This window comes from Mercurialis annua, linkage group LG7, assembly GCF_937616625.2.
Source record: "Mercurialis annua linkage group LG7, ddMerAnnu1.2, whole genome shotgun sequence".
NCBI lineage: Eukaryota > Viridiplantae > Streptophyta > Magnoliopsida > Malpighiales > Euphorbiaceae > Mercurialis > Mercurialis annua.
In genome coordinates this window covers 6,297,172-6,369,260 of record NC_065576.1, presented here as the reverse complement: position 1 = coordinate 6,369,260, position 72,089 = coordinate 6,297,172, and the positions used below count along the sequence as shown (strand labels likewise).

Sequence of the window (72,089 nt, the reverse complement as noted above, 5' to 3'; positions counted from 1 at the left end):
CGTGCTGAGCCCGATTCGCTATTTCCTAAGCACCAATTACCATTAATTTAGTTTCCAATTAGTATATCTTTATTTATAAAGCTTCCATTTAATGAGTCGCTCCACCTTTTATGAAGAATTCAAACCTAGATTTGTAGTATGCATCAAGAAACCACCAATATTTATTTCATCATTGGAAATTACATTTATCCTTGAAAATGGTATTGAAATTCAATTAATCTTTATAAACAATGCCATGCTTATCATTTATGTTTATAAGATTTTCTAGTTTTCTTTTTGGGTATATTTTTTCTCTATATTGTTTTTTCATAAAATAAGATATCATTAATGTAAAGAACTGAGGGAAATCATTAAGCCGTTTAAAGGAAAATGCTATCTAACCAAACATTTTGTACCTTCTTCATTGTCCCTCCTTACGTGTCAGCATTTAATTTGTCCAATTCCCTTCCAAAAGTGTATATCTCAAAAAACAACTTTTAATGTATCCACTAGTTTGTTGCCATGTCAGGTGGGTTAAAAAAGGTGGGTTAAAAAGGATGGTTATATAGCATTACTCCCGTTCAAAATGATAAGATATAGAAATGTGAGATTTTGAGCAATATTGTTTCAAATCGTCTTACAAATTTAAACAATAAATATTGTTTCGACATAGAGTTGCAATCACAGATGATAAAGTCTATTCCTTTAATATATGACTATTTTAGATCGTCTGTAATCTCTATTGTATCTGATTTGATAATTTCATTTATCATGTCCTGCAACCAGTTTATGGCCTCCCTATTAGCAATAACTTTTTGTGCTCGAGGCGAATACTGCCCTATAAAGATTCGATACGAGCTCGAATAAGTGTACCATTATCATTTCGTAAAACACAAGAAGTTCATTCAACCCTTTCAAACTCAAACCTCAAATATTTCTAGGCATACATAGTACCCATGAAGTATAGTGTATTCCTTTTCCGTTTGAATTGTTCTTTCCCCGCTAATGAGAGTTCGTCATGCGTTCAACTCTGCACACAAGTCAAGCAAAATTTGAAATACATGCATAACATAATTCAGAACAATGTGCAACTATGTTTAAGTGATTTTCTTTCCTTTCTTAAACGGTACTCCTTCCCTCCTATTTTAAAAGTTCTATATTCTATTTTGAGATGTCCCATTTTAAATTAAAAATCTCATTTCTATTTTTATACTTCCTCCTTCCCAATAGAGTTGTCCACTTTACCTTTATCACACAGTTTAAAAAAAGCAATTATTGTTTATGGATTTTGAATTTTCATTACTTCTTTTGTCATACCCTATTTAATATAGGGTGCACTTGCAATTGACTCTCAGTTTACTCATTAGTGGATTTTAAATAGAGATAATATAGAAAAATTAAATGTAAAAATTAGTTACTTTTTAAAAGTGGATAAGAATTTTGGAACAAAAAAATTTCTCAAAGTGGACAACTTTATTAGAACGGAGGGAGTAATATTTTATATTAAATTTCTCCTTTTATTCTTTATTTAGTCATTTCAAATAAATTTTATGAAAATTTCACTATCGTTAAATAGAGACAAAATATAAAAAAACATGAAAAAACATAATAAACGTTTTTTTAATCTGTATGTAAAAACAAGTTGAACTTCTAAAATAAAACGGAAGGGATAGTAATTTATTGTGCTACCCTTCCCCCAGTCTCAAATTAATAGGCAGTTTAGAACTAACACAAGTATTAAAAAATTTAATAAATATATGCAAAATAAGTAATTCTATAAAAACATACCACACTTTCCCTTATTTAATGCCGTGTTGACTTTATTTCTTAGTGAGTTTTGCTCTCTTTTTAATGTAATATATAGTAATTAATGAGAATATATATATAATTCAAGCATCTAAGCAATAAATTACTGCATATAATTTAGAATAAAGAAATTCAAAATAGTGCCTATCAATTTGGGACGGAGGGAGTAATTAACTAATGCCACGTATTGTTTTCAACAAATTGAAAATTCCTTCTTGTTTGCATCGATAAGAGATGTTATCCCGTGATAATGTAAATCAAAAAAGGGAATCTTTAATTAGACTTATAAATTCTAACGTTTAAATTTTATAGCGATTTAATCCTATTGTTCAAAACGTTACAAAACAAATTCTAACGTTTTCTGTTTTTGTATTTTGTAACCCCAATCCGTTTGCCGCCAATTTTGTCCCCCTTTTAGACTACAAAGTGTAAACACAAATTTTTTTAAATGTTGGATTTTAATATTCCAATATATATTTTTAATATGGCTGTCATGTACGCACAAAATTGCCGAAAAACAGTTTGAGCTACAAATGCAAAAAATAGAAGTGTTAGAATTTGTTTTGTAACATTTTGAACAATAGAATTAAATCATTATAAAGTTAAAACGTTAAGATTTGTCATTAGAATATTTAGTTTTTAAATTTTTATTTATATTTTCATCTCACTATATAGAAAAAGATGACGATTTGGTATAAAATACTCCCTCCGTCCCAATAGAGTTGTCCACTTTGAGAAATATTTTTGTCCCAAAACTCTTGTCCACTTTCAAAAAGTAACTACCTTTTACACTCAATTTTCCTTTATTAACCCTCTTCAAAATTTACTAGTGAGTAACTTGCTAGTGGACCCTATATTAAATAGGGGTATGACAAGAAAAATAAGGAAAATTTTATAAAACCCATAAGTAATAATTACTTTTCTTAAACTATGTGATAAAGGCAAAGTGGACAACTCTATTGGGACGGAAGGAGTAAATACTTTTTATTTATATTTTCAATTTTTTATTTAAAATGCAATCCGACATATAGAATGGTAAAATAGATGCATAAAATTTGTGCTTCACATATCTAAAAATTGAGAATACTCATGTGGGTGGCATCTTTTTTTTAATTTTGATTGTTATTCCTTGAGACCTTCTATTCCTTGAAACTGATCAAATTTCAAATTAATTCACTTGGAATAGATTCTTATATTGACTTACTTATACCATACTTCTACAATACTTATCAACTAATCACCATCACTTGGCTTTCACTTTAAGTAATGTTTGATACTTTTCAAAGATATAACAACCCACCACTCCCCCACTACTTCTTTTACTAGGACAGTTGAAGGAAAATTGGAATATGAGATTTTTAAATTTGAGTTTTTTTCATCATTATGTATAGTCTCTAAAAAGTTTATGTACATATAAAAAAATATTGATTAATTAAATTTGATTTAACTATAATTTGGAACATTTGTAAATACAATTATATTAACTTTTATATTATAATTATATTACTAATATTTTAAAAGATTAATCTCATCATAATTTTAAATGTCAAATAAATTAATGTATCGACTTAACTTGCATATAGTTAGACACGTGAACATACACACATAAATCAGTGCACACCATTTTATTAAAAATGAATCACAAAAATAACACCATTAAAAGTAAGGATTAAAAAATGGCCAACTACTAAAAAATATCAAACTTTTCATGAAATTTTCATAAAAGTCTAAACATTTCAATTTTATCCAATTTATTATGAAACACATGAATTCGTTTCAATTATGTCCAACTATGTGATTTTACTTATATGGCACGCCACGTAGACGCTACATAAGCAAACTTGCGTAATTGGATATTATTAAAACGAAAATCTGCATTTCAGAACGATATATATAAAATTAAAAGGTTTGCACTTTTTTAAAATTTTCTTTAAAAATTTGGCCCTTTTTAATTATTTACTCTAAACAAATCTTAATTGTTTCTATGCATCATTTTATATATTGTAGAAAATTATAAATATATTTATTTGTATTTAAGAAGTTCAACAAGATAGAAAAGTTAGATAAAATGTTTTACATGGCTAATTCAGAACTACAACACAGTAAATATTTATCCTTCACTTCTTGATCAAGTATGTGGACCTCTCCATTTTCGATTCTAATGAAGTGGTGGAAGTTGCAGTTTTGAAAGAACAAAGAAAAATGCTACACATTGATTCATAGGTAAGCCACATGGTTTATTTTTACCGTTGGCGGTAGCCATTTCTTTTTTATTGCCTTAGAATTAAATAAATGACCGACTCCTTTTCATCTTTTTTATTTTGGTTGGTAAATCTATCGACGAGACGCATCAATTTCAATAAATATACAAATAAAAAAATCAGAGATGTATCAAACCCTTTTAAGATTGAAGATGAAATCGTTATAGGTTATATTAGTTTTTTTTTTTTGATAACTATTTTACAGTAATTGTCTTTCTTTTTTGAAAGTTTTGCTGTTCTTTCTATATGAAAGATTTGTTGTTTTTTATGAAGAGTTTGTGAGTCTTCTGTTAGACAGAAAAAGATTGGATCTTATTGTGTTACAGCGGTTATGTAATTTTGATTTTGTTTTGTAAGGCGATCTGCGAATCAAGGTTTATATCTTTTTTCATATAAGGTCATTAGAAACGATTGTACCCTTTCTGAATTCTTACACCTGTAACTGCTCTTTATTATTAATGAAAAATTATTCGATTGTCAAAAAAAAAGGTAAGCCACATGGTTCAAGTTCAATAGATGGTCATTTTGCAAAACAAATTATACTATTTTTATGTATTAATTTGTCTAAATTACATAATTATATTCATTTTTAATATTATATTGACCACCTTGATTTTTATTTTATTTTAAACTATAATATTTAACCTCCTTAAAAATAATTTCCGACTTCACCCCTGACTCCATTTAACTACCGACTTGCATTACCCGGGTTAATTGCTTGGGATATCAAAATAGCGTCGCCTTCAAAACTAACCTACTTGCAGTTCATAGTAAGCTCCATAACATTGGCCAAAAAATTGTATTCTTATCATCATTTTTGAATCCTTATTTATTAAAAGCCAAATGAACTTGAAAACTGAGGGAAAATACCCAACAATTAATCATTCTTTATTAAAAGCCAATCCATTTTTTTTATAATTGAGAAGGGAGAGCGCTTGTGGGAGGAATCGAACCCACGACCTATTAGTTTGCTGCCAGCGCTTATACCATTTGAATTATAGCTCGTCGGTAAAGCCAATCCATTTGATTGTTGGATTCGGTATTACCTTGATCAAGTTAATTGCAGATTCTTCTAATTATAAGGGCAGATTTCTCTTACCAGTAAATTTATAATACTATCTATTGTACTCATAATTTTAGAAGTTCTTAAATTTATTTTAAAAAAAATCCGCCCACCAAATACACTGCACACTAATAATAAACTTTTGTCACCTTTTAAAAAGCCAAAAGGATCACGTTTCACTTGCAGTTTCACTACAACCATTCACAATTATAACCTCCTAATCACCATCGTTTTTGTTAGCTAATCAGTGTGCTCTTCTTCCACTGTAATCCACCAAAACACTTAATTCCAATCGCCATTTTCCATGTGAATCCCTTCAGATTTCTTTTCCTCGTAACTCTCACCATTTCCATCTATGGAATATCTTTAAAAAGCACTTCAAACCCAACAAAAATTTCAATTTCACTCCAAAAATGGTGCCCTTGAACTCTCTTCTACTACTCTATCTTCTCTCGTTCTCGTTTTCTTTGGCTGTTTCCCTCGCCGGAGACTCTGAGATACTCATCCGAGTCAAGAATGCTCAACTAGACGACCCGGATGGTAAACTCAGTGACTGGGTAGTTTCAAGAACTGACCCAAGTAGTCCTTGTAAGTGGACTGGTGTTACTTGTGACTCAGTGAATCATACTGTTGTTGGTATTGATCTGTCGGGGTTTAATATCTCCGGTGGTTTTCCGTCTGGGTTTTGTCGGATACTGTCACTGAAGCATCTGACTCTTGCTGACAATAATTTCAATGGAAGCTTGGATTCTCGTACTTTGTCTTTATGTTCACACTTACATGTCTTGAATCTCTCTGCCAACTTATTCGTCGGAGAATTGCCTGAGTTCCCACCGGAGTTTGTTGATTTACGTGTTCTTGATCTCTCCAGCAATAATCTCTCCGGTGATATTCCGGTCAGTTTGGGTACTCTCAAGTCTCTGGAAGTGCTGAGTCTGACTCAGAATATTCTCAACGGCACATTCCCAGGATTTGTGGGCAATCTGACCGAGTTAACTCGTTTAGAACTCGCTTATAATCCGTTCAAGCCGAGCCCTTTACCTAAAGAAATTGGAAAATTAACAAAGCTGCAGAATTTATTTCTTGTTTCAACCAATCTAAACGGTGAAATTCCTGAGTCAATCGGGGGACTCGTTTCGTTGACTAATCTTGACCTGTCGGGAAATTTCCTCACCGGTAAGATTCCTGACACTATTTCAGGATTGAAAAACATAATCCAAATTGAGCTTTTTAACAACCAATTATCTGGCGAGTTACCCGAAAGTTTATCAAATTTAAGTACTCTACTTAAATTCGACGCTTCACAGAACAATCTGACAGGAAATTTGCATGAAAAGATCGCAGCTTTGCAGTTAGAATCATTGTTTCTGAACGATAATTACTTCACCGGAGAAATCCCAGAAAGCTTGGCTTTGAATCGGAATCTGTTAGAATTACATCTCTTCAACAACAGTTTCACCGGAAAATTACCATCAAATCTCGGAAGGTACTCAGATTTATATGATATTGATGTTTCTACTAATGAATTTACCGGAGAATTTCCAAAGTATTTTTGTCACAGGAAAAAACTTGAACGAGTTATAGCTTTTAATAATCATTTCTCTGGTAATTTGGCCGAGTCATTGGGTGATTGTAGCAGTTTAAACTATGTCAGGATTGCTAATAATCAGATTTCAGGTCCGGTCCCGGAAAATTTCTGGGGTTTTAAGAATCTTGGTTTTCTTGAATTATCCAATAATAAATTTGATGGTCCAATAGCTAGATCGATCTCTAATGCTAAAGACTTGACTCGGCTTCTACTCACTAATAACAAATTTTCCGGAAAATTACCGGCGGAAGTTTGCGAACTGCGTGAGCTTTTGGAGATCAGTTTGAGCCGGAATCGGTTTCTTGATGAGTTGCCGTTATGCATAACTGAGTTGAAGAAATTGCAGAAGCTGGACTTGCAAGGAAATATGTTTTCAGGGGAGATTCCGAGTTCAGTGAGTTCTTGGAGTTATTTGACGGAGTTAAACTTGTCGAGGAATCAATTCTCCGGCAAGATTCCATCAGAACTTGGTAACTTACCGGTTTTGAATTATCTTGATCTCGCTGAGAATTCGCTTACGGGTGAAGTTCCTGTGGAGTTGACCAAGTTGAAGCTTGTTCAGTTCAATGTCTCTGATAATAAATTGTCTGGAAAAGTACCTGTAGCTTTCAGTAGCGGGTTTTATCTCTCTGGTTTAACGGGTAACCCGAGTCTCTGTAGTCCGGTTTTGAAACCATTTCCGTCATGCTCCAAATCGAAACCTGTCACTCTGTACATAGTAGTCGTTTTAGCCATATGTGTGATAATTCTTGTTGGGTCATTGCTATGGTTCTTCAGAGCCAAGTCAGTATTCCGGAGGAACCCGAAAAAATTATATAAAGTAACTACATTCCAGCGGGTCGGGTTCAACGAAGAAGACATATTTCCTTACTTGACAAAAGAAAATCTAATCGGGTCGGGTGGTTCAGGACAAGTCTACAAAGTGAATCTCAAAACAGGACAGACAGTGGCAGTCAAGAGACTATGGGGATCATTAAATGCACAGAAACCTGAATCCGAAGCGGTTTTCCGGTCAGAAGTCGAGACATTAGGCCGAGTTCGTCATGGAAATATCGTAAAATTGCTGATGTGTTGCAGTGGAGAGGAGTTCAGAATTTTGGTTTATGAGTATATGGAGAATGGCAGCTTAGGAGACTTATTACATGGGGAGAAATGTGGCGGATTGCTAGACTGGAAAGAGCGGTATACGGTGGCGGTCGGAGCGGCCCAAGGATTAGCTTACTTGCATCATGATTGTGTTCCGCCAATTTTGCATAGAGATGTGAAGAGTAATAATATTCTGTTGGATGGTGAGATGAGAGCTCATGTTGCTGATTTTGGGTTGGCTAAGGCATTGCATAAAGAGGGTGTTGAAGGTGGTGGTATAATGTCTCGTATTGCCGGATCTTATGGTTACATTGCTCCAGGTACAATATTATTCTATTTCTGTTATTATTATAAATTAGTACAATTACTAATTTTTAAAAAATTTAGTTTATTTTAATAAATTTTATTTATTTTGTAAATTAGTTTGCTATTGGGATTTCGGTTTGATTCGAATCGACCACGTGCTCATATATATTTAAAACATATAGAGAACTGAAACCCTTATAAGTAGAGTTTGATCAAAAGTAAAGGTGTGATGGCATTTATTTCCAAAAAAATTTGCAATGTAAAGTTTATATATCTGTCTTTTTTTGAATCGATTTGCAGAATATGGCTACACGCTTAAAGTGACGGAGAAGAGCGATGTGTACAGTTTTGGTGTAGTGTTACTAGAATTGATCACAGGCAAAAGGCCTAATGACTCGTGCTTCGGTGAGAATAAGGATGTAGTGAAATGGGTGACCGAGGTTACTTTATCAGCATCATCATCGCCCGAAGACGGAAGTGAAAATGGCGGCAACACTTGCTACAAAGATTTAGGAGCGATAATCGATTCAAAGATGAACACATCTACATTTGATTATGAAGAAATTGAGAAGGTTTTGAATGTAGCTCTTCTTTGCACTTCTGCATTTCCCATTACGAGACCTTCGATGAGAAGAGTCGTTGAATTACTCAAGGATCAAAAACTAGGCCGTTCTAAATAACTTCGAAGGTTTTTAGAGATTAGAAGGTGATCGAACGGTTGAAAAATATTAAATGAAAATGAAGTTTATGAAAGAAGGATCGTCAATTGTCGGATTTCATTAATAGTTTTAACAACAGGAATTGGACTAAATTGGCACTAAAATTTTGGATTTTCTTTTTAATTTTTGCCAAGATTATGTGTCTTTGTAGTTGTATAATGTAATGTTAGCCGATAATTAGTTGAAATGATATGGGAATAGAATGAAGGTAAATTAATTAAATTTTGTGCCATGTCAATGGCATCCAAGAATTTTGGTTTGGAAATTACAAGTTGTATTCGCATTCCAAAACTTAAAATTTCTCTTGTACACAAATGAGTTTCTTTCATATTATTTCAAAATTTTATTAAAAATCCATCAAAATGAATAAGATCCATTTAAATTTTAAGTAATATTAGTAGTGTTCAGTGGTAGCAGGATCCGGCAGTCGAAGGCAATCCAGTAGTATTATTTGGTGATGGCAGTCACACAGTGGTTAATGGTGGCAAATACAAGTAAAATAAATTTAACATTTTTGAATTTAGTTTTTAGTTTTTAGATTTATTTTCAAATAAAATTGTTATTGGGGCATTTGCAAAGTTACCAAAAAAACAAAAATATTTTCAAAATTTAACCCCCAAACTAAAAGCTTTCAGTCGTAGCTCAAAATTTTCAAATCTTTACTTTAACACTCCGCGGTTTTAAATAGTTTCTAAAAAATACAATTTGAAATTGTTATAAAAAACATTTCTTAAACAATTTCCATTGGAGTTTCATATAGTTTCTAAAAATATATTTTGAAACTGTTTTAAAAAATAGTTTCTAGTACAGTTTTAAAAGAATTCTAAAATATTTCAAACATTTTCTAAATGCATATTTTTGAAACCGTTTCTAAAACAACTTCAAACTGTGTTTTTATAAATTTTCAGAGTTAAAAAATAATTTTCTTTTAAGTTAAAAAAATAAAATTTCAAATTCAGAGTATTTTTAGTAAATATTTTGAAATATATATTGTTATGTCAGGATAAAAGAAAAAATGGTCATTTATATCTCTAAAGTTTGCCTCCAAGATCAAATAAGCATTCAACGTTCGAAAAGGTTCAAATATTCCCCCAACGTCTTAAAAGGTGTATTATCATGCCCTCATTTTGATGCATAAATGAGACGTTGGAGTCTTGATTGTCAAAATCGGAGAATTTGATTGTTCATTTTTTAAGATTTTGAAGATATATTTAAATTTTTTCGAACGTTAAGGACTTACTTAATACTAGAGTCAAACCATACGGGCATCATGATCCTTTTTTTTAAATTTATAAGACTTTGGCTGAATACATAGTTTGACCCCTGAACTTGTACCCTTTTACCCATCTAACCTCCAAACTTAACGTCTCACCTATCGAACCCCTGAACTTGTTAAATAACCCGATTTAACCCCCGAACTTGATAAATACGTAAACATTTAACCCCTCCGTACACAATTTCTTCTAGAACGTTTCAAGTGACAGGTGTACACGAAGGGTTCAATACTTACATATTTATCAAGTTCAGGGGTTAAATCGGATTATTTAACAACTTCAGAGGTTCGATAGGTGAGACGTTAAATTTAGGGGTTAGATAGGTAAAAGGGTACAAGTTCAGAGGTCAAACTATGTATTAAGCCGTAAAACTTTCACAGTTTCACTCATATTTCAACATCTTAATCCCAAACATGGCTCTGTTGAAACATAAATATAGACCCCAAACAAACATGTTCCGTTCACACAATCTAGACGTATTTTTTTTTTCAAAATTTTTATAACTGAAAAATTGAAGCACACATAACGAAAGTCATATAATAATAACAACTATATGATCTTTCACAATTTAAACTACTAAACAATAAGCAACAACTCAATACAAGTAATAAAAAATTAACAAAAAATAAGAAACATCTAGACATAAATCCTGCAAAATTAACTCAACAATGAACGTTGGACGGGGTATTTAGATTTTTTTTTGCCGGTTTGACATACGATCTGCTCAATCCGTTGAAGCCTAGTATTTATTGATCTTCACTTCATCTTTAACAAGATTCTAAAAAGTTACATCTACAACCTCCCAATTTCTTAGATCAACAAGAAATTTAATTTAAAGTCTGAACAAACACCAACGATTCTTGAAGGATCTAAAAAATCGGATCAAAAGAGATATAAAAGATTATAATTTTATTCAACAAGATGAAAATTCAAACCCAAATTTTTTTTTTAAAAAAGATTTTATTGAAACAAATTGTAGATCTACAAAAAAGAGAACCATGGACGGAGAGAAAATGATTATTCGACTATAGCCGAGAAAATCATCTTCTCCCACCCTTATAAAATTAAAGAAAGAAAGAGTTTTTTCTAGAGAAAAGAGGGGCAGATTTTTTAGCGAGGGAAAGGGATGCTATTATATGGTTTTATTTTATTCTTTCACTCATAGGTTAGATGTATGAGTGTTTATCCTACATACGGATTTGCCACGTCATTTTTACAACAGGCCAATAAATATTTATGATAGAAATTTTTTATTTATTATTTATTTTTTTATTTTTAAATATTTACACGTGACTAACGTCTTATTGGTTTGTTGCACAAATGATGTGAAGCTACCAGTGATTGTATGATTATTCTTAGACGTATTGTTGTAATGTGGATGACTTTTACATGTAATTAAGTTGTCTGGGCCCTTAATTTTGGTCAAGTTTTGACTTGGAAAAATATAAATTTGGAACTGTGTGCTTCTATTGTTTCATATTAGATCCTTATATATTTATTTGTAAAAATTGAGTATGATATTTTTATTTTTTTTAAATTGAGTTCTTCAATTATTTTAATTGAGGGTGTATGTTTGAGATAATTTTTTATTCATTTTATACTTTTATTCTATTAATATTTGGTCTATACAACATAATTTTTGTAGATATTAGATACTTATGATGTTATTTTGTCAATATTAAATTCCTCAAATAAAATTCTAAAAGTTATAGTATATGCATTAATTTTTTAAAAAAATTAGAAATAATTTTTAAATAAATAGAGAATCAACAATGCATTATTTTTTATGACACTCAAATTTATGAATTTATAATTTGAAATTAATTAATAAAATATTAGTACTGATGGATACTGAATCATACCATAACTACACTGGAGTCGAGTCGCACGAGATGCACCCTCCAAGATAACATCAGATCTCGTCCAAAGGGCAAGAACCAGATAACATCTGCAACCGAATTCATGAGATTTGCCTTAACCGAAGGGATCATCGGAATCCTAAAGATATATATGTTTTTTAACCAATGTCAAATGACTTATTTTACTATTTTTTATTTTAAAAAAATATGGATAAGTTAGATTAAAAGTATTTCAATTTTTAGTTTTAAAACTATTAAAAAAATTGCTTTAGTTAAAAAAAGTTATCCATATCCTTAGAGTTTTAATTTAATAATAAAAATGGATGATTTAAATCTTAATAATTTATGATATTTATATCCATTAATTTAGTGAATAAATATGATAGCTATTAAATTTGGAATACCGTGCATAATTTTCATTTGTCCAAATAAAAAAAGAAACATGTACTTATATACCTTCTCTATACGGATAAAAAAATTGATAAATATTTATGTTTAGACATTAGTTTTATTAATTATTAGACAGATAATTATATATAGATTAGCTAAATAACTAAATGTTGATAAAATTTTAAGGTAAAAGGTAAAAAAAGCCCTCCAAGTTTATTCAAAAGTACAAGACAGCCCCTTAATTTACTTTTGGCACAAATAAACTCTCACAGTTTTAAAATTGAACAAAAACACCCCTCCAAGTTTGACTTTGACAAACGAACGTTAAATAGGTGACGTGGTATTAGGAAAAAAGTTCAAAAACACTTATTTTTTGAAATACTTACTAAATTCATATTTCAATTTTTTTCTTATTATTTCACCCTCGTAAAAGGTTCAAAAATATTTTTAATTTTTAAAATACTTACCAATTTATAATTATATATTTTTTTGTATTATTTCACTCTCTTATTTCTAAATACTCTAATTAATCTTGTTATTAAAATCAAATAAAAATTGAACCACCATAATCCGACACTTCTGCAACATATGACAGCTTACATCCCGAATCAACAAGTTTTTTATTTTTAATTAAATTTTTATTTAAAAAATAACAATCTCAATTAACTAAATTTCAATTAATAAAACCTAATTAATTATAATTAATTAACAAATATTAAATTAATTATTTTTGGCACCGCCACCTCGGACCCGCTATCCTCCGGCTCGTATTTCAAAGAAGACCAGCTGCTGCTGGTCTTCTAATGGGGAAGACAGATTTGTCTTCCCCAAAGGAAGACCAGCAACAGCTGTCTTCCAATTGGGGAAGACAGATCTGTTTTTCCCCATGGAAGACAGATCGTCATCCCCTTTGAAAGACCAGCAGCGGTTGGTCTACCATGGTTAAGGGGTTGTCTTGTACTTTAAATTTGAAGGGTTTTTTTTATATTTTTTATCAATGTTTAATGAAGTTGTTTTAAAATTGTCTGCAAAGTATTAGTATTTGATTTACTAAAATAAGACTATAAGGATTAAATTCTATTGAATATAAAATGTAAGAGCAAAGCATATTTTCCTATCTGATTAAGTCTATAGACAGAAGGACTAAATTTCAAAAGGAAGACTCATTTTCAAACAAAAATAAAAGATATAGAAAGCCAAATGTGTGTTTTTCCTTTATAGCTTTTCGAGTAGAATAAATGACAAATCAATGCCCCAATAGTACACATCCTAAAAGATATTGCCCAAAGTTGACAAATCAAGCCATATGGCAATTTCTAACACCTATTTATATTATAATTATACATATTCATTATTATTATTTTACTCTAATTATATTATTAGGGATTTGTAAGTGACAACTGTCATTTTTTTTCCTTTTTTCTCTTTCTCTCTTTCCTCTCCATTGGCTTTCTTCTTCTCTGTTCTTTTTTTCCGCCATTTTTTTCTTCATTTTCTTCTTCTTTTTCTTCTTTATCTTTATTTCTTCTTCATTTTTATTCTCTTCTTCTTCATCGTTAATTCATCGCTCCGTCGTTGTTCCGCCATCATCCCGCCGTCGCTCCGCCGTTTTTCATATTTGATTTTAGCGATTTTTCTCAACTCGTGGTGATTAATACGATTTCTTTTAACTTTCAGATCTACATAAATTACTCTTGAATTTTTCCAATTCTAAATCTAAAAATCTGTATTAAAAACGATTTTCCGCACAAAAAAACGATTTTTGCAAAAAAAAAACAGTTTCTGATTATCATATGAGTATCATTACTGCATTATCATGTAAGTATCATAACACTGCAGAGAAAATTGATTTTTTACTAAAAAAACAGTGTCTGATTATCATATGAATAACACTGTATTAATATATCGTTATCATAACATTATATGATTATGATAAGGTTATGATAATAGAAATGTACGATAATGATAATAGTACAATAATGTTTTTATGATAATATAATGATAAGCTTTTATAGTATGATAATATGATACTTACATGGAATTTTTTTTACAGAAATAGTGTCGTATGATAATGTTTTATCATATGATAACGAGATGATAATATTTATGGTACATATATGATAATATCTATGATAATGTATGATAAAATAATTTCTGATTATCATGTCGTTATCATAACACTGGAGTATGATAATTAGATGATAATGAATTATGGTAAGCTTATGATAACTGGATGATAACGTACGTGAAAATAGAATTACAAAAAGATTCATGACACCAGTATGATAACCAGATGATAATAAAGTTATGATAATAGTATGATAATATGATACCTATATGTAAACAAATCACATAAAAATTATGATAATGAGATGATAATGTAAAGATAATAGTATGATAATATGATATCTGTATGAAAAAAATAATTACAAAAAAATTATGATAACGAGATGATAATGTGAAGATAACAGTATGATAACAGTATGATAATATTATACATGTATGAAAAAAACAATTACAAAAAAATTATGATTATAAGATGATAAGGTGACGATAATAGTATGATAACATGACCTTATTATACTTCATTGTAATACTATTTTCTTCACATTATCATCTCGTTATCATATTTTTTATGTAATTTTTTTCTTATAGGTATCATATTATCATACTGTTATCATAATTTTATTATTATGTCGTTGTCATAACATTATCATTTAGGTACAATAATACATTATCATCCCGGTGTCATATGATTATATTATGATTACGAGATGATAATACAGTGATAACAACATGATAATTAATTTTTTTTGTAGAAAATCTTTCTTTATGCAGTGTTATGATAACATTATGATAATACAGTGATACTCATATGATAATCTGAGATTTTTTTTTTTTATAAAAAATCATTTTTTATGCAGTGTTATGATAATCATATGATAATCAGATGCTGTTTTTTTCCAGAAAATCGTTTTTTGTGCAGAAAATCGTTTTTTTCATCATAATATTGTTTTTTCATGCAGATTTTTAGATCTAAAATTGAAAAAAAAAATCAAGAGTAATTTATTTATATCTGAATGTAAAAAAATCGCAATAATCGCCATGAATTAAAGAAAAGTTCGCTAAAATAAAAAAAATGAAAGAACAGTGGAGCGACGGTGGAGCGACGGTGGAGCAATGAAGAAAGGGCGGCGGAGCGATGAAGGAACGATAGAGAAGAAAGAAAAAAATGGAGAAGAAAAGAAGAAATAGAAAAGAAGAAAAAATTGACGAAGAACAGAAGAAGAAGAAGACGAAGAAGAAGAGGAGAGAGGAGAGAGAAAGAAAAAAGAAAGAAATATAAAAATATGACAGTTGTCATATGGTTAGAGTAAAAATATATACTTAGAGTAAAAAATCAATAAAAAGTAGATATAATCATAATATAAACATGCTTTAGAGTAAAAAAATAAAAGTATTAGAATGATGAGGTATTTTCTCTATCTTTTTCTTATTGAGGTAGGAAATCAAATTACTTTAGAAAATAGAGTATTATCCTAATCTTCTCTTTCTAAATTTCCCTTATGAAAAGTCTATTACTCTAAAAGCTTTTTTAAAAAATCCTATTAGAAAATTTTTAGTCGCAAAATTTGAATTATAAATTACAACAAAACTTCAAAGGCTTTTTAGCTATTAAGAGTCATCCAATAAACCCAAAATTACTTAAATCTAAAGCCAAATAGCCAAAAAATGTCAAACCTTTCATAAAAATTTCGCAAAAGTCCAAATCTTTCAATTTTATCCAATTTATCCAGAAACGCATGATTCCGTTTCAATTTTGTCCAACCACATACAATTTTACTTATGTGGCGCTGATGTGTGGCGTGCCACATTAGCTCCACGTAGCGCCACATGAGAAAAATTACATAATTGGACAAAATTGAAACGAAATCATGCGTTTTGAGACAAATTGGATAAAATTAAAAGATTTGAATTTTTGTGAAACTCCATAAAAAATTTGACCTTTTTTGGTTATTTGGCCTAAATCTAACAATAGAGATGGTCACATGAGCTTAAAAAATTATAGATATAAGATAATGACAACAATAAGCCATACATCTAATTAATATAAAGATGACAAATAAGTTGTAACTATAAAAATTTATAAAATTCATTCCAATTCGTCGGAATGTACCAGAGATACCGCGGAGACACCGAGAATATGCCGGAAATAACGGAGGCGCCAGAATGTCGGAGACGCCAGAAATGTCGGATGGACAATGGAATCACAATATAAACGCTGGAAACCCCTGAATAAAGTTGAAAAAACCCATAAGAAATAGAAGAAGGACCCATGAATAGTAGAAAAAGAACTTATTAAGGCTAACTAAATTGAAAAAAACTAAAAAAAAAACACCTTAAACTAAGATTTAAATATAATACCCCGTGTTTTTAAATTTATTTTTATGTTTGTTTGTCCGTTTAAAGTTTGAGTTGTGATGGATTTTGGTTGTGTTTTCGCTTTGTCATGTTCTCATTGTGATTCCGACTTGTTTTCGAATTGAAATATGTTCGGATTAGCATATGTGGTACCTTAGTTGGGTCATGTTGAGTGACTTATGTGTACCCCTTGAGCCTCTTAGTATTTGATGTTGAATTGATTTATTTCCGGGTTGTTGTCGAAACAATTTTTGCATATTTTCCAAATCTGTCATGCTGTAGTAAAACGTTCATATCTCCCAATCGAAGCGTCGGATCGGGCTGTATTTTGGATATGTTGTACCTAAGAGGATTATCTTTCATTCGACCGTTTGAATCGTCGTTTCGACCCTTTTTCGGGTCAACCATACCTGTGAACCGGACCTGGTGGGTAGATCAAGCCGTAGGTCTGGTCCACTTCGATTGTTTTGGTTCCAGTGAGCAAACCGGTTCTATAACCAATTCTACTGGGTGAACCGGCCATAGAACCGGTTGGGTTCATTTAGGAGGCTTTAAATAGACTTTTACTCGACCTAAACAACCTCTATTCAATTTTTAAAACCCTAAACTCGTTCTATACTATTCCTAGGCGATTTTTCTTCAATTCTTGGTGTTCAAAACTCTTGGTAAGTGATTTAAATATTGTTTTTCAATCTCAATTCTCAGTTTAATCAACTGTGGCTTATGGTTTTCCATTCAAATTAATTTTGTAGCTTTGAATCAAACCCATCTCTGAGATTCTTTTACTTTTGGGTATATCAAGGTATTTAATCCTTTTCCCTTTAGTTTTAATCGAGTTAAATTGCTGAGATTATTAAGTTGTGGTTATACCTTTGTGTTGTTGATTGTTGTAGTTTGGGGTTTGTATATATTATGACTTACGCCTCAACAAATTGCACCAATGAATGAGTGCCACGTCAGCATCGTGTATGAATTTGGGGAAAAATGAAAGCTTGTGTATATTTATGAAATTTTTTTAAAAACATGATTAAATTGAAAAAACGTGTAAAATTGGTGAATTTTTATGACATTACCCCTTATTTTTAACATGTTAGATAATGATTTTGGCAGTTTTATGATTAATTATTCTGAATGAAAATGTTGTTTAATATAAGCATAAATTTCAAACCTCATATTTACTTCTTTTTCATCTCGTACATTATATTATGCGGGTTTAATCGGAATATTGTTAGATTTATATGAAAAATTGTATAATAATAAAAAATTTCCGCCCATTATAAAATATAGCTTTTTCCAAGTTCGAGTCCAAAATGGACAAATAAAATAAATTATTTAAACCTGTGTCAAAAAGAATATATGGATCTGAACGAACCGAGAAGGCGTCCAAACCCACAATCAAGTCTTGTTTCAATTAATATCAGATTGTATTATTTGTTACTCCCTCCGTCCCACAAAGATAGGTCACCTTTCTATTTTGGGCGTCCCAAATTATAGGTCACCTTCTATTTTTAGTTAATAATTTTAAACTTAAAAATCTTACTTATTCCTAATAAATGTACATTGTTATCTTTAACTTAATTAATTGCTCCATGTTCCAATATGGAATAAATGTCATTTTTTAATACCAATGTAAAATACACCAATACAAAAATTAGTCATCAATATATTATTTATTTCTTTAAAAAAATATTAAAAGCTAAAAATGGAAAAGTACATAAATAAACTAATTTTAACTAATCTAACTACTTTTTTCTTAATTCTCGTGTTTGTCCAAACGGCCTATCTTTGTGGGACGGAGTATAATTTTTTTATGACCGTATAGTTAAAATAAATATAGATGTATTAATTTTTATCAACACATCATTGACGGTGTGAAATTCATTGATCATATGAAAAAAATTTCTCTCTCTGTATTTTGGGCAGTTAATAACTGCAAACCTTACTTATGCATATAGTTTTCTAAAACCGGAGATTAGAATTTTATCTTCCGCAAAAAATCTATCCGGCCCGAGTGAGAATTAATCCCAATGTGGAAGACTTGAAAATGTGGTCCTATTACTGAGATCCGTCTAGAACACTTGATGTATCTATAACAAAAAAAATTTAGCAATGACATAACCACTAAATCATATTATCATAATACAGAAAGAATAGACATAAGAAGTTCAAATTGAGAGACCTAATTTCCTTATGAATTGAGATGAGCCATAAATTGTCCAAACTAGTAACAACTTCGAATCAACTTAACAATGTCCATATGTACCAATTGGAATTATATTATATACTTGGATATTTAATATAATTATAAACCAAAACGCCAAATTGATTTCCAAATAAAGCTAAATTTCAATAATTATTTCCTTAAGCCATCGTTGCGTATTAAAAATAAAACAAATATAAATTTTATTAGGCCTATACGAGTCATTTTTTAACAAAAAAATAAACGCCACAATACATATTTTGTAAAAAAACAAGAAAATTGATATTTTTAATTTATGAGAATTTATGAACGTAAGAAATTAGTAACTCCTCATTTATATCGATTCATCAGAAAATGATAAGTGATGCTATTTAAAATTAAACATAAATAGGAATAATAACATTATCAAAATTACACTAATAATAATAAGTTTTCACCAATAAGGGTAAAAAAAATAGGGCTATTTGCAAAATAAATCCGAACGTTTCATTTTTATAGCGCTTTAATTCCAACGTTTAAAACATTACGAAACAAATCCCAACTTGTCTTATTTTTGCAATTTGTAGCGCAAACCATTTTCCGGAAATTTTGTGCTTGCGTGGCAGTACTCATATTCGATATATGTATTGGCATATTAAATTCCAATGTTTCAAAAAAAAAAATTATAATCTTTCGTATTTTTGCACTTTGTATCTTAAAAAAATAGACAAAACTGCCGGAAAACTTATTATAGCTACAAATCGCAAAAATAAGGAAGGTTGAGATTTGTTTCATAATATATTGAACATTGGGATTAAATCACTATAAATGTGAAACTTTGAGATTTATTTTGCCAATACCTTTAAAAAAAGGCATGTTAATCAGAATTAATTAATTTAAGTTATCTATTTTAATTATTGTTTGTAAAAAAAATTTAGTTGACTTAGTAATTTGTTGATTTAGTTCCATCGATATTTTTTTCAGATCTGTTATGGTTAAAAGTGTTAAAAATTTTGTCATATGGATTAACTAAATTGATTCAAAATATTTTATATTTCATTTGTTTAAAATTAATATATTATTTATCTTTACAGGTTTGATTGAATTAAATAAATTAACTAACTAATTCGTCCATTTAATTTTACATTTCTAAAGTTTTAGTTAATTCAGTCAAATCGATTTTATTTAGAATCAATAATTGATGTAGTAGAAGTCACAAAATAAACACAAGATAACTTAAAAACTGTTAATAATCAAATTATGCCAACAATTAACTTATAAAACCTATTGATTCAATAAAGAGAATACTAGGCAATAGGAATCAAAAGTCGGTGATTCAATTGAATACCGATATTTTTAAAATTAATCACATGGTCTCAAAACATCAAAAATTGTTGTTCAACAACTCATAAGGTTGTTTAAATATTAAGACAAAATTAAAACCCTAAACTGGATGTAAAACGAAATAAACTAAAAAGCCTCAAAAACTGCCGAAATCACAAAAACGCCATTTTGAGAGTCCAGATGATGGAAATCAGCCCAAAAGTGACGTAAACGATAAGCAAAGCTGATGGGTATCAATCGTTGGCCCGTTTCCAATAAAGTTAGACCCCGGAACCGCCAAAATCGCACACTTTCAACTTCGACAGAATTACGAAACTGCTATTACGCCACTTTGCGCTCCCTTTTCTCCATGAACACAAAATCCGTCTCCGCAACCGCATCAATAATTCAGCTAAGTTAGCTACAAATATATAGTAAATTATGTTTTGTTAAATCTGTCGATTTTTATCGAACGGCTTTTTGAAAGATTTCAAAAGAAAAAGATCAAATTTGAAATAAAATCAAAATCATGATTGGAAGATATTTGGTTCGGAATTCATAAAAAAAATTGGTTTGGAATGTCAGAAGATCTAAAATAAACTAGACGATTCATATATCATTTAGCTCGGGCTGAGAAAACAATCATAGTTCCGCCACTGCCTATCAGTAGGTTTACAAACCCCTTTCATGGAAGAATTAATTCCTAAGATACGAAACGACACCACAATCACTAGCATAAGAATGGAGAAAAAAAGCTAGCTAAAATGGATCTGTCAAAGCTACCCATTGATTCTTGCATAAGTTAACACATTTTTCCCAGTCATAACACACAATTTTAAAACGTAAATAATACACAAATTATTATATTCTATATCTGATCTGCGATTTAATTTCATTCTCACTATTCAAAAACTTCTTCCCTATACGAATCAGACAACATATTATTTTAGCATAAAAATTTCCGTTTCACTGAATTTAGTTTTCGAATTTATATAATTATTTTATATAAAATTTAATGAATTAAAAAAAAACGTTTTTTAAAACGTAAATAAAACACAAATTATTATTTTCTATATCTGATGGATTTAATTTAATTTTCAATGTTCAAAGACTCCTTCCCTATTATGCCTCTCTTCCTCCAAACCCGTTCTACATCCAATCCATATCCAATAACAAACCACACAATTCAAAAACAAACTCATATCTCCAATCTTTTTCATTTCTTGATCATCTTCTCCCCGTCGAGATTCAAGAATGCCAATCCAGGTATGTTTTTCATTCGCAGCCTACGCCAAAACCCTAATCGACAATCTCAAATCCCTCAACGTTCCGATTCTCCCCGGTCTCACCGATCAAGAATTCTCCACCATTGAATCAAACTTTAGTTTTACTTTTCCTCCTGACCTCCGCTCCATTCTTGAAGAAGGCCTCCCCGTCGCGCCCCACTTTCCGAACTGGCGATCATCGTCTCCGCAGCAGCTGCAAATTCTTTTGAACTTGCCATTGTTAAACCTCTCTAAGAACATCACTCATAACAGCTTCTGGGTGGATTCCTGGGGTCATAAACCGGACGATGATCGTAAAAAAACGTTAGATATTGTGAAGAGATACTCTAGTGAAGCTCCGGTTCTTGTACCTATATATGGAAACTGTTACATTCCGGCGTCGCCTAACACGGCGGGGAACCCGGTGTTTTACGTCGACGATGGTTGTGTTCGTGTCTTGAGCTTTGATCTTGCTAGGTTTTTTCAGCAGGTTGAATTGTTTAAAACTAGTTGTGGTGGGAGTGTTCATAATTTTAGTAGGCCGGTTAATTTTTTAAAGAATTTTGATGATGACAATGAGAATAAAATGTGTGTTAATTTGCCGGCGTGGGCGGCTAAAACAGCGCGAAAGGTGGATTTTTGGACGGACGTGGCGGAGAGAGGGAGGAAAGTGGTGGCGCGTGGAGACACGCGCGGGTGGTGGAATGGGGGTGAGTGTTTGTTAGGGGACTGTTTGGAGGATGTGTTTTGGAAGTTGAGAGATGGAGGGTGGAGAGAGGAGGAAGTGAGGGAGATGATGATGATGGACGGCTGTGATGAGGAGAGAGAAAAGGATGATGACGGCGGGGTCCAGGGTGGAAAAGTCGTCGACGTGGTGTGGCACGTGAGAGTTTTGTCTCTGGTTTTACTGCGTGCGGGATGGAGTAGGGAAGATGTTGTGTACTCGCTTGATTTAGAAGATCAAGAGGATGGAAAATGTTTGGATTTTCCAGTTCCGAAGAGTAGTTGTGCATTACAAGATGATGATCACCATCTGACGGCCAGTATTAAGCAGTTGATGAACATGCAATCTCTTGAGGTTTGACTGCTAAAACTGGGCCCCATCTTATACCCATCAATTTTGACAATTTCTTTTTATTTTTTGTTATTTTTACTTTTCCATAATTGGATTATAAATATTTATTAATGTAAATATTAGGTATATATAATTAATTTAGGAGAAAAATTGATTATAAAAATTAAAATTCACTGGTTTATTTGGTTTGAGAACAGAAATTAGATTAGTTATTCATATTTATTTAGGTTGACCAAATGCAGAATTTCTTATGTATTAGTAATCTGATAATTGTTATTTGTATATTGATCCATATGGAATGCCAGATTAGCAAAAAATAAATAAAAATGTAAACTATGCTCCTGCACATGATTACTGAAAAATTCATAATTAATTTGCTTAATCTAGTGCCACAAATAATGGTGAATTATTATATTGTGGACAGATGAATAAATCACATTATAACATATTATAAATTATATAACTTAAAAATTTATTTTAAAAAACATACGTTTAATATTTCACAAATTAGTTATCTCTACCTACGAATGACGTATCAAATAGAGTTTATATAGATATTTTTCTTGTCAATTACAATGCTACAATTAACAATTAGCTATCATACCATATTATTATATAAAAAAACTAATTTTACTGTTCATGAGATTATGTTCGGCTTGAATTTAAAATTAATAATCCTTGACCATTCTATAAATAAATTCTTCAAAACTATTAGTAAAAATAATTAATCACATGATAAATGTTTGCTTAGCCAATCCTTTTGATAATTTTGTTGTCAAACATCACTTTCTTGGACGTCTACTTATTATGAAATTGCCACCATAATTCAACTTTTTTTGTGCTTCTTTCTTCTAGCTGAATTGACAAACGTCTCAAAGACCGAAAAATTTGAGAAGAATTTGTATTCTTGTAGAAAAAATTTATTTCACATATTTATTGTGTTACATCAACACAAAGTATATTTATACATCTAATAGTGTCAAAAATTTAAATTAAATTTTCAAAATTTTGTAGTTCTATCATAGTTTATAAATTTGTTGTAATTTTATTTATTTTTTAAAATCAATTTAATTTGACTCACTCTCCGTCTAGGACCAATAATGTGGCTTGCTGAACATTTTTGATATTTTACAAATTTAACTAAATTTGATTTCATTACAATTTCATTCAATTTTTATAAGCCAAATCCATCTATAGGTCCCTAAACTTTATATTTTTTTAAAGGCCCTTATAATTTATTTTTGTATTATTTGGTCCCTATATTTACATATTTTCGTTTTTCCAGTCATTTTTTTGTTTTTTCAAGTCCTTTTGTGTGACTGGAAGAAAAAAATTGCAAGTAGAGGGACTGGAAAAAAACTCAAAAAGGACCTGAAAATCAAAAATAGATAAGTACAGGGACCAAATAATACAAAATTAAAGTATAAGGACCTCCGAAAAAAATGTAAAATTGTAATACCCCTAATTTTCAAAATATGGAATTTTTGGAAATTTCGGTGAATCGGAAATTAGCGGCGGTAGAGTACCGGCTTAGAAATTTATTTTCGGTGTTATAATGCATGTGATTGATTTATTTGCGATGTGTGATTAATTATTTAAATGTTTACGTGTGCATGGCTACGAAAATTGATTTATTGTGCATGGGTGACATTTTCGTAATTTTCGGCCATTAAATGATAAAACCGATTTTAAATAATAAAAAAAAACGTTAAAAAAATAAATTATAAATATATTTGCCCAAGATTTGATCATATAAGAAATTAATTTAGTTCGGAAACGTTTTTCGAGAAAGATTTTACGGAACTTCGAAAACCGTAAAAATAATTTGATAAGCTAAGATTAGCTTAACTTGGGGAGAAAGCAAGTGTATATGAGATGACACATATTGGGACACTTGTCAACATGCATGTAGCCTAGGAGTTGAGCTAATGATTGATATTAAAAAAGGCCAATTAGACCCCACAATTTTTCTATCTAAAATGCTATAAGTGAAAAATCTTTTTCTTCCCCACTTTCTTAGGAGAAAAAGTAAGATTGTAGAGAAACCCAAAAGTCACTCATATTTTTCTTGTCTTGGCCGAACCACACTCTAAGAAAAATAACAAACCCCATTAATTCTTAACTCAAGCTTTTTGTTAAGGTAAGATTAAAAGCTTTTGTAAATGTGTTATGTGATTATTTTGAAGGTTCTTATTCTTCTTCTTCTTCTTGAGTTTTATGCTTTAATGGAAGGTTTCTTTAAAGTTTTAAAAATGTGATCCTTCTTTCAAAATGTATTTTCTTAAGAGGATTAAAATATGTGGGTGTTGTTTGTTTTTGAAAAATTTCGGATTTAATAAAAATTTGGTTCAAGGGTTTAAAACCTACATGCAATCTTGGATTGTGGCATTAATGAGTTAGATAAAACATGGGTAAGAGTTGGTTTTAAAAGAATCAAAGTTTTTAAGGTAGTTATGTTTTAAATTTGTTTCAAACTTGAACAAGTCTTATGAACTAAGTTTAAAAAGCTGGAAATTTGTATTTTTAGTGTTAAAAGGTTGGTTTTTGAGAAAAATTAAGGGTTTTAAAAAGAAAATTTAAAGGGTTGATTTGTGGTGTTAAAAGGCCGAATATTTTCATGATTTTTCATGAAGTAGGGTTTTAAAATTTCATGTTTAAAATGATTTAAATTTCATAAGAAAATTTGGTGGTTTCAAAGATCAAAGTAGGAAAATTTAATAATTTTTCCTTGAAACCGAAAATAATAAGATTAAAAAGGAATATTTATGAGATAAATTGTTTTGAGTTTTAAAGTTGTTAAAATGGGTGATCATGTGTGAAGTGTGTCTAAGATTTTGAAATAAAATTTATGGGTAATTAATTTGTGATTTGCCGAATAGAATTATGAATTTCTATTCCTTGAAAATTTGTTATGTTTATTAAAATGTTTGCATGATTATTTAGATTGTTTAAAAGGTCAATTTAAATATGATGCATGATTTAATTTTTGATAAAATGTGTTAGTAAATATTTTGTTGAAATGCCGAATTGTATATGTAATTTTTCTATGATTGTTGTGGCATATTTTAGGTAATTTTTGTATGAAATATATATACATGTTATGTTGTGTTGCATGCTATGTTGAGATAAAAACAATGGTGGAAAATTGTAACATGTATTGATTTAATTTTGTTTTGGCCGAATATGATAGAAAATATTATTGAGAAATTTTAAGTGGTGTGTTGTGGTTTACATGTTGATGGTATGGAAATTGCTAGATAAATTGTGTTGGTTGTGAATTGCATGAAATGGTGTAGGTATATGCCTAGGATGCAAATGTTTAAAATATGTTTGAGTGATAAAAAGTGTTAGCCGAATATATGTAAAATGCAATTAAATGATTTCATTGTTTAGTTGGTATGATTTTTGGTGATTAAATGAGTTTGAAATTATGTTTAGATGGTTATGTGGATTTAAATGTTCAAATGTTTAATTTTGGCTTAAAGCCGAATAAAACTATGATTTGAAAGAAATTTTACTTTTAAAATTTCTTGATTAATTGTTGAGTTAATAAGCATGCCATGAAAATGTTTAATTGTTAAAAATTATGTTATATGATAAATTTGGTATGTTGGCCGAATAGATGGCTATATGGTGTGATTGTTTAATTGTTTATAATGTGGTTAGTGTTGTAATATTTAATCAAATGTGATTAAATATTTTAGTAGAGTTTAATTCATTCAATTTGAAAATTGATTGGCTATTTTGGTATAGGTGGTTTAGAGAGTGGGGTGGTGGTCGGCGAACCACTACCGGCCGGTAAACGGAGCACGGTGTCTCTGTTTAACCGAGCCAAGATTTGGTCGGGTTGAAACCGAACCAAAATGGACCAAGGCCAAGAGGGGGCCGAAACCGTAATTAGATCCCGGACTAGAACTTTGGACTTTTATTTAGACTTGACTAAATAATTTGGACCCAAAGTTAAAAAAGTTAAAAAGGTAAGTAATTAATTAAAATTTGGTAAAAGGACTAAAACGCAAGATTTGAAAGTATAAGGACTAATATGTCCTAAATGGATTTTGGTGGACTTAAAAGGTAAGTGAAACCTTGAATTTGTTTAATTAAAAGTTTTTAAGATTTTGAACTTTTAATTTGGGCTTGGACCCAAAAGATTTATATTTTTAAATAAATTGGAATTAATTAGTTGATATAAACTAATTAATGTTTTATTTAATTAAAATTGGAAAATTTTAATTAAAGGATGTATATAAGTATATTGTATTTTTATAAAAGAGGATTTGAAATAAGGGTATTTTGGAATATGGAAAATTTATAAGAACCGAATAATATTTTTAAAAATATGGGAATTTTTCCGAAAGGGTAAAATGGTAAAATTTACCTAAGGTTTAGATGGACCAAATTATGAAATTAATTGGATTCCTAAGATTGAACCCGATACGTAGTATGTGTACGGGCCACGATGTCGATCGTGATGATTAGTGGGAAACGTTTTGATTAACAAACGTTTATAGAATTGACGAAAGGTCAATCTCGGAATGCGAGACATTCACGGGGCAATAATTGAGTAATTGCCGAGGAGCTAACTGTGGATTAGCATGCGTAAATAATTGTGGAACGACAGTCTGTGAGTTTGCATTATTACATGCATACATTAAAGTAATAAAATTATTATTATTACTTTAATGTGGGAAATTAATATCATAAAGCATTTTAAATATATCGTATATTTATTTTGAGTAAATAAAATTATTATGGAATGAGTCTATGAAACGTGCCATCCTATTTGGGCTATAATAGGACTATGTGATCACTAGTTATTGCATGCATATTTATTTTTACGTAAAGAGGAATGTACTGTGTGAATCTAGACGACGGTCTAGAAGTCTGAGACGACGGTCCAGACATTGCGGGAGAGCTTCTAAGACGACGGTCTAGAACCCCGAACAAGTTAACGGCGATGGAACGTTAGAGTTCGGCCGATTGATTTAAGAACTAACGGCGTCATGGAACACTTAATGTTATCGGTCGTTGAGTTCATAAGAAAAGTTGGAAACAGTCTAAACAAAAGTTTAGAGCTGTAAAGGATAGTGGAAAATAAACTAGAGTCGAGTGAATCTACGGGATCAGCCGACTAGTTTATTAATCTAAGTCTGAAAGGAGACTTAGAGGAATATGGATTAGAAATTGCATTTCATTTTCAAAAGCTTTTACGTTTCTGTGATTGGACCGGTAGTAAATATTTAAATATATCTATTTTATAACGAGTTAAGTATTTAATGTGTGTTTGTAAGATGTCAACTCACCAGCATATCTGACCCCGTTGTTGTACCAATTTTTCAGGTACGTAGACTGTCATTTTTGGTGAGGCTTCATATTCTTGTTTCGTGAAGTCTCTATTTTGGGCGATGTGGTATTTGTAAATACTTTCCTATCTTAGCGCTGCAGTAGTAATGTCTAGATAGACGGAACTCTTTAGCATGCTTTAATTTGCGATGAATTGCCACGATAATACTCTGTTTAATTATCATCGCTTTGTTATTATTATATTTATATATGCATGCTTGTTATGGTTATTTTGTGATGCCTCTCGGGTATTTGAGATACCGAGATAAATGTGGAAAACAGTAATGAAACTGTTGGCATCGAAACAAAATGTATATGTGGGCCCGACGTGGCATAAATGTGATTTGCATGTCTCACCCTAAAAACGTTTTGAGAAAGGGTTATAAAAGTTGACATGTTGTGAAAATGGGAAAGAGGTCCCGTGGAATGGTAGACCTAATGTTTACGTTTCGGAATTTAAAATGTATGATTTTATTCCGCGAAAATTTTTTAGTGAAATTCGAAACAATTTATTATGAGAAAACTTTTTATAAGAAAAGTTAAATGGTTTTAATGGGAAAAATGTATTTTATTTTAAGGCTTGCTACGGGTTTCAGATCAACCACTCCCATTCCCTAGCGCCGGTCTCGATCCGAGAATCGGGTCGTGACAAAGGTGGTATCAGAGCAATGGTCGATTAATTGGGCCATTGCGTGAAAAAGTGATTTTATTTTCGAAAAGAGAATCGAAAATTTTTGAGAAATGAAAAATTGTGATTTTATTTCGATGTGCGAATCGAAATTTTTGATGATGTGGCGTTATGTGAAAAGTTGAGTTGTTTATCGAGTTCCTAGGAAGGAATGAGTATCCCTAGGAAATCTACTGCAGCAAAATAGGAAATCAATGTCATGTCTTGACTAAGTTATCGTTTTTCAAAATTCCATTCCGTAGTGTTCCCTAGGAATTGAATTTGTGATGTTGTGATTAAACGATAATGTGATTTTGTGATTGATTGCACTTATGTGATTTAATGCTTGAAAATGTGATTTGGTGATTAATTGCAATTGTTTGATGTGATAATTGGGAATGTGATTTTGTGAATATTTGCAATTACGTGATTGATAATTGAGATTTGATTGGGTTATTGAAACCGAAAATTTATGGTGTAATTGCTATGTGAAAAATGTGCAAAGTGAGTATGTGATTTAATTTTTGCATGGTGTGTTGGTTGAACCGAAATGTGTTCGGTGATGATGTGAAAATTGTGATAATTGTGATTGATGTGTGTTTAATGTGCACGGGATTCACATGGATTTTATTTTGTGACAGTATGTCTAGATTTTCGGATAACATGTCACAAGGGAATCGGTATGTTGCGGATGCCGGATCGGTCAACGTGAATGTAGAGCAGTTTTTGAGAAGTGTGACCCCGGAAACCGCAAATGCTGAAAATGGTAGTAATGCTATTGGAAATGGCTTTCAATCGGAATCGGTTGGGTTGCAACCACCGAACCCTAGCTTTAGAGCCGATTGGTTCACCAAGGGAGTGGACAAGTTTAAGGAGGCTAAGATGAATGCTATAGAGGCTAAGGAAAGGGTTGCCGAAGCCTTAGATGATGTGGCTAGAACCGAGAGCCGTGAGAGGTATAGGTATGTGTTGTTGGGAGGTTATCTCGATACTTTGACTAGGGGAAGCAAGTCGGTTCGAGAGTATATGGAGGAGTTCATGAGGTTTAATTCGGCGGTACCGGATTTGATGATGAATACGGAGGATGTTCATTCCCGTTTCATTTACGGTTTAGGTGATGAGTTTTACGGATTGTTGAATGAGAGGGCGAGACCACTTCCGTACTTATACGGACGAGCATTAGCATTAGAGGAGTATATGTTAGCCCGAGGAACACCACCGCAAGCTTATTTTTATCCCTATACCGAGAATCCTATTTTTGGAGCGATGATACCCGATGATGAGGAACAAGAGGAGGATCCGGAAGAAGACCCGGAGGAGGATCCCGAGGAGTATGTTCCGTTGGATTAGGAGTGAGATTTAGATCTCGGGAGTAGCGACAGGTATTCTTTAAGATTAAGTTTCGTTTTAAGATTAAAAGTTAGATAATTGGTAAATAGAAATAATAGTATGATAAAATGAGTAGGAAACAAAATAATAAGAATGAAGCACGAATGAAAAAGGTAAAATGGAAGTAGTAAAATATATTTACTCAATGAATTAGTAATTGGAGTAATATAGTGTATAAAAAAAAATATATGGAGTATAATTCGGTTGTAGAATGGATTGTGAATTTTATGGTAAATAAATAAAATAATGGAATAAGATAAAAAGAAAAGGGCAATAGAAATCATAAGAGGAATTTAGAATTAAGAAAATCTTAATTATTCTCGGAGTACAAATCCAAAAGTAACTTACAAAAATTTTTCTATGAAATTTTAAAAGTTTGTATTTTAAAACGGTATAGCAAGCTCGAACCCAACATAAAATATTTGGCATGCATGTAAAATTTTGAAAAATGCATAAAGATAATATTTACATTCATCATGAAAATAAATTTAAAAGAGAAATGCAACTCTTTGATAGTGAGAGCCGTCATTATCCCGAGCTACGGTTATATGAGAAGTGATGAACGAAAATTTTATGTTTTCAAGAAAAAGTTGTGTCGACCAAAAGTTTATAAAAGAATTTGGAAAATTTTAAAGTGAGTAAAAACGGCAAGTACTCCCAGAAATAATGAAAATTTTGTATAACTAAAATTTTTATTTTGTTTAAGTATATTAATTCTAAAATCTTTAGAATAATGAGAATGAGTTATTTCTAAAGAAAAATATATTTATGAGTTGGAATGTCTATAAAAAAAAAATTTAAAATAAATGAGGAAGTAATAGAAGATAATAGTGGTATAGACATTATATGGTTATCCTAATTGAATATAGGATAATTGGGTAGTTAAGTGATAACTAGAAACTAGTTAAGCTTGACTATAGAAATCCCATGAAAATATTAAGTCTCGGAGTAGACGTTATTTTGGTGGTATGCTTAAGTTAAGACTAAGTATAGCCTTAGCGAGTGTGTTTTAGTATGTGAGAATTTCCGTAAAAGAAATGTTGTGGTGTGAAAGGTAGAGTTACCTTTGAGTCGGAAAAAGTTCCGAGTTACGAAAATGGAAATGAAAAGGAATAAAGTTGAAAGGAAAAAGAATTATGAAAATTCGAGGACGAATTTTTATAAGGGGGAGTGAATGTAATACCCCTAATTTTCAAAATATGGAATTTTTGGAAATTTCGGTGAATCGGAAATTAGCGGCGGTAGAGTACCGGCTTAGAAATTTATTTTCGGTGTTATAATGCATGTGATTGATTTATTTGCGATGTGTGATTAATTATTTAAATGTTTACGTGTGCATGGCTACGAAAATTGATTTATTGTGCATGGGTGACATTTTCGTAATTTTCGGCCATTAAATGATAAAACCGATTTTAAATAATAAAAAAAAAACGTTAAAAAAATAAATTATAAATATATTTGCCCAAGATTTGATCATATAAGAAATTAATTTAGTTCGGAAACGTTTTTCGAGAAAGATTTTACGGAACTTCGAAAACCGTAAAAATAATTTGATAAGCTAAGATTAGCTTAACTTGGGGAGAAAGCAAGTGTATATGAGATGACACATATTGGGACACTTGTCAACATGCATGTAGCCTAGGAGTTGAGCTAATGATTGATATTAAAAAAGGCCAATTAGACCCCACAATTTTTCTATCTAAAATGCTATAAGTGAAAAATCTTTTTCTTCCCCACTTTCTTAGGAGAAAAAGTAAGATTGTAGAGAAACCCAAAAGTCACTCATATTTTTCTTGTCTTGGCCGAACCACACTCTAAGAAAAATAACAAACCCCATTAATTCTTAACTCAAGCTTTTTGTTAAGGTAAGATTAAAAGCTTTTGTAAATGTGTTATGTGATTATTTTGAAGGTTCTTATTCTTCTTCTTCTTCTTGAGTTTTATGCTTTAATGGAAGGTTTCTTTAAAGTTTTAAAAATGTGATCCTTCTTTCAAAATGTATTTTCTTAAGAGGATTAAAATATGTGGGTGTTGTTTGTTTTTGAAAAATTTCGGATTTAATAAAAATTTGGTTGAAGGGTTTAAAACCTACATGCAATCTTGGATTGTGGCTTTAATGAGTTAGATAAAACATGGGTAAGAGTTGGTTTTAAAAGAATCAAAGTTTTTAAGGTAGTTATGTTTTAAATTTGTTTCAAACTTGAACAAGTCTTATGAACTAAGTTTAAAAAGCTGGAAATTTGTATTTTTAGTGTTAAAAGGTTGGTTTTTGAGAAAAATTAAGGGTTTTAAAAAGAAAATTTAAAGGGTTGATTTGTGGTGTTAAAAGGCCGAATATTTTCATGATTTTTCATGAAGTAGGGTTTTAAAATTTCATGTTTAAAATGATTTAAATTTCATAAGAAAATTTGGTGGTTTCAAAGATCAAAGTAGGAAAATTTAATAATTTTTCCTTGAAACCGAAAATAATAAGATTAAAAAGGAATATTTATGAGATAAATTGTTTTGAGTTTTAAAGTTGTTAAAATGGGTGATCATGTGTGAAGTGTGTCTAAGATTTTGAAATAAAATTTATGGGTAATTAATTTGTGATTTGCCGAATAGAATTATGAATTTCTATTCCTTGAAAATTTGTTATGTTTATTAAAATGTTTGCATGATTATTTAGATTGTTTAAAAGGTCAATTTAAATATGATGCATGATTTAATTTTTGATAAAATGTGTTAGTAAATATTTTGTTGAAATGCCGAATTGTATATGTAATTTTTCTATGATTGTTGTGGCATATTTTAGGTAATTTTTGTATGAAATATATATACATGTTATGTTGTGTTGCATGCTATGTTGAGATAAAAACAATGGTGGAAAATTGTAACATGTATTGATTTAATTTTGTTTTGGCCGAATATGATAGAAAATATTATTGAGAAATTTTAAGTGGTGTGTTGTGGTTTACATGTTGATGGTATGGAAATTGCTAGATAAATTGTGTTGGTTGTGAATTGCATGAAATGGTGTAGGTATATGCCTAGGATGCAAATGTTTAAAATATGTTTGAGTGATAAAAAGTGTTAGCCGAATATATGTAAAATGCAATTAAATGATTTCATTGTTTAGTTGGTATGATTTTTGGTGATTAAATGAGTTTGAAATTATGTTTAGATGGTTATGTGGATTTAAATGTTCAAATGTTTAATTTTGGCTTAAAGCCGAATAAAACTATGATTTGAAAGAAATTTTACTTTTAAAATTTCTTGATTAATTGTTGAGTTAATAAGCATGCCATGAAAATGTTTAATTGTTAAAAATTATGTTATATGATAAATTTGGTATGTTGGCCGAATAGATGGCTATATGGTGTGATTGTTTAATTGTTTATAATGTGGTTAGTGTTGTAATATTTAATCAAATGTGATTAAATATTTTAGTAGAGTTTAATTCATTCAATTTGAAAATTGATTGGCTATTTTGGTATAGGTGGTTTAGAGAGTGGGGTGGTGGTCGGCGAACCACTACCGGCCGGTAAACGGAGCACGGTGTCTCTGTTTAACCGAGCCAAGATTTGGTCGGGTTGAAACCGAACCAAAATGGACCAAGGCCAAGAGGGGGCCGAAACCGTAATTAGATCCCGGACTAGAACTTTGGACTTTTATTTAGACTTGACTAAATAATTTGGACCCAAAATTAAAAAAGTTAAAAAGGTAAGTAATTAATTAAAATTTGGTAAAAGGACTAAAACGCAAGATTTGAAAGTATAAGGACTAATATGTCCTAAATGGATTTTGGTGGACTTAAAAGGTAAGTGAAACCTTGAATTTGTTTAATTAAAAGTTTTTAAGATTTTGAACTTTTAATTTGGGCTTGGACCCAAAAGATTTATATTTTTAAATAAATTGGAATTAATTAGTTGATATAAACTAATTAATGTTTTATTTAATTAAAATTGGAAAATTTTAATTAAAGGATGTATATAAGTATATTGTATTTTTATAAAAGAGGATTTGAAATAAGGGTATTTTGGAATATGGAAAATTTATAAGAACCGAATAATATTTTTAAAAATATGGGAATTTTTCCGAAAGGGTAAAATGGTAAAATTTACCTAAGGTTTAGATGGACCAAATTATGAAATTAATTGGATTCCTAAGATTGAACCCGATACGTAGTATGTGTACGGGCCACGATGTCGATCGTGATGATTAGTGGGAAACGTTTTGATTAACAAACGTTTATAGAATTGACGAAAGGTCAATCTCGGAATGCGAGACATTCACGGGGCAATAATTGAGTAATTGCCGAGGAGCTAACTGTGGATTAGCATGCGTAAATAATTGTGGAACGACAGTCTGTGAGTTTGCATTATTACATGCATACATTAAAGTAATAAAATTATTATTATTACTTTAATGTGGGAAATTAATATCATAAAGCATTTTAAATATATCGTATATTTATTTTGAGTAAATAAAATTATTATGGAATGAGTCTATGAAACGTGCCATCCTATTTGGGCTATAATAGGACTATGTGATCACTAGTTATTGCATGCATATTTATTTTTACGTAAAGAGGAATGTACTGTGTGAATCTAGACGACGGTCTAGAAGTCTGAGACGACGGTCCAGACATTGCGGGAGAGCTTCTAAGACGACGGTCTAGAACCCCGAACAAGTTAACGGCGATGGAACGTTAGAGTTCGGCCGATTGATTTAAGAACTAACGGCGTCATGGAACACTTAATGTTATCGGTCGTTGAGTTCATAAGAAAAGTTGGAAACAGTCTAAACAAAAGTTTAGAGCTGTAAAGGATAGTGGAAAATAAACTAGAGTCGAGTGAATCTACGGGATCAGCCGACTAGTTTATTAATCTAAGTCTGAAAGGAGACTTAGAGGAATATGGATTAGAAATTGCATTTCATTTTCAAAAGCTTTTACGTTTCTGTGATTGGACCGGTAGTAAATATTTAAATATATCTATTTTATAACGAGTTAAGTATTTAATGTGTGTTTGTAAGATGTCAACTCACCAGTATATCTGACCCCGTTGTTGTACCAATTTTTCAGGTACGTAGACTGTCATTTTTGGTGAGGCTTCATATTCTTGTTTCGTGAAGTCTCTATTTTGGGCGATGTGGTATTTGTAAATACTTTCCTATCTTAGCGCTGCAGTAGTAATGTCTAGATAGACGGAACTCTTTAGCATGCTTTAATTTGCGATGAATTGCCACGATAATACTCTGTTTAATTATCATCGCTTTGTTATTATTATATTTATATATGCATGCTTGTTATGGTTATTTTGTGATGCCTCTCGGGTATTTGAGATACCGAGATAAATGTGGAAAACAGTAATGAAACTGTTGGCATCGAAACAAAATGTATATGTGGGCCCGACGTGGCATAAATGTGATTTGCATGTCTCACCCTAAAAACGTTTTGAGAAAGGGTTATAAAAGTTGACATGTTGTGAAAATGGGAAAGAGGTCCCGTGGAATGGTAGACCTAATGTTTACGTTTCGGAATTTAAAATGTATGATTTTATTCCGCGAAATTTTTTTAGTGAAATTCGAAACAATTTATTATGAGAAAACTTTTTATAAGAAAAGTTAAATGGTTTTAATGGGAAAAATGTATTTTATTTTAAGGCTTGCTACGGGTTTCGGAGCAACCACTCCCATTCCCTAGCGCCGGTCTCGATCCGAGAATCGGGTCGTGACAAAAATACAGGGACTTTTATATGGATTAAGCCATTTTATATAATGAAATTTATTGTCAATTTTCAATTGAATTTATATCCTAACTCCGTAATTAGCAAAATTTATTTTTCAAAATTTTAAAATTTTATTCCTAACTTAAAAATTTAAATAACAACGAAAAATAAAATTTTAAATTTTCCAATTTTATATGGTTAAAGTAAAAAAGAAGTAAGTTTTAAGCTAAAAATAATCAGAAAAGCCAAATAAATTTTGTACCGAGGCAAGAAATTAATACAATTAAATTGATTAAAAAATAAATAAAAATACAGCAAATTTTTTAAATTGAAATAGATTTACGAATTTCAAAAGTTTTGGATAACAAAATAAAAAAAAAATCCTTTTAGCTTCGTTAGACAATTTACAGATGTACATAACTGGATAAATTATCATTTTACATTAGACTTAGTGTGGCATACGACATACACAAAATTAAATCAGTTTTTGATAAATCAAATGCAATTGCTGAGAAATGATAAAATCGGAATAAAATTAGTAATATTTTAATGATTTAGTTTAAATTACATGCAAATGTTTATTATACTCAGCAGTATATTTTTATTTATTATAAAACATGTAGTTTTCTAAAATCTTATAATATGCATAACTAAAGGAAACAAATATTAATTCAAACCGAATTAATTAAATTAATCAATATATTTTGATTGATTAAATTTAATATTTTTAATTAATTTAATAGTTTGATCGGTTCGATTAATAAAAAATTAAATAAACAGAGCTCAATTTTAGTCTTCGAAAGCTCAAACCAAAATCAAACATCCTATTAATAATCCTATTTATATAACAAACTTAATAAGCACATCTCAAATCTTGGTTCAATTAGTTTATTTATACCTATTTAATTAACACTCATGTGAAATGAATAATGTTTTCAGATTCATAAAAAATATTATTGTTAGTTCTTATACAAATATGAAAATTATACTATTTCCGTCTCATTTTATTTGTCACTTTTTTTATTTTCATATATATTAAAAGTATATTGATATTGTACATATATTTTTTTATATCCCTCGTTCCGTCTTGAGAATATATAAATACATCGTTAATTTTATCCATTAATTTTTATATCCAATTCATTAATGTTAAAGGTACAAAAAATTCTTGTTGATAAAATAAAAATGATAATTTTAAAAATATCAAAAACAAAATCAAAAATGACAAAGGAATGGAGAATAGTTGATATAAGCTCACATACAATTTAGAATTATGCTTGACACTTGTTTTTTCATTTTATATTTTAGAAATTGCAGTCTTCACGTCATTGTCGATCATTAATTTTATTCATGTTGAATATGTCAAATTGTCAACAAAAAGATTATCAATTTCAACCAAAAGGGCAATGAAGCAATTATGTTTATGTTGCAACTAATTACTGGCAAAGATGTTTGTAACTTTCAAATTTAAATATAATAATCCTATTACTAAATCAAGATTATTAAATTTCTATCTTTTTGTTGTAAAAAATGTTTAAATAATTATTACTGATATTTAAATAGTAATATAAAATAATATAACTAATATTAAATCAGCACAATTGGATATAATCATCCACATAATAGTATTATTAAAAAACTTAAGTAATACTAGTAAAATTTTAAGAAAATTGATGGTGTTATGTGACTCTTTCTCCTTCTAAATGACTTTTTTTATTCAAAAAACAATGCAAGCTTGGCAAGAAAAATATCTAATTTCATAAATTTATAAAATAGCTTAATATGTTGGTGGGTCAATTCTAATCAAATCTTTTAAAATCATCTCATTTAGTATGTTTTAGGATATTATATTTTTTTTATAGCCTTTTTTAAAAATAAACCATTTTTTTGCCAGAATTATTGACGATTGTCATGCTACAAAAAAATAACATAATATTCTAAAACAGACTAAATAGGGTGTTTTTAAAAGGTTTGATTAGCCAGTTAAAAAAAAGGTTTGATTAGAATTGACCTCACTCGCAAAAGTTTGGAAATTTTTGGAGATTTAGCCTAGAAAGAATATACAAACAAATAACGAATTAGTTAGTAGTTTCAATTAATAAAATTATTTTATAAACAATAATTTATATTTACTCATAGAATTATAACAAATTAAAGAATAAAGGAGTACCAAAAATTATGACTTAAAACAAGGGATCAATATGTAACATAATGTAACAATTTAGATAGTAAAGTAAAAAACAATTCATTGACGCGGCTTTAACAAATTGTTTGCGGTAAATTTATTTGCGGGTTCGGGTTGAGTTCAATCCGTCCATGTCTATTCGCAGCAACTCAATTCGGTAAAAACCCGACAAAATAATACGGTCAAGAACATTCAATTTTCACTCACAAGAAAATAATGCTAATCAATTTATTTCTTGAATGGCGCCAATTTATCATATACGAATCAGATTATGTTCTTTGCATGGTCAGTTCTTTTCTTAATTTTTTATTTATTTTTTGTTTATTACGATTTGATGCAGAATTTGATTGTAGATGAATTAAAATTACTGCTAATTTTGTTTGTAATTAAGTTTGTGAATTACTGAGTGATGAATGATTCAATTGTTTCACTCACTGAGGTCAAAATTATAGAGTATTAGTAGTTAATTATAATATATATACTGATCAAACCCTAATATTTTCAACAGTTAATTATTCTTATTAATTCAAGACAAGTGCTAGTTGCTACTTTATAGTGGTTGATTGATTTAAATTAGTTGTTTTTGTAAATTTTATCTGATGATTTTTATTTAGGAATGTCACTTCTTTTTGTTAAAAATGCTGTTGTTTGTATATTGCATGTTTACTGGATCCGTATGTATGCGTAAAATGTAATTAATCTCTATAATTTGGAATGTGATGGCATTGTTTTCCTTGTTTAGGCATATGGTTCTGACGAAATTCATCACGAGAAACTATGAAGCTGGCTGATCAAGAAAATGTAATAAATGGTGCAATGCTGAAGATTTTATACTATGACGGGAAATATTTCGTTAAGGTATGTTTGCTTCTATCATATTAAGTTCTATATTTATAATCTGTGTCTAAATGCTTTCCCCAGCGCACAGATATATGTGCTGCAATAGTTCATCCTAATAATAAGAATGTTGTCATTTATAATTATAAATGTACTAGAGTGAAATTTAGGGCCGGTTTGCCTTCGAGTTTGTTGAACTTCTTTCAGGTTTGGACCTTTAATTATCGGTTGATGCCCATGTTTATTAAATTGGTCATTGGTTTCACATGTAATGCAAACTGAATTGATTAGATGTAGCAACTAAATTCTAATAGGCTTTTAACTTTTCTTATATACGTTTTCATTTGTTGGAGATTTTTGTGATATCTTCCTTTAATTTCGACATAAATGCAACAAGATTTACTTCTTTATCATGCCACAAGTAAAACCTCTGGATTTATAAAAGTCGCTAAGTATCTATCCCACAACTCATCTATGTCGGACTATTGTTTGATGAATGTATTATGTATTTGTACATGGGTGCTTACAATAATAATCTCTCATTGCGCATGTGTTCATTTCTGTGCTTATAGGTAGTTGATTGCTTGAGATATTTTATTACCGATTAAAGTTCATTGTGTTTTTCTTCTAGATTAATGAAATAATTAAAATGCAAAAGTTAGTTTCACTTCATCGTTGTCTGGAAGAATCACGTGCAAACAAAACGAGCGGACTTTGTTGTTATATATTGTGTTGTGGCAGCTACATATATACTCTTTTATACTTCACAAATGATTGGTATTTTTGTGTAAGTTCTTCGGGAGGTTATTTTTTATACAGGTGCTTATATCAAAATATTGCACTTAACTTAGAAGTTAGATCTTAATTTTTTTTTATAGGTCCTATTGTTCACGCTAGAAATTCAGTAAGTAGAAACATTTTATTTGACCTTCAGTCATGGATATGGTTTAATTCCTAGGGAAGGATATCAACGTGTTGTCGACATTCTAATTTAGGGAAAAGGGTCATTTATGCCCCTAAGATTTGGCTTTAGGATCAAGTAACCCCTCAACGTCCGAAAAGGTTCAAATATGTCCCCTAACGTCTTAAAATATTGACAACCAGGTCCTAATTTTGACGCAAAAAAGATACGTTAGGGGCCTGGTTGTCAACATTCTAAGACGTTGAGGGCATATTTGAACCTTTTTGGACGTTGAGGGCTTACTTGATCCTAAAGCCAAACCTTAGGGGCTTAAATGACCCTTTTCCCTTTAATTTACGAGTACTAAGTTGCATTATTTAAACCTGTCAAGTAAAATTAGGTGGCCCTTAAGTCTTTCAGTGAAGGTTTAGGCTAGTTTGGTATGCAAATAGGCTTATTCTAGAATTAACTTCCGTTTCTATTTGAATTGCTAAAATTTGACTATGCCAACGAAGGATATTCTATATTTACGATTTTCTTAGCTATTTAAACAAAAGTGATAGGATTCTCATGATTTGAATATATATGGAAAGTATATGCAAACTACCAATCAAAGAAATGGGTGGTTCGGAATTGAGCCTTAGCTAGGGCCTCAAAGCCTCTATAAATTAATGTGATACTCGTCAAATTTTAATATCCGAGATAATTAATCTTTCCATATTGCACTATTGCAGGAATTATCAACATGGTGGCTCCTAAGAAGACTCGAATGAGCTTGATTGAAGGAGCGAGTGCCCGTCAAGCTTCCTTTTCAAAGCGCCGAACTGGTATCTTCAAGAAGGCTAGCGAACTTTGTACGTTGTGCGATGCAGAAGCAGCAGTTGTTATCTTTTCCCCGGGTGGCAAGCCCTACTGCTTCGGACACCCCTGCTTCGAAGCAATTATGGAGAAAGTTGCTGACCCGGGGAATCCGGATAACGGCTATGCTCAGCATATGGCTGAGCGTCAGGCCAGGATTCATGATCTGAGAAAGCAGTATGCTGATATGCTACAGCAAGTAAAAGCTGAAAAGAAGCGAGGAGATGAACTCGAGCAGATGACAAAGGCTGAGACCGAGAAGATGGCACTGTGGGATAGACCACTCGAAACCCTGAACTTTGAAGAGCTGATGACATTGAAATCAATGGTGGAACAAGCTCAAGCAAAGGTTGCGAAGCGATTCCAAGAGCTTTCAGCGCAGGATTCTGATCCATCTGCTTCCACCTCTGGAAACTCCGGTGAAGCTCTCGATCCCTCTGCTACCGACGCAGAAGTGACTGATGCTGATACTTCTGGCAATTTCCATGGCAGTTCCCCATGAAATTGACTGAGCTTTATTATGTTATTGGCTTATTGCTAGTGCTCAGTGTTATATTAGGATTGTAATACAAAATGGACATCATATAAAAAGATGTTCATTTAATAAAATAAAATATCCTAATAATTAATCTATCTCTCTTCTGTTATTGCTATTTATTTCAAGTGATTACAGATTATAACATCTCCATCTGAACCGATAATAATTAAAATTTCTATATATTTTTTTCTCACTGAATTACCACTTACGCATTGCTTAACTTGATGATTTTTGACGTTCATAAATTTTACTAAATCTATGAGTTTTTAAAGAATATAATGAAATTTAAATTTGAAGAATTTACACAAAATACTCCTTTTTTTAAAATATTTGCAAAGATGCTCTGTTTTTTGAAAAATTGTTTTTTTTACCTTTTTTTTTTAAAAAGTTTATTTTTTTATACCAATTTTTTTTACTCTGAAAATTTGTAAAAATACTCCGTTTTTTTTAACTTTTTGAAAATTTGTAAAAATGTTAATTTAGAAACTTTTTGAAATCTTTTAAAACTGTAATAGAATCAGTTTTTTTTTAAAACGGTTTCAAATTATTTTTTAAGAAACTGTTATAAACCATTTGAATCTAATTAGAAACTGTCTTTGAAACCATTTATAAAACAGTTTCGAATTGTTTTTTTTAAACCGTTTGAAACTCTATTAGAAACTGTATTTGAAATGTTTTGTAAAACAGTTTCAAATTGTGTTTTTTTTTGAAGCTGTTTGCAACTGTTTGAAACTGCGGAGTAAAAAACTAAACTGCAGAGTAAAAGAAAAAATATTTAAATTTTTAGGTACATTTGTAAACTTTCAGTTTTTGAGGTAATTTTGACAAATATTTTTAGTTTTTTAGGTGTTTTTCAAACTTCCCTTTAAATTTATAGTTTTTAATTCAAAGAATGTAAAATCTATTGATTTTTGATATTTCACCGCTATTGAAATAATTTAAAAATATTTAGAAATTCCATCACTAATTAATATAATGCATTTCAACCCGTTTTCATTTAAGAGGTGTATATTGAATTTTGAAGGATGATAAATTTATAAATTCTTATAAATTTTTTATCTTATCAAACGATTTCATTTTATAAAAAAGAAATTCATTTTATCAAAATTCATTAATTTTATTTATTTAAAATCTCTCATTTCAAACTCATGTCTTAATAAATTGTAAAATCACGAACAAAATCATTACTATATGAGAATAGATTGCAAAATCTAATTCTCAACTAGTGTCAAAAAATGTATAATGGACCCATGGATATTGATTATTGTCATGTGATATTATGTTTTGAAAAATTAGAATGCAGCTCTGTTGATGTTTCATTAATTTGTTTTTGCAAATGGTTTGGTATAAATATAAATGTCTGAAATGGCAGTCTTTCTCCGAACACATAAATATAAACAGCTTGAAGCTATAATTCAAATTATACGAGCGCTGAGCTGTAAACTACAAGATCGTGAATTCAATTTTTTTCTTCTTCATAAGAGTTGTTCTTTTCTCAATTATAAAAAAAACGGCTTGGTGTATTAAGTAACAAATCTCTAATACTAAAAATAAAAATTGTGGTTAGCTCAATCATGTTCAACGAAAATTTTATTCAAACCTAAATTCCTAAAAGAAGTAATAGACAGAAATTTTATGACCATTTTAGGCTTAATTATTTAAAAGACCTCCACCTTTAAATTTTTTTCATTTATACCTTAACCTTTAAAAAAAAACCATGTGTACCCAATTTTGGATTTTTAGCTTTCATCCCTACCCAAAACCATTAAACTGTACTTTTTTATTTGAAAAAAAATTAAAATAATTCTTTGTTTTTAAGCTATATACTAATTAGACATTGATATTATTAAATAATTCAAAAATATAATTTTCTTCAAAATATTAAAATAATTTTTTTTTAAATTTTTATCAATTTCTCTTCGGAGCCGCTCCTCCTCCTCCTTCTCATCGGAGAAGGAGCGGCGGCCACTCCATGTGGAGATGGAGTGGCCGCCGCTCCTTCTCCGATGAGAATGAGCAGCGGCTGCTCTTCGGTTGGTTTTCGGGGAGGTATTTTTTAATTTAGTTTATTTTTTTAATAAAATTAAAAAAATTAATTAATTATTAAGATATATTTGAATATTTTGTAAGTTGAAGGATTTGTTTGTATTATTTAAAATAGAAAAAAGTATGATATAACCCTCAATTTAGTTGTTTATAATGATTTCATCCTTTAATTCATTAAATTGTCAATTATATCCCTGTTTTGGGTAGGGATGAAAACCAAAAATCTAAAATTGGGTACAAATAATTTTTTTACAAAGTCGGGGTATAAATGAAAAAAAAATTCAAGGTGGAGATTTTTTACGTAATTAGGCCACCAGTTTATGATAAACTTGAGATTTTATAGCTAAATCATAGTAAAAGATATCACACTTATTTTTTCTAATGAAAGGTATAGATAAAATTTATATCACCTATCAGGCACTACGTCGAGGGCGTAGGACTAAAAAAGAAATGGCTTTAAAGAATTTTTTTTGCTGCAATTGGTCGTTGTCTGAGCCGACAGAGTTTTTTTTAACGGTTTTCTGTTTGAGAAGCTGCTAAATTTCTCAAAATATGAACCCTTAAAACAATTTTTCCTCTTGAGCATACATCTTGAAAAAAAGTCCGAAATTAAAAAAAGAATCAATTATCGTTTTATTGTAAGTCCAAAATATTTCATCTTTATCTAAAAAAAGTATTTTCATTTGTACGTTTCTTTTTTGTAAAAATACACGTTTTTAGTAGATTATTAGTAGATCATTGATAGATGGTGTATTTTTTTTAAAGAAACTAGGTTAAAGAAAAAAAAAATTTACAACAGTAAATAGTTAGAGCATATTATTGCAAAAACAAATTTAAAAAATGCGCAATTTCCTCTCATATTTACTTTGTTATGGGCTTGATAATGACATTTTGGCCCATTCATTAATATGAGCCCAATAAGTAAAACTAACGTAAAATACGTTATTTGTTTACGGACGGTCTCCATTTCTGATTGTTGCTAAAGAAAAAAACAATTAAAACTATGGCGACGGCGTTGATGCGATCTAGTCTTCGGAACGCTCTTCGAGGCGGCGGCCCAAAGCCATCCGCTCCTCTTCAGAGGCGCTTCTCGTCTTCTCCTCACCATGACGTTGCTTGTAAATATATTTAACTCTTCCTAATTTGATTTAATTATTGTTCTGTTTTGATTTCTATTTCGTATGTAAATTATTTAGGTATTTATGTTAGTATTTTTGAAATGCTAGTTTAATTAGTTTTGAAATTGATTATTTGTCGGGATTTTTTATTTTGGATTAATTTTTTGTGTGAATTGGTATTCTAGGGTTTTGTGAATTAAGTTTGAAAACTGTTGATTGGATATGAGAAATTGAATGAGGAAATTATAAAATTAGCTGTAAATTTTGCAACTTCAGTTTGTTTAATGGTTTTTAATTAATTGTTTTTTTTAATTAGATGAAGCAGCAGAAGCATCAAAATGGGAGAAGATTACTTATGTAGCGATTGCTTCGTGTACAATCTTAGCAATTTATAACCTATCAAAGGGTCACCCCCACTACGAAGAACCCCCTGTAAGCTTTTACTTCATTTTAGTTTTATGATACTCGCATAATTGAGTTGTTTATAAACCGCTCGGTGGTTTATTAATTATTGTTCTGTTTTTTTTTTTTTTACATTTCACGTCTTATGTAAATAATTGTTGATATGCTTGTTATCGTTTAAATTCGTGCAGGCATACCCTTTTCTGCACATTCGCAACAAGGAGTTTCCGTGGGGTATGTATTGATGGTTTTTTTTTTCCACCATAATGTTTAATTTGTCCCCATAGAAATTAAAAAATGATTCCATGACATACTGATGGTACTGAAAATTTCCTATGAATTATGTATATGATGCTAATATTTTCACACTAATATCTTGTAGTTACAATAGAACTTGATTTGTATTACGTAGACTGGTTGGCTGAATGTGTGATGGTAAACACGATGTTTAGCGTTAGAGCAAATTGACTCCATTGTATTTAGATGGGCATGCATTGTTTATGTATTACTTTTTAACTTGTTTAAATGTGTTTATTTTTTTAGTTTATGGCGATTTTTCTACATCATTGTAATATTTTATTTATTTATTAAACTCGGATGAGGTATTACTTTTAACTGATCTCCGTTGTTTTGCAGGACCCGATGGGCTATTTGAGAGCAAGCCCCACCACTAATGAATTCATGGTCAATTGAATGAAGATATCATAAAAACCATCTTTTTACAATCTTGCCAGAAATTAGATTACTCTTGCTGTTGTGGGAATTTGATCTTGGTGATTGCAGTTTGCATTCTTGTATTCTGGATTTTGCTACTTTGCACAAGGCAAGTTGCTTAGTTCTTGTGTACTGTTTTGTTATTTACTGTGAATTGTTGGCTGCTTAATAAAATGCAAAAATTGATTTGGGATTTTTGGCTTGCTTCTCCTCCATTGCATTTGATCTATTATTTTTGCAATTGCGGAAAGCGTTTGTTGGATAGTGTTTCATACTGTTAGTGAAGCTCATCAGTGGATGATAATAAATCCGTAATTAGGGTGACAATAGACATTTTATTTATCCAGCAGAGAACTCGAATTGCATAATATTCATGGGTCAATCTGCCACCTGTAGCGGGTTTCCTTTGCAGTCTTTAAAGTTTAATTTGTATAAGAACTCGTATTTTAGTGTTGTCTGGCGTAAAGTTTGTATTAAGGCGAGTATCAAGCGATAGTTTAAATGTAATGTATTTATTTGTCTTGCATCTGAGTATAGAATAGTAAAACAGCCTCTTTGCCTCGATTAAATAAACTTCATCCCAGCATTTTTCTTTCATTGATCTTGTCACTGTCTTGTTAATATCAAAGATGAATATATCCCCTGCCTAACACGATCATTCGGAATGTTTAACTTTCAACATCGAATTCTCACTGCTCCATTAAATTTGTTCGGATAATCTTCATATGAAATGTTTATCAGCTCCACCTCATTTATCTTCAGGACCTGCATTTTTGAACAATTAAGTTTTTTATCGTGACATTCTAATTAAAGGAAGTTCTCATGTTATTCAAAGTCTAATGGATTCAGAAGTTCAAGCTTTGCTTTGGTATTTCATTTGAAACCATTGACATTCTGCCACACCAAGCTTTATGCTTCTACTGTTGCATAATTAGTGTCTAGCTTAATTTCACTTTTTAACTCTGCAAATACTCAATCAAGATAGTGGTTCTCTGTTTCAAATTTTAATATCGTATAAAATCACAAAAATAAAGTGAGATTTGAAAAATATGTAGACATAATTTATTAAATTTATTGAAAATGCAAAAATTTGAATACCTAGCGAAGTTAGATGGCAACATTATCAATTTTTAAAATTGGATTAAAATTTTTAAGAAGGTGACTTTCTTTAATAGAGCAAATTACTCTGAGATTTTCCATATATTTAAGGCCTAATTACTTAAAAAACTTTCACCTTGTAACATTTATTCGTTTATACCCTGATTTAGGAAAAAGTTCATTTGTACCTTTTTTTTTATTTTTCATTTTCGTCTCTACCCTAAAGAGCTAATTTGACCTCTTTTCATTTGAAAAAAATATTCAAAATGATCCTTTATATTTAGCTTATATTCTAATTAAACATTAATATTATTAATCATTTATAATGTTTTCATCCTTTAATTAATTTAATTGTCAAAAATTTAAATTTTAGGGTAGAGATGAAAACGAAAAATCAAAAAAATGGTGCAAATGAACTTTTTCCTCCGTGAGGGTATAAACAAAAAAATATTACAAGATGAGGTTTTTTTTAAGTAATTAGGCCTATATATAATAATTTATATTTTCATCCATCATGTATGAAAATCAAACGATATGTTCCCCATTTTTATTTTCCTTAACAATTTAGTTATTTCGTCAATTTTTGGTGTTAGCTAGCTGAATCAAAACGCTTAACTAAAAAAATAAATTTTAATTTAGTCTTTAAATTTATTTTTCATACAAATCTAAATTTAAATTATAAATATATGAAATTCAATAGTTTAATAAATTTAATTTTTTTTATTTTTAATTCTCTTATTTTTATTTTTAATCTTTTTACTTCATTTAGTTTTTAAAACTAAAAAAGGATTAACCTATATTAAGGTTCCTCAACTTTATGAGTTTTATTTATCTGGTCCCTGAATTTTCATTTGGTCATATATGGTCACTCAATGTTATGTTTTTGTTTATCCGGCCTCTAAACTTTTATTTGGTCTTATTTGGTTTTCGGGTATCTAGACATGGTTTATGCCATGATCAGTATAAGTGTTCTTCAGATTTATATTTTTTTAGTTATCTGGTCCCTTAATTTTACACTTTTGAGGACCTGAGTAAGTGAAAAATCAAAGTTTAGGGACATATAAGACCAATTGAAAGTTTAGGAATCAGATAAACAAAAAACGTAAAGTCAAACAGATAAGACCGACTAAATAGAGACCAGATAAACAGAACTCGTAAATTTAAGGGACCTTAAACTAATCCTTAAAAAAATTAAACTAAATTAATTTTTTTTCAAAAAATTAAAACATTAATTAATATTAAAATTAAATTGAAGTTGTTAACTTACGAAATCTCACTATAATACGATTTTTACTTAGACATATTAAAAAAATAAGTTTAAGGATTAAATGAAAATATATTCTTTTTTAATTTAATCATTTGATTCAGTTGACTAACATAAAAAATAGATGAAATGAATAAATTGTTTGATGGAAATGAAGTGGAGGATCATATCATTTGATTTTTCAAACAGAAGAGATAAAAATATAAATTATAACATATGTTGCAGGTTTTAGAATAATTTATTCATTTTTTTTTATTTTGTTAGGCTTTTTGTTAATTATTTACCTTTTACATCCTCCAAAAAAACCTTGACGAAACTAACAATTTCAGGTTCCACAAGACAAAATCATACTAACCTCTTTCAACAAGGAAACCTTTATCCACTATTTAAATTAAATGTAGGTTGGTCAAAGAAGAAACACATTATTTGATCAACCAGAAGTTCTTAATCAAACTATAAACTTTAATTATGTTAAATGAGCATAATTTTCATCTACTCTCATATGATAATTTGCAAAATGTTAATGTTTAAAAACTACAAAATCTAGTGTAAAATACATGAAAAAAGACTACTTCAAAGCCGAATTACAATATTGATATAAACATTGGAAGGTAAAGTAAAAGAAAAGTTATTAGTGGTAGAATGGTTCATCCTTGAAATTAAAAAAGAAAAAACAGATATTAGTAATTGACGAGATCTTCATTAATTTTCTTCATATAGAAGATAATAAAGACTAATTCAATGACTCACACATCTATAAATACAATTTTTTACCATGCAACATTCCCCATCTCAAGTACTCTTGCTCAAGAAATTAAAAAAAAACTAATTATATCTTATTAAGATACTTAAAACATGAAAGGAACTCATTTCCTTGCAAGTTTTGCAATTCTAGCTTTATCATTCTCTTTTGGCATGGCCTTTGACCCTAGTCCTCTTCAAGATTTCTGTGTTGCCATCAATGATCCTAAAGATGGTGGTAAGTGTTTGTTTTTTAATTTACTTCATTTTTTTTGAGAAGAGTTCACTTCATATTTTAGATTGTACATATGTTGTATGGTAAGCTTTATTTGAGTCGTAGTAGGCCACCTAGAGTACTCTTGAAAACTTGATAATTTTAAACGCAACACGATAGTACATGAAAATAAACAAGTTTGGATATATGAACAAGCTCGTGTCTTAAACGGGTTAACTTATTTACGAAATATGCATAGTTAATTTGTGTAAACACGATTGAATACTTTTAATTAAAGATTTTTTATTAATTCTAAATTTTAAAGGTTTGCTATATCCTTATCTAATTTTGTGTGTTTTGTTTTATACTCCCTCTAAATTTTATTGGTTTGCTATATCCTTATCTAAGTTGATAGGTTCTTTTTATCCATATATTTGGGGTAATTAATCCTGAAGATTATTGAACTTTCAAGTTTTTTCATTTCAGTCACTAAACTATTTTTTTTCATTTTGATCACTGAACTTTCATTTTTTTTCATTTTGGTATTTTCCGGCCAAAAATGCTTAGGTGGCAGCCGGAATTATTATTTTTTAATATGAAAAGTTGCTATATATGCATTATTTGATCCAAAAAGTCATTTTCAAAGTGAAATTATGTATGTATGATAAATTTTCAAAGTAAAACTTGTAAATCCGGATGTCACATGTCAACTTCCGGCTGCCACCTAAGCATTTTTGGCCTGAAATACCAAAATGAAAAAAAAATGAAAGTTTAGTGATCGAAATGTAAAAAATAATAGTTTAGTGACTGAAATGAAAAAATTCGAAAGTTCAGTGATCTTCAGGATCAATTACCCATTTGAAGTTTTCCTTTTGAGAGAATAATTTGTTTAAGTTTTTGAACTACACTTTATACTAACAAGTTATCTTTATGATGCAGTATTTGTGAATGGCAAATTCTGCAAGGACCCAATGCTGGCAACAGCAAAGGATTTCTCATTTTCAGGTCTCAACATCCCTAGAGACACATCAAACAAAGTTGGATCAAATGTGACTCTGCTAAACGTTGAGAGAATAGCAGGACTCAACACACTCGGCATATCTTTGGCTCGTATCGACTACGCGCCGCACGGACTTAACCCGCCCCACATTCATCCTCGCGCCACGGAAATCCTAACTGTTGTCGAAGGCTCGCTCTACGTTGGCTTTGTGACATCGAACCCGAATCGCCTTATTACGAAAACTCTATACCCCGGAGATGTTTTTGTATTTCCGATCGGTTTGATTCACTTTCAGTTCAATGTGGGAGATACTAATGCAGTTGCTTTTGCTGGATTGAGCAGCCAAAACCCTGGAGTTATTACAATTGCTAATGCTGTGTTTGGTTCGAACCCACCGATCAATGCTGATGTTCTTACAAAAGCATTTCAAGTGGACAAGAATGTGATTAATTATCTTCAGAAGCAGTTCTGGACCAACAATCATTGATCAAATAAATATAATAAGAATGTGACATAATATTGATTTTAATCGTTATATAAATATTATCATATTGTAACATAATAAGGAGGTTCTATGAGGCCTCTATGTTCATTTCGTTTTCAATAAATTATTTATGATTTTACTGTTATATGAATTGACAGAATAAAAGTTAAATAGTGCTTAACATAATTCATTTACTAATTAATTTTAGATTACAATTCAACATAATTATTTATTAATCATTCCGGTTTGTTCGGTGTACGCTGTACCTGGCAAAGTAACTAGGAATAATTGCAAAAACAATCATGAACTAAAGCATGTCCTGCAATTTAAAACAAGAACCATCAGTTCTCACCGAACAATTTATCATCAGAAAAGGTCGAAGCAAATGCTGGAACAATGTATATTTCGTTATCCACGTCAACATCTTTTAATCAAATAATGCACCAGAATTTTGAATTGCAAAAAATAATTTTGTTATAAATTGCCAAACACGCTAGCTAAATTTCGTAATTTTTAACCAAACAAATATATGCAGCAAGTAAATAACAGATTGTGGAGAGAAACTTTAATTCTTTGACAACTACATAAGAAAATAACAAATTTTGTGAACATCTCAGGTAGAACAGAGAAGACAATAACATACCTGAGATGCTAGTTACAAAAACACCAATGTGAATAAAGAACCATACAAATTTTCCTGATTATAATCTCAGGTACAATAACAAAAACAAAATCTTCGTAATATGACTATAACCTAGAAAGAAAAAAACTTTACTCTGCTGCGGCAGCAACCTCAGTGTTGATCCCTTCGTTTCCCGTGTCTGGCAAGGTTTCCAAATCGATACGAGCCTCCTTTTCTTCTTGAGACACTGAAGAATTTGAAGAATCGACTGAATCATTGTGGGACGAGTTACTGGAATCCGAGGAATCAACTGGATCATTATGTGATGATTCAGATGAACTAATTTGTTCATTGCTTGAATCTGTTTTCTCACTTGCATTGCTGTTATCATCAGCATCAGTTTTCGAATCACCCTGTTCGTTCTGGCTCGTTTCTGCTTTATCATTCGAGTTGCTGGTCTCTACGGTTTCTATGTTGCTCAGATCAATGTTCTGGTCCTGATTTTGGGTAACATCAAATTTAGCATCTTCATTTTTGTTAGTATTTGATGCTGTGTCGCTCTCCTCGGAGTTTGAGTTTGACGAATCAACATTTTCCTTCTTCCCTGCATTTCCATCTGCATCTGCGTTTGTGGATAACACAGTTTCTTGATTTCCCTCTCCAGAATGAACTTCAGAATTTTCATTCTGAACTGTATCATTGTTCTGGTTGGCAGTTCCCATAACAGACGCAACAGAATCAGGATTGCCAATGTCTATTGATTCGAGATTGGCTAAATCCACATTCTCAGTTGTATTGGAAGGTGATGCATTTATATCTGATTGCTGGCTGCCGGAATCCAAATCAGAATTCTCTTTTTTCACTACCTCAATATTATTCGTAGATGACTCCTCTTCTTTTGACTCCGAGTTTCCTGTCGTTTCATTTTGATCCTGAGTTGTATCGGATTGTGGAGTTGAATCATTATTTTCTGAAGTAGCTGTGGAGTTGGAATCCACCTGCTGTTGTTCATTTGATTGTGTTGCTTCTGAGGGCATATCATGGGAAATCTCCTCCAACTCCTGAGAACCATTTTCGTCGCCCCCCTCTTCATGAGTCGCATTTGTTGCATTGTGCTTTTCGACGGGTTCATTTTCAATTGCATTAGGAAGTTCATTTGGATTGACCTCAATGACTTCAGTTATATAATCCGCACTGGACTTGATCACTTTGTTTTCTACTTGTTCCAACTCGTGAGTTTTCTCCAAATTCGCTTGATCTTCTCCAAGTGTCACATTATGAGTATCGACGTCTTCAGTTTGATGGACAACTGCACTGGATGCATCGTCTCCCTTGTAATGCTCTTCTCTTGCCTCCTTACTGTGACTGTCAGTACCCTGATCTTCAGTTGAGCCTGAGTTTTCAACGCTATCGTCCTTGTCGTCGGTCCCTTTATTTTCTCCACTTTTGTTTGCTTCCACAACTTCCTTAATTACCCCTCCTCCACCACTTTCATCTACATTTTCCTTCTCTTCCGTGGCGTTTTCTTGGCTCTCTTCATTTCCATTGCCTCCGCTTTCTGTCTCTTTGCTTTCCTCATTTTCTTTATTCTCATCACCACTCTTTATGTTCTCTTCGCTCTCAATTTTCTGATTAACGTTATCACCGCTGTCTTCCCTCTCAGTTTTCTGATTAACGCTATCGACGCTCTCTTCCCTCTCAGTTTTCTGATTAACGTTATCGACGCTGTCTTCCCTCTCACTTTCGTCACCCGCATTCTCCTTGCTTTGTTCATGCTCCTTTTCTCCTTCAACAGAGTCTTCCCTCTGCTCAGCTCCCGCTTCTGTTTTATCATGAAAATGACCGGGAACCTCATCATCTCCATCAACATTATCCTCAGGCTTGCTTTCCTCTTCTTCCTCCTTATGCCCCACATCATTAACAACAGTTTCCGCAACTTCAGGAAGCCCCTTTCTCCCAACTAGCTTCACAACGTCATTCCCGACATTCGTACTGTCCTTAAACACCACTTTCTTATCATGAGAATGCCTAACTTGGTAAAGCAGCCAGATTCCAACACCAAGCAGGAGACATACTTGTATAGCATGCTTTATTTTGAAGCCTCTCGATCTCAGATTCCTACGCGGCGACGACCGGACCATGATTCAGCTAATATAAAACCGCCAACAACCTAACAAAAAGTTGATAACTTCAAATAATTGCATAGCCTTAAAGCAGTAACAAATTAACTGAAGCCACTTATTTAACTAACTAAACCCCCCAAAAAAGCATAACCGACATCAATTACCAAACTAATTATGAGCAAATTATAATCTGATCTATATCAAAAACTAATTGAAATTTAATCACTCACAAAAATAAAATTCAAACAAAGATCTGTACCAATTTGATCAATAAACTGGCAAAAAAATCACAAATTTAACTAAACAAATTAAAATTACTCACAAATCAAAATGATAAAAATGCATAAGAAATGGATCTAATCAATAAAAATACATAAAAATGTGATTAAAAGAGAATTAGGAAATGAAAAACTAACCTAAAAACAGTTGATTCTTGAGCAGCAACCAGATTTTTTCTTGAATTATTTGAAGAACACAATGTCCCCACAGAATTAAACAAAGTTTGATCTTTAATTTGGTAAAATTTCCTTTCTAGTTAGATTGGATCTGATCAACAAAAGGAAATGAAATACTCGAACAAATCAGTGTCAATTTTTCCATATATATACGTGTTTTTCGTCTCGTAAATGTTTCAGTTTCACTCAAAGCCACAGTCCGCTCTTTACCATAATTCAAAGCCACGTAAAACGACGCCGCATAGACTTTAACAACACCGTTTCATCTTCTTAGTTTACCTACGACGTCGTTTTTGTCTATGTCATCATTGATACCTTCCATCAAGTCATAATCATCATCGAGATTGAAGTAAAACATTTCACCTTTACGGCTATAAACTCGCCACGTGTCCAATCACCGTCCCTACCAGTCGGTGACCTAGAATTTCTCTCTCCTTAATCTCCATAAATAGCAAACACGCTGAATTAACAAAAATATATTTCTATCAGATAATAACAAATAAAATTACGGAAATGTCCAGAATGGCCTCAAAGCTTTTAGCTTCCACCTTCCGCCGTACAATTTCTTCAACCGGCACACCCACGCGCCACCTTACCACCGCTTCCGCAGCAATAGCCACCGCTCCTCCACCTTACGGAGATGAAGATTCCATAACGGTAAAAGGCATAAAAATTTCAGCTCGGCCTCTATACCTAGATATGCAAGCCACGTCACCAGTAGACCCTAGGGTTTTAGACGCTATGCTTCCTTATTATCTCGGCCGTTATGGTAATCCTCACTCGCGTACTCATCTCTACGGCTGGGAGTCCGATGCCGCCGTCGAGACCGCCCGCTCTCAAGTCGCCGATCTAATCAGCGCGTCGCCGAAAGAAATCGTGTTCACATCGGGAGCCACAGAGTCGAATAATATTTCGATTAAAGGAGTAATGAAGTTTTACAAAGAAAAGAAACGGCACGTTATAACGACGCAAACGGAGCATAAGTGTGTGTTGGATTCTTGCCGTTATCTTCAACAGGAGGGTTTTGAGGTAACTTATTTACCTGTTAAAAATGATGGTATTATAGACTTGGAGAAATTTAGAAATGCTATTCGGCCTGATACCGGAATTGTTTCGGTTATGGCGGTTAATAATGAGATTGGTGTGATTCAACCTATGGAAGAAATTGGTAAAATTTGTAAGGAATTTAATGTGCCTTTTCATACTGATGCTGCACAAGCATTAGGGAAGATTCCGATTGATGTCGATAAATGGAATGTCAGTTTGATGTCGTTGAGTGGGCATAAGGTTTACGGTCCTAAAGGCGTTGGTGCTTTGTATATGCGGAGGAGACCGAGGATTCGAGTTGAGCCGCAAATGAATGGTGGTGGACAAGAGAGAGGGATTCGTAGCGGGACTGTGCCGACTCCTTTGGTTGTAGGGTTTGGTGCGGCTTGTGAATTGGCGAAGAAGGAAATGGATTATGATGAGAAGAGGATTAAGGGTTTGCAAGAGAGGCTTTTGAACGGAATTAAGGAGAAAATTGACGGGGTTGTTGTGAATGGGAGCGTTGAGAATCGGTATGCTGGGAACTTGAATATTTCGTTTGCTTATGTTGAAGGGGAGAGCTTGCTAATGGGGTTGAAGGATGTGGCTGTGTCAAGTGGGAGTGCTTGTACTAGCGCGAGTTTGGAGCCCTCGTATGTGTTGAGGGCGTTGGGAGTGGAAGAGGATATGGCGCATACTTCTATTAGATTTGGGATTGGGAGGTTTACTACTGAGGAAGAGATTGATAGAGCGATGGAGCTTACAGTGCAACAGGTTGAGAAATTGAGAGAAATGAGTCCGCTTTATGAGATGGTCAAGGAAGGGATTGATATTAAGAATATTCAATGGGCACAACACTGATAGCTGAGTAGAGGATGCTACTGATAGGAATCTCAAAAGCAAGATTGTTCAAGGTAATGGATTATGTGCCGAATGTTGATATCCAGGAAAGCTGGAGCTGCCAAAGTATATGGCCTTTGATGGGTTATCATACAGGTCCTTAATTTCTGCTGTCCTTGTATATACTTGAGAAAACATTTCCAAGTTTATCTAGGGTCGAATTTTGGTGCTAGTTATTTTCTTAAATTATATGGAAGTTTTGTTTTTTCTTCAACATGAGCATACCAGACTTTGACAACAGGAAGAATAAGGTGTGCTTAAAATGCTGGTGTAATAGTTATTCTGTTGTATCCATACCTTTTTTTATCTACTAAATCACTATGTTCTGCTGAAATTATTGCTATAATATCAGTCAAACGAATGGTTTATTGCATAATCGTCTTTAATAGTTGGACTGCTGTGCTGCAATAATAGTATTAAAGCATGCATGAGGAACTTTAATTAGAAAGTTGGACAAGTTTATGCATCGGAGCAGCTATGTGATAGACTGATGGTTAACAATATCAGTTTTGAGGCTTACTAATTTCAGATTTTGACACATGCTTTCTTTTTAGGCTTAAGGTCTGAAAAACTACCGACCTTTCAATTTTTTTTCAATTGCACCCTCACCTTGTAATTTCTTCAATAGCACCTTATTTCGTATTTTTGGCTTTCAATAGCACCCCGACCTTGTAAAACAGTCAATTTTATCCTATTTTGTATTTTTGACTTTCAATAGCACCATAAATTATCAAATTAAACTCATTTATCGAAGACTTATTTGAACTTTTTTTAAGTTAAAAGATTTGTTTAAAAGTGTTCAAGTAGAAAAAAGTATGATTTAACCTTTAAATTTAGTTTTTTTGAAAATTTTCATCCTTATAATAATCAAATCATCTAATTTTTTTACTTTAGAGTGCTATTGAAAGTCAAAAATACAAAATAGGGTGCTATTGAAAAAATTACAAGGTGAGGGTGCTATTGAAAAAAATTTGAAAGGTCGGTAGTTTTTCAGACCTTAAGCCTTCTTTTTATTAGTTTAATTTGTTATCCTTTTCTTTGTTCAGAAAGAAAATTGGTGTTAATGTAAGGCCTTGTCTAAGTTTGAGCAGTATCTGAGATGTGTTCCTGAAACCTGTTTGGTTCTCTGCTCCAGTGTCAACTAAATCTACTTCTCCTATTGTCGATTCTATAAATATTGAGAATTGTGTACCTTTTTGCTGTGCTGTTTGACAATTCTTATATGCAATTGATTGGTCCAAGCTTCTTTTACTTTAATTATTTTGCTATGCTGTTTGACAATTCTTATATGCAATTGATTGGTCCAAGCTTCTTTTACTTCAATTATGCAGTTGTATCACGGAAATCTCTCCATTGTGGTTACTAGTAAATGGCGATGTATCTTGAGAAGCGACCATTCAATAGAAAGTGGGTTTACACTTTGACATTTGTAGGTGTTATATAACATATGAATCAACTGGTTGTCCCCTTGAAGATCACTTGCATTTTTCTTGAGACAAATTTAGCTGGTAGACCTAATATTCTATTTAGGGATTTATTTTTTATAGTCATAGGCTCTGTTATATTGTAGTTATGCCACAATTTTTCCTGTTTTTTTATTTTGAAAACCATAGTTATGCCGCTATTGTAGGATGGATTTTGATTAAGGAACAAAGCTAGTATAGTGACTCACGAACCTATGCTTCAATGTTAGTGTCTCTGCCTGTGATAGCTTGTGAATACTCTTATCAGTAAACTTCTTGTAGTGTTCATCTCGTGTGCGTTTATTAGCTGAAAGAAGTAGTTCATAGTCTTCAAATCTAGATATAGTATAACTAAATTATCTTCAAATCTAGATCTCCACATGTTTCCAACTGTTAGACTTGCAGGTCGACATTGAGAAGAGGACAAGAATTATAGGCCTGGACTAACTTGAACAGAATTAGTGAGTTTCCCTTTCTTATGTAGTTTTGTTGAGAAAACTTGATTTGTCCTTCTATTTACGATCTGATTCTGATCATGTATAAAACGGAGCCTTGTTGAGTTATTGGAGAAGTAATACAAAAGAAGCCCTGAAAACATTAAAAGATGGATGTGGTAGAAGATATATCTGTTTGTGTGTATCGAAAAGTTATGTTCTTAAGCATCTCTGCTTGAGTTACCATTCACAAAATGTTTTGTCCGTGTGCAGTCCCTTATCGTTGAAACTTAGCGCCTTTGTGGAGATCGCGTAGTTAACCCACTCCTCTCCTCAATGTTTTCACCTCCATTTTGTTATTCATGTTCTATAAAAATAAAATAAAATAGCTTTTTCAAATTTATGATCGAGAGAAGAACAAGTTCTTGTAGCATGAGTAGATTTTGGATTTTAGTTATTGTAAATTTTTTAATAAATGTTTTGTTCCCTACAAGAAGTCCTTTGGTACCAAATCTGTCTTCTTATTTTTAAGTTGATTTTGATAAAAGATTTGCACTTGCATCATTTGTGAATTATATAGTTCTGCTCATATTTCTCTCGCAAAAGCTTCCTTCAGGGTTGGTTTGCATTGCCACCTGGAATCTCTGATCTTATAACTATTTCTTCTCAGGTCTCTTCCTGCCTATTTAGTATTTATGATGTATTTGGTATTGTTTTTTGACAAGCCTATGTTTTTTTAATTTTATCAATCTTTTTTCACTTTTTGAAAATTGCTAAAGCAGACAAATATATGTTTTTTTGATAAAGTAGTTTTTTTTTAAAATCAAATAATTCATACAAACAAGTTCGAAAAGCTTAATTTTTTTACCTTAAACAACAATCCGAAACATCCCCTTAATGTTCCGTGTGTCTATCTATTTTCAATTTAATCGGTAGTTTCTGAGTTCCTCCACAGAGTGAGTCCCTGCCATTGTGTGCTTTTTTCTTCCTTATAAGGTGAAATGGATTACTGTTTGAGATAGGCATTGGATTTCAAAGCAATTTGAAAGTTTTAGTTTCCCTATTAGTAGACCAATCAAAGTTCCTTTCAGTCTAAAGATTGTTACTTATCCCGCCTCGAGATTGCAAATAGCAACGTAGTTTTGTCATGCTCTATGCTCAATTGATAGAAGGAAATATGCTGCGCGGTTGGCTTGGTACCAAACTTGAATTTACGCGGGTGGGGTAGACGATGTCTTAATTTGGTCATGTTCTAGTGTTAGAATGTTGATATCCAAGCCATATAGAGGTTATGTGTCTGAGGCATCTTATTTATTTCTACAAACTTTTATTTTGCATCTGTGCTGTATTGTATGTGCTGCTCTGCTTATTTCTTTCTCTGCTCTTTCCCTGAATTGAAACTATCTTTTCAGTTCAGAAAATAGGATTTGATTACATTGGTTGATTTTCAGAAATACACAGCTCATATCTTGCTTATTTGCTGCTAATTGATTGGTTTTTTGTGAGATTATTTATCGAGCATTTCGTACCATTTGTGTTTCTTTTGTTCTTTTCTTGATCCGGCAGCTGTCCGAGATACGTATTCTCTACTGCATTCAAGTTGATTCATCATTCATGATATGCTTTAGGGTATACCTGGAAATGTAGACCATTCTTAAGCAGAGTGCGTTTACACAAAGTTCTTCCAAAACCAATATTAAAGAATCTCAACTTGTATCCCAGTCGTATTTTATCGACTTTTATTGGCCTTGAAAGTGTCGTTCTATCCTAATCTGGTTTCGTGATGTGCGGTGCTTTGTTTTTCGTAAATTAGAAGAGTTTTTGCTTATTGGTTTTAGTTTGTGTATGCATTTGGTAGATTATCTTGTTCATACTGAGCAGCTTACATAAATTTTAAACCATAATCTGTAGTTCTTGACAGTTTCTGTTGAGTTGATCGGTGTGATTAATTTATTATACGAGTTCCCTCTCAGAAACTTCTCATCTTGTTATCTATATGTGATTTATTGATGGATCATAGTATTTTCCTTTCTATAAATTTTGCCAAGTTCCTGCGGATTTCTGATTAATCATCTTCTAATGTCCGAACTAGCAAGTGAGGAGAAAACAGCCTCAAGACAAGAGTCGACAGTAGCTAATATACGGGTGATTGCCATTATGAATTATAAGAGTGAATTGGTCAGTTCGCTTACAAAACTGAACCAGATTGATCGTGTTTTTAAAAAAATCACAACGGTAGTTGAAATATATAATTGAATTATAACTGAACGAAAATAATTATTTAGTTTGGCCGATTAACCGAATAGCTGAATCTTATCATTATTAATCATGATTGTTCTCATCTGTAATCATCTACGAATTTAGAATGTAAATTGACATCCAAGTCTTATAACAATATCTAGATATTTTAAAAAATTATATATAATTCGGTTTACACAGTCGGTTCAATTAAATCAAAAATTTCATAGTGAGAACCGAATTAAATGAATCTATTACAAATCGGGTTATCAGAAATCAGGTAACTTCTTTATCAGGTCTTTGTCCAAAAATGTGTTGTGTTTATCAGTTTATTTTTCTTTCCGGGAGATATGGCTTTTTACTAGGCTCCATCAGAAAATCAAAGAAAGAAGACAATATAAAAGGTAAAGGAGAACAAAACAAGAAATTTAACTGCCTTCAAACTACTGTAAACACTCCCCTGCTGGGCATGTGTTGTTCCACATCAACCCTAGTTTTTATTTGAGAAAATTACACCAAATCACCCAAAAACTCAAAAGTTTGTATAAATCACCCAACTTTTTTTTTTTTGCAAAAATCCCACAATTTTAAAAGATTCTTTTCATCCCTACCTTTTAATAGTTGTGATTACTATTTTATCCCTATGGTGTATTTTATCTATTGTGTTTTCATTACACCTAATAATTTCTCCTCATTTTATATAAACCGGCCAATTCTAACCGAACCACCACCAGTCAGACCATTATTGGCCGGTCAACGGCCGGACCACCGCGGTCAACGGTCAGACCAATGCTGGTGAACGCTGGTCGGACCACCAATGGTTGGTGGTCTGACCATTTTTAATGATTGGACCAATACTTGTTTAATAATTAAAAATTAAATAAAACATCATATTGGGGTTAAAGGGATTTGAACTCTTGACCTCTTACCAGAATGACCAAGTGCTTTGCCATTAAGGCAAAGGCTTATTGCCATCAACATTTACTCTATAATGTATATATATATTATATACATCTGATTATAAATTTATCAGAATGAAATTATTTTTATAGTATAAATTAAATATAAACTAAATATCAGTTTAAATTAAAGTTACTATTAAATAAGTCTAATTTAATTTATTTAATAAATATTTACACAGTAAAAATATAAAATATACATATATTTATATTTTACACTCTTTATTAATACATGAGTAAGACTAGTAAGATATTTCACTTGTTAAAATTAAAAAATATAATGGTTTGTTGGTCAAACCCGAGGTGGTCGTGGTCGGATACGTGGTGGTGGGACCCGCCATGGTGGGCAAAAATTCAATATAAATCTAATAACGACTTAATGTCAACTCAATGACAACTTAATGTTAACTTTATTATTTATACTATTAAAAATAATTTTATAAAATGACAAATAAAGTAATAGTAATTTAAAAGCAAACTATCTAAGATTTTATCGACATGAGTCGAAAGTAAATTTAAAATAAATGAACTGAATATAAACTTAATATGAACTCAATGTCAACTTAATATAAACTCAAAGTAAACTTAATGTGAACTTAATATAAATTTATGTCAACTTAATGTAAATTTAATGTTCACTAAATATCAACTCAACGTAAATATTTTGATAAATAATTATAAATTTTAAATGAAATTATTTTTTTATTATAATAGTAAAATTATTTTTTTATAATTCATACTTTTAAAAATAAACTAATTGTAGAATGAAAGTATATTATTTAAGATTTTTCGCAATTATTTATGTAAATTTAATGTCAACTCAACGTCGAATCAATGTAAACTCAATGATGACTCAGTGTCAACCTAATATAAATATAATGTCAACTCAACGTCGAATCAATGTAAACTCAATGATGACTCAATGTCAACTCAATATAAACTTAATATGAACTGAATATAAACTTAATATGAACTCAATGTCAACTCAATATAAACTCAAAGTAAACTTAATGTGAACTTAATATAAATTTATGTCAACTTAATGTAAATTTATGTCAACTTAATGTAAATTTAATGTTCACTAAATATCAACTCAAAGTAAATATTTTGATAAATAATTATAAATTTTAAATGAAATTATTTTTTATTATAATAGTAAAATTATTTTTTTATAATTCATACTTTTAAAAATAAACTAATTGTATATTGAAAGTAAATTATTTTTGCAATTATTTTTGTAAATTAATGTCAACTTAACGTCAAATCAATGTAAATTCAACGATGATTCAGTGTCAACCCAATATAAATCTAATGTCAACTCAACGTCGAATCAATGTAAACTCAATGATGACTCAATGTCAACTCAATATAAACCTACTATCAACTAAATGTAAACTTAATATAAATTAAACTTAATATCAACTCAATGTCGACTCACTGTCAAGTGAATGTAAATCTAATATCAACTCAATGTAAAATTGATGTAAACTACATGTCAATTCAAAGTAAATGTTTTAGTAAATTATTATAATTTTAAAAATTAACTTAATATCAACTCAACGTCGACTTAATATCAACTTAATGACGACTCAATGTCAACTCAATGTAAACGTAATGTCAATTCAATGTAATCCTAATGTCAACTCAGTTTAAATATCATGTCAATGCAATGCAAACCTAATGTCAACTCAATATAAATTTAATGTCAATCTGAAAAAGTAAATTATTTTAATTTTGAAATGTAACTTAATATCAACTCAATGTAAACTCAATGTGAACCTAATGTCAACTCGATGTGAACCTAATGTCAACTTAATGTAAACTTGGTGAAGGTTACATGTCAATTTGAAGCAATTTTTTTAGTAATTTATTATAATTTTAAAAACTAACTTAATATCAACTAAATTAACTTATATAATTTATTTTGAGTTTATATCGAGTTGACATTAAGTTAATTGTGTTTCTAATACATTAATTTATAAATTTATTTTAACTTAATTTACTTTAAATTAATATTTAATTTACACTAGTATTAATTTAATTAGAATAAATTAATTTAAATTTTAACAAGCGTAATATTTTATTAGTATTTTATAATAATATATTATTTATAATCAACCATTTTAATATGTTTATATTTAGTTTAAATGCTTTCTTATACATTATTAAGGAGTATATGTATCTATACTATATATAAAAGTACGGATGGGGGAGGGGACATGCAAATTTACTCAATAATCATTTTCAATTTATTATTAAATAAAAGTTTTATAGTCATTAACTAATTAGTTATTTAATTAATCACTATTGTAATTAGAATTCTAACTAAAATAGGTAGCTAAATTATCTCCAATAAAAGCAAATTAACGTACAATTACCCTATATTATAGTAACAGTAGTTTAAGTAGGAATTGGCTAAATTAGACAATATAGCTATTTGTAATTTATCATAAGACTATATTATAGTGATCAAGATATACGTGCAGAGCCGACTAAATTTGAAGCAAGGTATTAGACTTAGATATTGATTCTTTTTGTTGAATTTATGTTTTTAATCATTAAGTAAAAATTGAAAAACAAAATTGTTAGTGTTATTTTTGATTTTAAATTTATTAAACGTAAAAACAAATCAACCTATAATTACCCTATATTATAGTAATAGTAGTTTAAGTAGGAGTTATCTAAATTAGACAATATAGCTATTTTTAATTTATCATAAAATTATATTGTAGTAGTAGTTAATAACCGAATATATTTTATTTATTTTTATAAAAATTCTTAACTAATTTAATATTAATTATAAATAAAAAATTGATATAATTATAATAAATTTACTAATATGTACATTGACGAGTTACGCTACGAGCCACGTGCATAGCACGTAATGCGAAAGTGGTATATATAAAAGAGTAAATAAAGACAACAAACATGTCTTGCCTTGATGGTTAGCCACATGGACAAAGGGTGAGAGGTCATGGGTTCTATTCCTACTAATAGCAAATTTGTATTTTATTTAATTTTTTTAAAATCTCACCACTATAGTTGATTGCCGTTAACCGTTGGTTGACCGGCGTTGACCGCGGTGGGCCGGCCGTTGACCGGCGTTGACCGTGGTGGTCCGGCCGTTGACCGCGGTGGTCCGGCCGGTCGAACCGAAAATTGGTCGGTGGCGGTTGGTTAGTTTGTCTAACCAAGTCCACATTTGCCACGTGTCATCATTTGATTGATTCAAACATAGACCAATGAAATGTTGACAAATATCAAAGACAATATTGTCTCATTTTTTTATTTTGAGTTATGAGGGATTTTTATAAATTTTTTATTTTTTTTGAGAAATTTTTGCCAAAATCAAAATGGTGAGGGAAAAGTGAAACACCATAGCGTTTTTAGGGGATTTGTGTAGAAATTTTTTTTATTTTTGAAAAATAATCTGAAATCTCACCCTTTCGGAAAGGTAAAATGGCCCATGAAAATATTATATCACACAATCCATTTTAGGAGCAATTGATTTAATTAGTTTAACCACCGATTTAATTAGTTTAATAAAAATAAAAATAAATATATTTTTATGATTTAAAATACATACTTCTAGGTAAAATGGCCCATGAAAGCGAAATTGTTGAATATCAAATGTAATGAAAATCTCGTAATGGAAAAAAATGAAATGAAAATCTCGTAATAAAAAGTGTAACTCATTTTCTTAAAATTTTATGTCAATGTGAGATTTGATTTACATTTGTAATTCTAATTCTAAGCTCAGAAACAATAGTTTTTGGTTGGTGTTGGAATACATTAGGGCACAATAAATATTGTCAAAAAGACAAACATTGGGAATCAGAATCCGATTTTGCACAGCTTTTTTTCAGTTTGCACCAAACATTCTCCTTTTTTCAAAAACTTTTCAGGTTCTTCACAATGGCCATACCACACGTGACTGTTGCATATGGATTTAGTGAGCAATAATTCATCGGCTCAAATGTTGATGATGGGGTGCCTTACTTCGACTCAGAATTGTCAGGTTTTAAAAAGATTAGCTTATTTAACTTCTTAATTATTTAACATGTCCCTATAGTATTCTGATCAGTAGTTCAATGAGTTGCTGTTTGTTAGAGCTGAAAAAAAAGAAGATAAAGCAGCCAAAATTGTGTTATAACTTTCAATTTAACACGTAATTCTTGCTTTTAAACTGACATAAGCTTTCTCAAAATGAATAAAATGTCAATTATATAAAATAATAATGATCTTAATTCATAACATTAACGAATTAAAATACTCTCTCCATTAGTTGACGATTTAAAGATATTGTTTTTGGTTTATAATATCAAAAAAGTATTAAATGCTATTCTTTCATATATTATAGTAACTCTTATTAATTTATTGAAGGAACATAAAAATATAAATAAGCAGTCATATGTATAAATATAAACAAGTTTTTAAAAAGGTTAATTTAGTAAAAATGCTTATAGATTTATATAGATTTATTTTTTAATTAGTGTGAAAATGGTTAAAGCGACACTATTTAGAAACGGAAGAGGTAGTATTAAAACTATTTTTTGGAAGTATATTTAATATAAGCTAACATTGTGGATATAAAAAAAATAATTCATTTTCAGGTCACTAAACTATATCTATTTTGTTTATCTGTTTCTTAATTATTTTTGGTCTGTATCTAATCCTTCAACTAATAGAAAACACATTTTTAAAAATGATAAAAACGACATTGTTGCGTTATTTTTGAAAATGTAAATTGATACCGTAAACGGCGTCGTTTTTACCGGTCAGGGACTGAAAAATAATTTCTCGCTAAATTGAAAAATCAGATAAGGATAAAAATTAATTCATAAACTAGATAAATAAAATATGTATAGTTTAAGAATTAGAGTAAATAAAACAGGTATAATTTAATGGCGAGTCAATCATAACCACAACTAAAGAGTTCTTTTTCTTTCTTTTCAGGTTTAGGGAAATATGAGGCTGAGTTGAAATCCCAAGGCAATTATAAAAGCTTAACTCTATTTAACAGCAATTGTTTCAAGAAGAGTATTAATTAATTTATGTCACAAAATAAAATAGATCTAATTTTCTCATCAATGGTTGTGTTTTATGTATTGAACGATAATCAATCTAGTCGTTCGGCATTTTTGTACATGTTTTACATTACATTTCATAAAAATGGCAAAATAAACTTATGTAACGCTACTGTGATTTATTTGCCAAAAAGATTATGATATTTCAACCTTGTGGGAGTCAATCATTTTTGTAATTTTTACCGGATATTTCTGCAACTCTTTTAGGAGTACTGATATGGTATAATAATAATATTATCATACTTGGTATATATATATATATATATGTGTAATGTTGTGTCATGTCAACTTAAAAGTAAGATGAATATATAAATTTATTTTGCCTATAATTGTCCAAAAAAATTATGGAAAATATTAAAAGATCAAAAAACAATGTGTCAGAAAAATTTGATTCTTGATAAATTGTTGCAATATGTCTAGAATTCTAATTCCTATTTGTATTAGGACTCTATTAATGAAGTGTTTGAGAGAAGGATAACTTTGTTATCATTGGCTAACTAGGAAGTATAAATCCAATTAGGATTAATATTCCTAATGCATATAGACTATTTATTCACTATATATACACTACCTTATTCACCTTTTAGAATACATTAAAAACCGAACACACAATCTAGACATTGATGTGAATAAGGGGAAAAGGGGGTGTGTGTGATGTGAGGAATATAAGTTAATTCTTACCCTTTTGGGTACTTCTTGTAGAGAGAGAAACACTTTGTGGGTTTTTCTTCTAAGGGCATATTTACTAGAGATGTTCTCTATTTGGTGATTCTCCATCAATTTTGTACTCCTTTTGATGATTAGTGGATGGCTCGAATCTTTCGCCCGTGGATGTACGCTTTAAAGCAGAACCACGTAAATTTCTTGTGTTATTTATTATTTTATTATATTGTTATTTGTTGATCAAATCCATTATTAAATACCTACCGAATGGTTTCGATTCCGCTGCGCATACCAATCCGGTCAAGAACCGGTCACGACAATTGGTACCAAAGATTCAACAATCGGTATCAATGTTACAACAATTGGTATCAAAGCCAATTTGGTTTTCAGATTTAGTTTTGGATTATGATTATTATAGCAAATTATTATTTGGAGGATTTCGCAAGGCGCAATTACTTGACATAAAGAAGATGTTTTGGAGATAGAGAAGCCACCAATTTTGAAGTGCCAAAAGTCGTTTGTTGAAGACAGACTTGGGTATGTAAAATCGTAAGGAGAATTTTATTATGGAGATCAATATGCTACTTTAAACTATAAAGAAAAAGGTATGACTTTTCTAAACACACAACTATTTGAGGATTTTATAGAGCCTTTGTAAGATGAATGATTGAGGTAATCTCTTTATACTCTCATGAAATTCTATTAGTGATTTGAATCTAAAAATTGTTTTTAAGAGTTTATTGAATGAAGAGTTCGTTTGGGCATAGTCAGATTTTGATAAAATCATGACATTGCAAAAGAGATTTTGTTTTGATTAAGTAGCAATCTTAGACACAAGATGGATTACAACGTTTGTAATTTGAAACGGCGTCACTATTGAATCGCTCATAAGCCAATTTGTTTGGAGATAGGCAGAATATTTATTATCCAAAATTTATGCAGATTCAAGTTGTTCATATCACATATGTGCCAATTTCGATTGGTTTTCCGTCTACAACTGAGTTGATAGTGGAGTGTAGTTATGGGTAGCGGTCAATACATGCAGAATTTTGGGATATTGGTTCAGTCAAGGGCAAGATGCATAATGAGACGGTTAGAGCAATAATGAATGTTCAACATGATTTCTATATGCACATGTCTGGTATCTCAATATATAAAACTACGAGTTTTATGGGTTACTTGGCGATGAAGTGAGATTGGATGCTGCACTTGTGATGTATGCTCATTGGGTTGGTCGACTTATGAAGATTAAGGGATATGCTACGACCTCAACATTTGTTTTTTGATTTATTCATTATAGGCTACTAATGACGTTTGTTTCTGGTATCAGTTTTAAGACCAACAAAATTCGAAGTTTCGTGAAATTTTGATTGATACACCCGAAGATAGTAAATCTTCAAGTCATTTTGGTTTCAGCAAGTTCAAGACGTTCTTGAAACTTGTATGGTCCTCCTCAAAGAACCTCTTTTGGAATAAGTTCAGTTTGGACTTAAATGGAGAAGGTGGAGCACAACAGTAATCACAGTTTATTGGAGAATTCAAGTCAAGGTGGAGATTGTTGCAATATGCCTAGAATTCTAATTCCTATTTGTATTAGGACTCTATTAATGAAGTGTTTGGGAGAAGAATAACTTTGTTATCATTGACTAACTAGGAAGTATAAATCCAATTAGGATTAATATTCCTAATGCCATATAGACTATTTATTCACTATATATACACTACCTTATTCACCTTTTAGAATACACCAAAAACCGAACACACAATCTAGACATTGATGTGAATAAGGGGAAAAAGGTGTGTGTGTGATGTGAAAAATATAAGTTAATTCTTACCCTTTTGGTTACTTCTTGTAGAGAGAGAAACACTTTGTGGGTTTTTCTTCTAAGGGCATATTTACTAGAGATGTTCTATATTTGGTGATTATCCACCAATTTTGTACTCCTTTTGATGATTAGTGGATGTCTCGAATCTTTCACCCGTGGATGTACGCTTTAAAGCAGAACCACGTAAATCTCTTGTGTTATTTATTATTTTGCTATATTGTTATTTGTTGATCAAATCCATTATTAAATACCTACCGAATGGTTTCGATTCCGCTGCGCATATCAATCCGGTCAAGAACCGGTCACGATAATTGATACCAAAGATTCAACAATCGGTATCAATGTTACAACATAAATTATGGAGTGATCTTTAAGCTCATGGCAATTAATTTCTGTCTGGAAATAACAACACAAATCAAAAGAATGTAATGTTAGAAGAAAATTTTAGAAAAACACGATGTATATAAAAAAACATTATGACGTGTAGAGTTTCTCTTATACTTTTATGTTATTTGTTGGAAAATATATAATTCCATTATTTTTTAGAAAAAATGTGTTATATGCATATGGTGCGGAAACATATTTCATTTTGCTATAAAATTCTTGCGGTCACCCCACTTCTTCCTATTATACCGAATTATATCTCGTTCAGTGGTTATATCTAACGTCGAGTGATGTTGTTTGCGTGTTTTGGATTTTCGTTCTCTCTTGTGCCTCTCGCGATCTAATATAGGAACTCGAGTTACGTATCTATTATAAACCAAAAACCAGAGAGCAAATCAATCTTTATTTCACAAATCAAAATGATTACAAGCTTAAGAAATGGCTTAAGCATCACTCACTATTTATAGACTTTCTAGACTAACCGCTCATAACTAACTCACAGCTAGCTAACCAATCAGAAAGCTTGAAACTATGCACACACTGTAAGTGTGAATCAAATGAGCTGGTGACAGGCTGTAATCAAATGACAGGCTGTCAAGAGAGAATCCAATGCTCCAAAGTTGCTGAGCTGAAGAGATCAATCCAATGCTCCAAAGTTGCTGAGAGCTGAAGAGATCCAAGAATGCAGCTTGTGAAAGCATGCTGATGAAAGCAACACTATATCAGAAAACATTGCAGCTGAAAATATAAGCTGTGTTACCCCCCCTCAAGCTGGAGAGTAGATATCCAGTACTCCCAGCTTGGCAACATTATCAGAAAACATTGCAGGAGGCAAAGCCTTGGTGAAACAATCAGCAAGTTGATCAGCAGAGGGAACAGGAAGAAGATGAATTAAGCCAGTGTTAATTTTCTCCCTGATAACATGGCAATCAATCTCTATATGCTTAGATCTCTCATGGAAAACTGGATTATGAGCAAGCTGTATTGCTGAGTTGCTATCACAATAAAGCTGAGCAGGTAAGGAGCAGTGATGTTTTAGATCAGCTAACAGAAAAACCAACCACTGAATCTCACATGTTAAAGCAGCAAGGGATCTATATTCAGCTTCTGAACTAGACCTTGAAACTGTTGTCTGCTTTTTAGATCTCCATGAGATAAGGGAGTTACCAAGAAAAACACAGGATCCTGATATGGATCTTCTAGTATCAGGACATGTAGCCCAGTCAGCATCAGAGAAACCCTTTAGCTGTAAGTCTGATCTGCTAGAAAAGAAGAGTCCTTTGCCAGGGGAACCCTTGATATATCTTAGCACTCTGTGAACAGCAACCATATGAGCATGAGTGGGGCAATCCAGAAACTGAGATAGCTGTTGAACAGCAAAAGATATATCAGGCCTTGTTGTGCAAAGATAGAGAAGTTTGCCAACTAATTTTCTGTACTCAGTGTTGTCTGGAATCAGATCTGTATCATCTTTACAAAGTCTTTTAGAAGTGATCATTGGAGTTGGAACTGGCTTGGAGTCAATGAAGCCAGTGTCTGTTAGCAAATCAATAACATACTTTCTTTGGGAAAGATTAAGACCAGAAGAAGAGTATGCCACTTCTAAGCCAAGAAAATACTTCAAAATTCCAAGATCTTTGATACTGAACTGCTGGTGAAGAAAATCCTTGATGGAGGTAATATCAGTAATAGAATTACTAGCCAGAATCACATCATCTACATAGATGAGTAGAATGATGAATGATGTATCTGTGTGCTTGATTAGGAGGGATGGATCAGAAGCAGCAGGTTTGAACCCTTGAGATATGAGAGCTCCAGTTAGTTTGGCATGCCATTGTCTACTAGCCTGCTTTAATCCATACAAGGATTTCTGCAATTTGCAGACTAAAGATGAGTCAGAAGCCTCATAGCCTGGAGGTAGTTGCATATAAACATCTTCTTCTAGGTCACCATGCAAAAAAGCATTGTTGATGTCAAGCTGATGAAGATGCCACTTATTCACAGAAGCAATGGATAAAAGTGTTCTAATGGTGGTCATTTTTGCCACAGGACTAAAGGTAGACAGATAGTCTAAGCCTTCTTGTTGTGTGTAGCCTTTAGCTACTAAACGTGCCTTGCACCTCTCAATACCTCCATCAGATTTGTATTTCACTTTGTAAACCCATTTGCAACCAATTGGTTTTTTGCCAACAGGTAAAGTGGTAAGTGTCCAAGTATGATTCTGTGACAGTGCAGCAAGTTCTGCATTCATTGCATCTTTCCAGCAAGTATGTTTGATGGCCTCATTGTAAGTTCTTGGTTCTATGATAGTATCTATGTTGAAGATGTATGCTTTGTGAGTGTCTGAAACCTTGTTATAAGAAATAACAGAGGAAATGTGATGTGGTGAGGTAGTGTGTTTAAGAAGTGAGGTTGGTAAGGTGTACTGGTAGTCTTTTAGAAAAGAGGGAAGAGTTGTTGGTCTAGTAGACTTTCTGAGAGGAGGGAACTCCTGATCAGAAAGTAATGGAGGAGAAGAAGTAACAGATTGAGGTGGTGTGCTCCAAATGGTTGGAGATGCTGGTGGTGAAGGTGGATTTTGAGAGTAAGAAGAAGTAGAAGAATCTGGTAGTGGAGTAGTAGGGACTGAAAAAAGATCATAATCAAATGATATTTCAGGAGCAGGAGTGGAAAAATCATCAGAATAAGGGAAAAATGTTTCATAGAAGAAAACATTTCTGGATACAAAAATTCTCTTTGTGTTCAAACAGCAAAGAATATACCCCTTTGTGTTTGGTGGGAAGCCAAGAAATACACATTTGACTGCTCTGCTGTCAAATTTACTCCTGTGAGGACCATATGTGCTAGCAAAACTCAAGCATCCAAAAACTTTCAAATGTTTTAAATCAGGTGATGCATCATAGAGGATATGATATGGAGTTTTATTTTTGATGACAGGAGAAGGAATCCTATTTATCAAATAGACAGCATGCAAAACACAGTAACCCCAAAAGTGTAAGGGTAAAGAAGACTGAAACCTGATTGCCCTGGCAACATTGAGAATGTGCTGGTGTTTTCTCTCCACAGTGTTGTTCTATTCTGGTGTATATGTGCAGCTTGTCTGATGCAGCATACCAAGATCCTTGTAATATTGAGAATTAGCAAATTCTGCTCCATTGTCTGATCTCAAAACTTTGATAGTTTTTGAAAATTGGGTTTTGACAAAGTTAATAAAACTTTGTAAGTGCTCTCTAGCTTCTGATTTGTGCTTCATTAAAAATATCCATGCGTATCTGGATTTGTCATCTACAATGGTCAAAAAATATTTATGACCATGTATAGCAGCAACAGGCATTGGTCCCCAAATATCTGCATGAACTAGATCAAAAGTAGCCTTACTGACTGTAGTGCTTAAAGGAAAACTCAATCTCTTCTGCTTAGCATAATGGCATACATCACAGACAGAATTAAAGGATGATTTTATTGATGAATCAACTTGTTGTACAAGTTTGATACTGTTATGAGATAAATGTCCCAATCTATAATGCCATATGTCAATGTCTTTATTCACACTTGACTTAGAAGTAACAGAGTTACAACTATGCAAAACTGAATCCATAGGTGTAAACTGATACAACCCATCCTTCTTTTCAGCTGAGCCAATCTTCCTCCATGTTACCATATCCTGAATGAAATAGGAATTACCATAGAGAATTAAACATAGTTGTGCATCATCAGTCAACTTGCTGACAGAAATGAGGTTGAAATTAAACACAGGCACATATAGAACATTCTGCAGAGTAAGAGTGTTGCTCAGCTGTACAG

General features: G+C 31.2%; 7 protein-coding genes across 7 annotated transcripts; 6 read left to right on the top strand and 1 right to left on the bottom strand.

Annotated features, from left to right (window-relative positions):
* Nucleotides 1–5,262: 5,262 nt before the first annotated feature.
* Nucleotides 5,263–9,030, top strand: LOC126655667 (LRR receptor-like serine/threonine-protein kinase HSL2). The gene is made up of 2 exons (XM_050349914.2): nt 5,263–8,103; nt 8,390–9,030. Exons 1-2 carry the CDS (start codon nt 5,523–5,525, stop codon nt 8,767–8,769), a joined length of 2,961 nt encoding a protein of 986 aa, XP_050205871.1. The 5' UTR covers nt 5,263–5,522; the 3' UTR covers nt 8,770–9,030.
* Nucleotides 9,031–21,341: 12,311 nt separating this feature from the next.
* LOC126656234 (uncharacterized) lies at nt 21,342–22,732 on the top strand. The gene has a single exon (XM_050350747.2). The coding sequence runs from the start codon at nt 21,510–21,512 to the stop codon at nt 22,602–22,604; it is 1,095 nt and encodes a 364-aa protein (XP_050206704.1). The 5' UTR covers nt 21,342–21,509; the 3' UTR covers nt 22,605–22,732.
* Nucleotides 22,733–37,962: 15,230 nt separating this feature from the next.
* Nucleotides 37,963–41,143, top strand: LOC126654615 (agamous-like MADS-box protein AGL29). The gene is made up of 3 exons (XM_050348529.2): nt 37,963–38,175; nt 38,633–38,748; nt 40,363–41,143. The coding sequence occupies exon 3, from the start codon at nt 40,374–40,376 to the stop codon at nt 40,986–40,988; it is 615 nt and encodes a 204-aa protein (XP_050204486.1). The 5' UTR covers nt 37,963–38,175; nt 38,633–38,748; nt 40,363–40,373; the 3' UTR covers nt 40,989–41,143.
* Nucleotides 41,144–44,028: 2,885 nt separating this feature from the next.
* Nucleotides 44,029–45,499, top strand: LOC126654480 (cytochrome c oxidase subunit 6a, mitochondrial). Its single transcript, XM_050348348.2, has 4 exons — nt 44,029–44,188; nt 44,505–44,620; nt 44,782–44,824; nt 45,227–45,499. Exons 1-4 carry the CDS (start codon nt 44,074–44,076, stop codon nt 45,262–45,264), a joined length of 312 nt encoding a protein of 103 aa, XP_050204305.1. The 5' UTR covers nt 44,029–44,073; the 3' UTR covers nt 45,265–45,499.
* A 2,969-nt stretch (nt 45,500–48,468) lies between these two features.
* On the top strand, nt 48,469–50,250 carry LOC126656233 (germin-like protein subfamily 1 member 16). The gene is made up of 2 exons (XM_050350746.2): nt 48,469–48,645; nt 49,561–50,250. Exons 1-2 carry the CDS (start codon nt 48,522–48,524, stop codon nt 50,106–50,108), a joined length of 672 nt encoding a protein of 223 aa, XP_050206703.1. The 5' UTR covers nt 48,469–48,521; the 3' UTR covers nt 50,109–50,250.
* Nucleotides 50,251–50,655: 405 nt separating this feature from the next.
* On the bottom strand, nt 50,656–53,479 carry LOC126654699 (uncharacterized). The gene is made up of 2 exons (XM_050348644.2): nt 53,267–53,479; nt 50,656–52,897 (listed from the first exon to the last, which is right to left on the bottom strand). The coding sequence occupies exon 2, from the start codon at nt 52,866–52,868 to the stop codon at nt 50,877–50,879; it is 1,992 nt and encodes a 663-aa protein (XP_050204601.1). The 5' UTR covers nt 52,869–52,897; nt 53,267–53,479; the 3' UTR covers nt 50,656–50,876.
* A 303-nt stretch (nt 53,480–53,782) lies between these two features.
* LOC126654700 (cysteine desulfurase, mitochondrial) lies at nt 53,783–55,565 on the top strand. The gene has a single exon (XM_050348645.2). The coding sequence runs from the start codon at nt 53,819–53,821 to the stop codon at nt 55,190–55,192; it is 1,374 nt and encodes a 457-aa protein (XP_050204602.1). The 5' UTR covers nt 53,783–53,818; the 3' UTR covers nt 55,193–55,565.
* The last annotated feature ends 16,524 nt before the right edge of the window (nt 55,566–72,089 follow it).

Bases quoted from the DNA above. Each gene is read 5' to 3' on its own strand.
- LOC126655667 (XM_050349914.2), top strand. From the start codon at position 5,523: ATGGTGCCCTTGAACTCTCTTCTACTACTCTATCTTCTCTCGTTCTCG. The intron at 8,104-8,389 runs GTACAATATTAT...ATCGATTTGCAG, and splicing joins TTATGGTTACATTGCTCCAG to AATATGGCTACACGCTTAAA.
- LOC126656234 (XM_050350747.2), top strand. From the start codon at position 21,510: ATGCCAATCCAGGTATGTTTTTCATTCGCAGCCTACGCCAAAACCCTA.
- LOC126654615 (XM_050348529.2), top strand. From the start codon at position 40,374: ATGGTGGCTCCTAAGAAGACTCGAATGAGCTTGATTGAAGGAGCGAGT.
- LOC126654480 (XM_050348348.2), top strand. From the start codon at position 44,074: ATGGCGACGGCGTTGATGCGATCTAGTCTTCGGAACGCTCTTCGAGGC. The intron at 44,189-44,504 runs GTAAATATATTT...TTTTTTAATTAG, and splicing joins TCCTCACCATGACGTTGCTT to ATGAAGCAGCAGAAGCATCA. The intron at 44,825-45,226 runs GTATGTATTGAT...GTTGTTTTGCAG, and splicing joins CAACAAGGAGTTTCCGTGGG to GACCCGATGGGCTATTTGAG.
- LOC126656233 (XM_050350746.2), top strand. From the start codon at position 48,522: ATGAAAGGAACTCATTTCCTTGCAAGTTTTGCAATTCTAGCTTTATCA. The intron at 48,646-49,560 runs GTAAGTGTTTGT...TTTATGATGCAG, and splicing joins CAATGATCCTAAAGATGGTG to TATTTGTGAATGGCAAATTC.
- LOC126654699 (XM_050348644.2), bottom strand. From the start codon at position 52,868: ATGGTCCGGTCGTCGCCGCGTAGGAATCTGAGATCGAGAGGCTTCAAA.
- LOC126654700 (XM_050348645.2), top strand. From the start codon at position 53,819: ATGTCCAGAATGGCCTCAAAGCTTTTAGCTTCCACCTTCCGCCGTACA.